Source organism: Schistosoma mansoni, chromosome 5 (genome assembly GCF_000237925.1).
Source record: "Schistosoma mansoni strain Puerto Rico chromosome 5, complete genome".
Lineage (NCBI taxonomy): Eukaryota > Metazoa > Platyhelminthes > Trematoda > Strigeidida > Schistosomatidae > Schistosoma > Schistosoma mansoni.
This window is the reverse complement of record NC_031499.1, coordinates 853,949-917,896: the sequence shown is the minus strand read 5'-3', so window position 1 is coordinate 917,896 and position 63,948 is coordinate 853,949. Positions and strand designations below refer to the sequence as shown.

The window sequence follows — 63,948 nt, the reverse complement described above, 5'->3', positions numbered from 1 at the left end:
AACCAGACAAATAATGAGTGTGCAGTTGTTGTGAATACCAGCGGTATATTCGACACTATAATAAGGCCTAAGCACCTGAGATCAAGTCAGAGATGCTACTGATCGATTTCTGACAGTTTCTTCTTAGAGATATAGCAATAATAGATCACTTGTACTCAGTATTTGGTGCGTGAAAGCAAGTTGAACGATGAAAGCCCAGAAATCTGCTCTCAGTACGTTGTGTACATCTGTTGTTTTTGCTATAAAGTGAAGCCAGAGGGTTATGGTCAGATAGGCAAAAGATAAATAACTGTTATTATGCATACTTTTTTATGAATCAAAGTTTACTGGTTACCAAGCCATGTTTCATTTGCATTATGATCTCAACAGTCACATAACAGCTTATTTTACAATGATCCACAACCATTCTTGCGATAAAAAGCACCTGACTAACAATGCGTGGTTCAGGAGATTAAGTGATGATTGGATGTAGGTTTTTATGCCAATGTTAGTAACCGGGGATGATCCCGAGAGGATTGTTAGGTGTGTCGAAAAAAACTTCCAGAAGACCATTACTTTTCTTCATGTCAATAATTTGAAACAAGAGGTTATCAAACACCCATTTTTTTACCCACCTATATTTTGTTATGTCGTAAAAGTTTCGGCGATGCTCTGTAAACCTTACGTAGTAAAGGGAAATTGTGTGAATGCTATGGTGAGGATGCTAATCAAGTGACGAGAATAGCATCCAACACATATGGGCACATTGAAATGTATGGATGCCTCCCTGAAGTAATTTGTACCGATTCGACATAAAACACCGACAGAGGAAACTAGTGTAAAGTGTTCTGCAAACTTAAAGCCAATAATTACAAAATGTTTCGTTCGGTTGCTTCAGACAACTGTGCTCACGTAACCCTGGTTATGTTTGCCTGAACGCATGAAGAAAAGGAGGAAGATTCGGTATTGATCATGGATCAATTCAAACTAATCATGTCGGGCAATAGTCATAACGATATGGAGTGTATACCGGCTCCATGCTGAAAGAGTGGATCAACTGCGAAAGTTCCAGTTCTCTGTTTTCATCTGTGGAATGTTATCTGCTTTAAAAATTGTTAATATTCAGAGAGTCTGTCGATGGTGAAGTAAACAGTTCGTTTAAGGTTACTGTAATGCATAACAGTCTAGAGATTTCAGCTTTCCTCACCTGTGATTATATTCTTGGGTAGCATTCATTCAAATCCACTGGTATGTATTGGTATTATTCATAACCACCAAATCCTCAAAGCTGAACATGAAATAACACGGAAAATAGATATTTGACACTTAACACGAAGAAAAGGCCAACAGTGGTGAACGCAGGAATATTCATTCATTCAGTTGGTTGGCATGGTTCAGCCTCTCAGACGTGGTCATTCAGTATAACTTGTCTTTATTCATACTAAATATATTATTCTATCTCCAACCTGAATGTGTTCTTCAGAAGTACCAAGCATCATATTGTTAATTGTCACAATGCGACGAGTCAGTGTAGACAATGATGTGACTTCCACTTAAGGTCTTGTAGATTAGATGGTCACTTTATGACAAAATTGTGCTTTAAGGGTTAGGTCTACTATTATAGCAGTAGCAATAACAAACCAGGTCATAATTCAACAAGCACATCCTTGGACATTGTCGATTTTGATTACATTCACTGCAACACTAGAACTATTTCTTACACAGTAATCCAATACTTTCTTTTCAAACTTACATTTTAGTCTTAGTAAGTGCACCTGCTAAGCTAATATTCCCATTCTATATTTTCAGTGACCTGTGAACGCAAGTCATGGCGTGTATATGAGCTGTATATTACCACCGTCCTCTAACTTCTTAACTGTGATATGTCCAGGTTTTGAAAAACAAAAGCATTGTATCCTATTCGGTAAGTACGTACTTGTTTGTTATGAAGACGATCACAGAGGTAGTGAAACTTCTGACGGGATGGTCGGCGTATATGCACTAATAAGCTGAACCGGTAGGTTTTCGTCGTACTGTACCATATAGGGTGTTTACATATCGTAGGACACTCGAAGCAGCAACTGTGGGATTAGACGCAGAGATGGATAAAACATGTATTATACATGTCAATCCAGCCACAACCGTGACGCGCCATGATGTCTGACATAGGTCGTGAGAAGACTAGGGGCGCACTGATCTCTTTAGCTTAGTGAAGCACACATGGACTAGGGTCTGTAGGTTATCTACGCAAAGGAAAACATGTCCACGAAATAAGTAGTTCTCCATGTCTTCTACATTGATGCTGACCTTATTGGTTTTGCTGGACACAACCTAGTTGAAGGCACTCGGTCACGTATCCTCATCGCATCAGCTGTGGGTGCGCTGTGCTACACATCTCTTGTAACTGCTACCCAGCTTAGTCTAAACGCTTCCTGATACATCGACAGTCTTCCAAAAATATTTTCGAACCCCTTAGTTTCCGACTTTGATTTGACTGGGTTAGCATACTTCGATTATGAAGGTGTTACTAGTTAAGGCGTCGGCAAACTCCGAATATCTGTGGCATCTTTATAACTTATATTACTATTAAGTGTCCCTTACTACATGTTTCGTTCCATTACTTACCCCTCTTCCTGGAGATGGAAGAAAACGGACAAGTAGCGAATGGATCCTCATCTAGATCGTGGTTGGCACACAGTAAGGCACGAGGTGATCTTCTCAAACACAAAGTTTTTCAATATTCAATATAAGATAATGAAAATTATGATCAATATACAAAATAAAGAAAGTCAATGAATACTTGAGCTCTATTGTCTTTACGTATATTTAGATGTTTGAGGTCTACTATTAACTAATCAACCTAAGTTGTTACATTGGCTCCCTCCTGGAATCGCCTTCCGTAGGAACATAGGCACGACCAAATTATTTATGAAGAACATCTCAGTCCTGTTCCCGTAGGCCTAAGGAGAATTACTAACTCATTCAGTGTTTAACTTTCAATCGGTGACGAAAAACGCCGTCAGCACTTGGCGACACTCCATGGATGCCTTTTTCTTTACCAACATGTCATTTTATCTAGTAACCTTTAATTTCTTCCGCAGTTGTCGCTGATGATTTACTACGCATCTCGTGTATGATGGTCAGAGCTTGTATAGGAAAAGAGTGTAAGGGAATGAAATAAGAGTATCTGAGGAAGTGCCACAAGATGGCTACCCAATACCATACTTTTGATGCGAGCTTTTCTCATGCTCTGTCCGGCTATCAGGTGTTTACTGACCTGCTTCTTGAGTCACACTCAAGCGAAAACTATGGAAGAACCCACTTCAAAAACAATGATAAAAGAATCGCTCCTCCTCCTGTACAAAATAATAAGGTACAGAAGGGAAGTACACCAATATAATTGATAATTGTACGGTTTCACATAGGTGTTTGGTTTGCAGAACGTATTGGATGTCTGGAAGGAAGTAGACGCGGTGCAGACGTCTTGTGCACAGAAACGTATTAGGGGGAAAATTTCCTTTTTAAAAACATACATATGTAAATGCGCGACTTTGCCAGAGGTGGGATCCATCACCAAACTCGATCAAATACATGGCCTTGGGTGTAACGGAAAGAAAAAGTGAAAATGCCTACCTACTTTTTCTGTTGCATGTTGCCGGACTATTAACAATAAAGTTGTGTTTGGCCAGGCTCAAATGTACGGCGTGGTTCAGTGTTTGAATGTTAACTCCTAACTGATTGTCTGGAAAGATTTCTCAAATTTCTGCAGTGGATATCTGATCTCATCTTAATAAGAATATTTTTACTGATTCTAAGGTATTGAACTCTTGTGTGTTAGCCATCCCTTTTGTTGTTTAGCACGCTAATTTGTGTTAGAGAAAACCTTGACTGTGTAGCACAGGCTGTACTATTTGGGGTATTTTGTACCGTTGATATAATTTATTCTCTTTTTCAGATTAGAACTGTTGAAATTGAGCACAGAATTTGTGTTTCGATATAACTTATTGCGAGTAACTCAAAAACGCTCTGTTTGCTATGCAGCAGAATGTAGTCTGATCTAATCGAGTACATTTTGGTTCGTTAGTTCTGTGTTGAAGCCGAATATTGGCATTTGGGTCTTTACACTGAGTGTGTAATGACCACCTTTTATAACCCGGTTGGTAGCCGCGAGTATATAGAGTACTCCCTGACCTGTATAAGTAAAATAAACGCCTAAGGAAAAAAATTACTAAGTGTCTGAAAATCGAATGGGCTTTTTATAGTCAGCTACATGATTGGAGTCTTACAGATTAACAATTTAATGGGCTTGATGTAGATATGCATTTTATAATGAAACTATATCTCTTAAAATCACCCAAGGAACGGGTTTGTTTGCACCTTGCAAGTGTTCAATTTCTATTATTCATGAGTATCGTCGATAATTAACCAGTGTAAGAAATACTGCAGTCACATCCACTACGGGCCAGTGTGGTCTATTGGTTATGAACGTGATACAGGATTCGGTAGGATGGTAGTCCGAGCGAGTGTGGCGTCGGTGTTTTCGTTCACGAAACACATCCATATAATGTACGCTGACTGTAAGTTACTCGGACAGGAAAGAAACAATGAAAGAACAGACTACTAAACCAAAGTGTCCTAGCAAGGCACATTGGAACACCGTGTTCTTTTTGTGGTTAGCTCTGTAAGTATGGACAATACAAGCGTTTTCCGTTCATATTAATAATAATGGAATAAAAAAGCAACATGTATGGTAGGTTTCCGTTATACGACAACAAAAACAAAATATGTAAACTGTTATTTGTATAAACCAAAATTTGTCACGACGTGAGTATTGGGTTCAAACCTGCCACAAGCACTCGGAGTCTGACAACGCCTTAAACAGTAACACAATTTCAATCGAAATATGCCGACACAGTCAAATCGGTAGTGAAGAGTTTCGAAGATATATTTGATAGAATGTCGATATATCATGAAGTGATCAATATAAACTAACCAATGGTTGTAGGTAAGGTGAAGCACGCGGAACCTACTTATGAAGATGAGGGATCCGTGAACTCTTCTGGATGTTGGAGTGTCAATCCATAAACGAGTTGAGCTGCAGTGTATCCAATGTCATCTTTCGCTTCCTTGTGAATACCGAGTAACACTAGTGGAAAAACGTCGGTCCACCACGAAACGTTTGCTGCTGGGATTGAAGCTTTCAGCTGTCGATGAGTGCGTTCTAACAACCTGTTCAATGGTAGGTGGTCATTCGAAATCGTGTGATTCCTGATAGTGTAGACAGACAACAGTCAAGTTCAGGTTCTAACTGACATCCATGGTCAATAGTGATAGTTCAGGTGCACTCAAAGTTTGCTACCAATCGTAATGTAGCTGTAAACAATTCCCCAAAATCAATAAATCTGTAAGTGTTTGACATTGGGTGCTAACCACATTAGTTTTAGTGTACTCGTTTAGCTGAAGGCGCCCGGTCATTCATCCATACCAGATCACGTTACAGAACAACGTGGAAAGCATCTCTTACGATCATTAGCCAGATTAGATCAGTCACTTCTCGATATATTGATAACCCACCAAATATATCCTCCAACCTCCTCGCTTCTGATCTTAACTGGGTGGGCGCGATTCGATCATAGGTGTCACTGGTAAAGAGTTATCAAAGTACAATAATGGTGGTATTTTCAGTAAGATGAGAGCCCTGACCACTTTTCAACAGTAATGTCATTGATGATTATCACTTCTGACCATCGCATGAGGCGGTCTACACGATGTGACAATGTCCAGTATATTTCCAATCGTCAAGGCTGTAAAAATGGTTTAAGATTAGCGCTATTGAATTCTCTTGTGAAATCGTAAGACTGAAGCAAATAGTAATGAAACTTGTGATACGGACAATTATTGCAATAAATATTCACCTAAAGGTTTCAGTTGACATGATATGACGACGTGCAGATGGGAGATTACATATATCTGACGCCTATTCAAACGCCCATTCAAGCCAAATAAACGGAATGCAAATGGAGATTTAGCGCGATTTTCAACTGACTGTCGTATATGCAAAACATACCAATTGTTAAGGTGACGCACCAATCATGTTACGATGGTTTGACCTTCACGTGCTCAGCAACCTCCTTAATGAACAATACCACTGGATCGTTGCCGTAGTTTTACATCGCTCATAATTGAGAGGAGATATACCAGACGTAAGCATGCTAGAAAGAATACAGCGACCGTGAGTAGTAGTAGTAGTAGCAGCAGCAAAAAGCCGAGAAAACACAATTAACGTGAGAAAAATTTATGGTGACATCTAGTGTCACACAAGGTGCGGAATCTGGAAATCGGCACATTTAAGGATTCAGTACTTCAGCAAAAACGAGCCATCCACCACTGTTTACAAAGATTATAGAAATGATAGTTTCCGCTTAATTCTGAGTGATCGATAAGTAGTTTATCAAAATTACAAACCGGAGTTGTTTATTTCCATTCTGTATTTTTCGTTGTTGCTAATTTTCACCGATTGCGTTTATCATTGAATGCAAGTGAATAGCATATACCTGATGGGTTGTTTACTCGCTTTGCTTATGTTTACCTCTCCCGGACTCACACCTTGCTTCTTACTCTTCCCAAAATACAATTTATTTGTAGGTTAGATACAAACCTAGCAAAGGCTAAACGTTACTTTTGCGAATGGTTTATGATGAATATACTCTGTAAATAACTTTTCTGATATAGATTAGCTTTTAGATTCATAACGCCAGATCACTACTTTATAAATGCATTAGGGTCGAAAGCCTTCATTATAATTGACAGAGTGTCACAAGAACTTAAAGTTGAATGTTAGTTTCTCCATACTAAAACATATTTTCGTAGTTGAGGAGCCGGCCATCCCAATCATAGCCAAAAAGCACACAATCTATGGAATATGGGGGCTTGTACGTCTAGTGTCGGGTAAGTTTCAGGTGTTTCTTCATATCCGTCCAAAATAGGGTTTTATTTGATAGTGATTAAAGAGCGTAAGCGAGTCGGTGAGATATTCGGGAACACTATTTTCAAAATAACCAAGAGCGTCATATTACCATTTGCAAGATCTTTACTTCATTTGACAGATATTCAGGTAAGCGAACTTAAATTTAGATTTCTGGCTGGTAGAATCAAGATGAATCTGTGTATTGCCATATGCTTAGTAGTATTCTATCGTCAGAAGGCTTCTACTATTCGAGTACCTATGACCTGAGTCACACATTACAACGTTTATCGGATACCGACCCGAAATTCAAGGCATCCAGTATTTACGAACGTGTAAGCACTTTGTTTTTCAATAAGACTCCCAACCAAGTAGTAATTGTGTCGTTTAAGGAAATTTTTGAATTTTTTCTGCCAATAATTTATGCTAACACTATAATCGGTCTCTTGTAATTGTCATATTGATTTCTGCTTACCAGTGTTAGTTTGGGCAGTTTTTAAATTACAATTGGTCAGACAACCTCTGTATCTTCTACCTTGACTAGTTGGTGGGACTTGCGTATCTTAACAATTCAGCTGATCTCTGTTAACTGCATCACTTGTTCCTTCAGGCTCTACTATGCGAGGCAGGTCATTTGGAGAACGGTAAGAGTAAAAACAGCATCTGAAGGTCCGACCGTTGCTGCTACCCTGACGTGGTGGCCGGGCTTGCCTATCGTGATGAACCAATCGAGCTATACTGGCTGGAACAACCGTTCCTCAAGGTCCTACCATGCGAGGTAGGTCGGTTGAAGAGCGGTAAGACTACAAGCAGCAATCTCAAGGTCCGAAGGCGAAGTCGTACTGCTGACTGTACAGAGGTGTGACGGCAGTAATGTGTTCCTTTCAGACAACCAGCATAACAGTGATGCTGCCTTCCCACATGGAGGGGTGAGGTTAGAAAAGGTCGACCCTAAAAATGCGCACCCCGCCTTATCTCACGGATATCCGTCTCCGGTATTAAGGTCCCAACAAGTACGGAGCTAACACAAAAATTACTTTTGAAAAGGTAGTGTGTGACCAGCCTCAAACAGTTGTCCCTTGGGCACTGCAGTCACGCTCTCAGGTCACCAAGATCACTTCTAATCCAATTTCTTTTTCAGGTACCTCTCGGAGAACCCTACCACGGTGTGGGAAACCGGAAAGTGATAACCACCCTCATACCTTTATCATGACTCAAGATCACTATATTCATAATCAATCTTCAATTCTTATTATTCCTCCTACCTCGACTTTCAACAATAAACTTCCTCTTTCGGCTTCCTCAAGTGTCACCGTCGTCAACGATTCTGGTGAGCTAAACACCCCCAAGTCTACTGAAACCTCTCTCCAAAGTACACATTGAAGCCTTCAACGTATGTACCCTATGTCAAATCGGCCGACAGGCCACCCTGGCTAAAACCGTAGAGTCTCGTACCATTGATGTATACTGTGTCTCCGAAACACGCATACAGGATCCTAATGTGGTCATTCACTTGACCTCACCTCGCCAAAATGGAGAGCCGACGAGATACACCCTATGTTTGTCTGGCGACCCGGCGGCTAGTTCCCGTGGACTTGCAGGTGTGGGCATAGCACTTAGTACGAGAGCAGTACAAGCACTATTATAGCGGGTCCCCGTTAAAAGTCGTCTATTTGCTGTTCGGCTAAACGGCTCCGTAAGAACTCGGAAGGATGGGGACACATGTCGTCGCGTCTTCGTCGTTTCTGCCTACGCTCTCACTGGCTGCAGTCCGGATGAGGTGAAAGATGACTTTTACAGAAAGCTCTCTGAACTTCTTCAAAAAGCTAAACTCTCAGACATAGTACTCGTCTCAGGTGACTTTAATGCCCAAGTAGGTAGCTTAAACCAAACAGAAAGACATTTAGGTGGGTATTTTAGTATCCCGGCTCAGCGAACAGATAATGGTGATCGTATGCTGCACTTGTGCTCAGACAATCGTCTACTTTTAGCAAGCACTAATTTTAAGCATAAGGAGAGACATCGTCTGACATGGCGACCGCCTGTACCAAACCAACGATGGACTCAAATAGACCATATTGCCACCAGTCATCGTTGGAGAGGCTCGATATAAGACTGTCACTCGTTTTGGAATACATGTTTAGAATCTGATCATGCTTTAATACGAGCATGTATTTATTTGCGCCTCACTGGACGCAGAAAAGCCATACTAAGAAGACCCATTAAAATTGAACTGAGGGACGAGAAAGCCAAAAGTAAGTTCCAGGAACAAGTGAGTTCACATTTAGGCAGTTCTGTAAACGAGGCTGACCCAGATGTTGGTTGGAAAGATATACGAACAGCTTTGGAAACAGCAGTAACATCTATTATTTATTTATTTTTATTTAAACACATAAATATCGGTACAAGGAAGCACCAAATAGTTATGCGCCGCACAAATCTCATTTGATTTGTGTGAGGGCTGTGATACTGCCCAGGTGCCCAGACTGAAGCAGATGGTTTTCTTAGAGGGCCACACCCGGAGCCTTCAACCTAAAGGTCTGATCCACAAGGCAGTGGCGTATCGTGAGGAGATGTAGTCCCATGGTAGCCGGTGACCGACGATTGACTCATACGCCGTTTGTCCCCTCAAGATACTGGGGCTCATGTGCACCGTTGGTTTGGAATCAGGGTTTTCCAGCTCCCCTAGGTAGACTTGCCGTGTCCTCCAACCCGGTAAAAGCTCTGGACATTCGCTTTTCGTCCTCTCAATTTCGTAGACAACAGTAATGCCACGAGAAGGCAGTGAGTAGGACTTCCCTGGTAGAGGCTATATACGCGTGTCCATGTGAGAGCATTTCGAGGAGGAGAGCGGACTCTCCCTACTCTCTGCCGTACCAGGGCATTTGGGGGCAAAGTAATCTTAAGGAAACTGATGCTTCCTGACGGATTCGATCCCGTATCACTCAGCTTCACGGTCAGAGACGTTACCACTGAGCTATCCAGGCCATTTTTTAAATAGGAACAATAACAATAACGGGGCGGACTTGCATACATATAGCAAACAATTCTTTTTGAACCTAGCACACAACAATACTGTCATGCACTGTCCCATCGCCCTTGACAGATCAGGCAACCCGAAAGTCACGAGAACACCATCAGGGCATACGACAAGCTAGGTACCCCGTATGGATTTCTTCTAAGCCTATTACATTGATGGATTCTTGTAAACTCATCCCATCAGGCTCCGAACACGACGAAGGGCGTAAGCAAATCAGATCTAGGTTAATCAAAAGTCTCCTGAACTATCGTGAGCAGTGGTGGGCAACGAAAGAGATGGAAAAGGCAGATATCCACTCTACGTCAGGTCCTAGAACATAGATACACATCCAGACGCTTCACAATAGTAGTATTTCTCGACCTTAATGCGGCATTTGACTCTGTTGATCGTGAGGTTCTTTGGCAGTATTTGTCACTGAAAGGAGTACTAAAGAAGTACATAAACCTTATAAAGGCTCTCTGCTCGAACACAACTGGTCGAGTTAGAGCCTATGGCGAACTGTCATCAGAATTGGTTACCTCAAGTGGTGTTCGTCAGGGCTGTCCACTCTCTCCATTCTTGTTTAACTTTGTCGTTAACATGCTTTTAGAGATAACACTTTCATCATCGAAATCTTCAGGAGTTGAACTTTTACCGGGAGACCCACTTGTTGACCTAGAATACGCCGATGACATAGTTCTATTTGGTGAAGACACTGACAAAATGCAGTCTTCTGACCACTATAAGCAACAGTGCAGGCATGTTCGGGATGCGATTCTCTCCCTCGAAGTGCAAAATGTTACTTCAGGATTGGCACCTGAACTAATGATAAGGAGTGAAGTAGTTGAGCGTGTTGACTGCTTCACTTACCTTGGGAGTCTCATCAGCCCTTGTGGTCTGGTGTGTGACGAAATCTCAGCACGGATACAGAAGGCTCGACTAGCTTTCACCAACTCGCGTCATTTATGGTGTAAGCGAGATATTCGTCTAGCAACCAAAGGAAGGGTTTACTGTGCAGCAGTTCGTTCCGTTCTACTTTATGGCAGTGAAACATGGCCAATAAGAGTAGAGGACATTCGTAGGCTACTAGTATTCGATCATAGGTGTCTTCGAAGCATTACTCGTATATGGTGGGACCACCGAGTAAGTAATGCAGTTGTTAGGAAACGGGTACTAGGTAATGATGGCAAACCGATTGATGAAGTAGTGAAACTTCATCAGTTGAGATGGCTGGGACACGTGTTACGTATGCCCAACCACCGACTGCCCCGACGTGCAATGTTTTATGGTGTAGGCTTCGTTAGCTAGTGCTCAAAATCCCACACTATCGATACATGTTGCGTCCATAAAATATGCATATAGGGTATTATCATTATCATAAATCTGACCTCACGCAGCCAGTTTAGAGAGCCAACACGATATACCTTCTGTGTATTTGGATATGTGGCAGCAACTCGTGATATCGCTGACGTAGGTATAGCATTAAGTTTGAAAACTGAACAACCACTTGACTAGATTCCTTTCGGTAGACTCCTATGTTCTGTCCGTCCCATTGGCGCGGGATTTTGTTGCTTTTTCATCGTATCTGTCTACACCCACTGATGACAGTTCAAATGAAGTAAAAGGTGGGCTTTTTAGGATACTTTCCATCCCCAAAAAGTTAAGCGTCCAAATGTAGTATAAGTGATAGGTGATTTTAACATCCAAGTAAGTAATTCAAGACAAACTGGCGTCCTAGCCCAATGAATAGATAATGACAACTATCTACTGTAATTGTACTTAAATAACTAATCATTCTTGGCATACACCAACTTTGAGCATAAGGAAAAACATCTGACAAGGAAACCACGAAAATTGACTCAACGATAGATGCTAGGAAACCATATTGGTATCAGCTATCGTTAGAGAGGTTTCGGTAAAAGACTGAAGTACACATCTGAACTTTGATCGTACTCTAGTGCAAGCACGTGTTTGCACGCATCTTCTTGGATTCAGAGAAGCCAAACCATGGGAGAATGGTTAAAGATTGGAAGATATGTTTACTTTGAGTCGTGCTCATAGATGGTGGTATTCTCACAAATGCATGCACAAAGCTAAATGGGTTTCACATGGCCATACTACGGACAACTAGATCGATCACATAAGCACGATTCTTTGTTGGCGGCGTGTGCCCAAATAGGAGTAACAGGCTTAAAGAAGGTATGATGTATTACAAGATTTAGCTTACTTACTTACTTACGCCTGTTACCCCTCGTCGATGAGCATAGGCCGCTCACCAGCATTCTCCATCCAACTCTGTCCTAAGCCTTCCTTTCCAGTTCTTTCCAGTTGTTATTCATCCTTTTCATATCTGCTTCTATTTCCCGACGTAATGTGTTCTTTGACCTTCCTCTTTTCCGCTTCCCTTCCGGATTCCAAGTGGGCGATTGCATTGTAATGCACATTGGTGATTTCCTTAATGTATGTCCTATCCACTTCCAAAGTCTTTTCCTAATTTCCTCTCCAGCTGAAATCTGGTTTGTCCTCTCCCATAAAACGCTGTTGCTGATAGTATCCGGCCAATGGATGTTGAGTATTTTGCATAGACAACTGTTTATAAATACTTGTACCTTCCTGATGATTATCGTAGTAGTTCTCCACGTTTGAGCTCCTATCCACACTGTCAAACGCCTTCTCATAGTCAATGAAGTTGACGTGTAGTGACGAATTCCACTCAACTGATTGTTCAACGATGATCCGTAGTGTCGCAATCTGGTCTGTGCACGACCGATCCTTGCGGAATCCAGCTTGTTAGTCTCGAAGTTGGGCGTCCACTGCGTCTTTCATCCGGTTCAGCAGCACTCTGTTGAGAACTTTTCCTGGTACTGATAACAAACTGATGCCTCTGTAATTCTCACATTTGCTCAGATCTTCTTTTTTTGGTAACTTGATGAGGTATCCTTCTTTCCAGTCCGTTGGCACTTGCTCGTCTTCCCAAATCTTCTTGAACAGAAGGTGAAGCATGTTTACAGTTACTTCAATGTCTGACTTCAGTGCTTCTGCTGGTATATTGTCAGGCCCTGCCGCCTTCCCACTCTCGATTTGTCTGATGGCCATCTTGACTTCTTCGATCGTTGGTGGAGTGACATCTGTAGGAAGGTTAGTGTGTGCTGCTTCGATGTCCGGTGGATTCAATGGGGCTAGTCTACTCAGCAGTTCCTCGAAGTATTCTGCCCATCTTTTCCTCTGTCCTTGAATCTCCGTGTTTGTCTTTCCTTCTTTGTCCTAGACTGGTCTCTCCGGCTTGTTATATCTCCCTGCCAATTTCTTCGTTGTATCATATAGTTGTCTCATATTCCCTTCTCTTGCAGCTTTTTCCGCCGTCGTTGCTAGTTCTCCCATATATTTCTGCTTGTCGGCCTTAATGCTTTTCTTCACTTCCTTGTTTGCTTCTGCGTAGTCTGCTTGTGCTTTGACTTTCTCTGCTCGTATTCGACTGTTGTTAATTGCTAGTTTCTTGTTCTTCCTTTCTTGAATTTTGTCCAGGGTTCCCATAGAGATCCATTCCTTATGATGATGCTTCTTAGGACCAAGAACCTCCTGACACGTCGAAGTTAGTGTTTCTTTTATCCCTTTCCAGTTGTCCTCCAAAGTAGTTTCTTGTTCTTTCAGTAGATCCTGTAAGGCTTGGAACCTGTTGTTGAGAGTTATCTTGAATTCGTTGAGCTTGTCAATATCTCGAAGGAAGGCTGTATTGAACCTTTGTAGTACTGTTTGTCCAGTTGTCCAGTGTTTCTTTAGCTTCAGTTTCATCTTGGCCACAACCAGGTGGTGATCTGGAGCTATGTCAGCTCCTCACCTGGTTCTCACATCTTCCATTGACCTTCGGAATTTTTTGTTGATACAAATATGATCTATCTGGTTCTCTGTGGTGTGGTCCGGTGAGATCCATGTAGCTTTGTGTATGCGCTTGTGTGGAAATATTGTGCCTCCTATAACCAATTTGTTGAATGCACACAGGTTTCCAAGTCTCTCCCCATTTTCATTTCTCTCTCCTAGTCCATGTCGTCCAATTATATCTTCATATCCTGTGTTGTCCACTCCGACTTTAGCATTTAGATCTCCCATCGTCGTCGTCGTTGCTATCATTGGTGAGTGCATAACATTGGATAACATTCATTGTGATCCCTTCCTTCTTTGTTCTGAATGATACTTTGATTATCCTGGGTCCATGAGATTCCCATCCTACAAGTACATTTCGTGCTTCTCTGGACAGCATTAGAGCAACTCCCTGAGTGTGTGGAGCATTTTCTCCTTCGTGACCGGAGTACAGCAGCATCTCTCCTGTACCCAGCCTTTGTTGTCCAGCTTGTGTCCAATGGGTTTCGCTGATTCCGAGTACTGCCAAGTTGTATCTCCTCATTTCCATTGCTATTTGACTGGTCTTCCCTGTCTCCCACATTATCCGGACGCTCCATGTACCTATAAAGAGTGTTTCTCTGGTTGTTAGAAGGTGCATCGGCCTCGTGACTTCCGAAAAATTTCAGCTTTCATCATGAGGCGTCATAATTATTCCTTCAAGTGCCAGGGCAGAGTTTAAATGGTTTGAATTATTTTTTCTGGTTAGCGTTTTTTTAGCTAGTTAGTTTTCTACGGGATGGGGTCGCTAACCCCATACCCAACCCTCCTCCTTTACCCGGGCTTGGAACCGGCAGTAACTCTAGAAGAGCTACAGGCGGAGTCACAAGATTTAGCGCTAACATCATATCCTGAATCATACGTAATCACCATTGGTTTGAGATCAGAATTTTCCAAACCCTTCAGATGGATCCCCCGTATCCACCAACTCATTTTAAGCACCATACATTTACCTATTGCTCTCTTACTTTCGTAAACAACACCCTCACCATGAGATAGTGAGTAGGACTTTCCCGACAGCGGTTGTAAACATTGTTATATGAGGGCTTTTCAAGAAAAGAAAGTAGACACCCAATTATCGCTCCACCCACTAACTAGGGGAGTGTTCTAGTTTCTTATGTAATATGTTTTATTTATATTTCCGAAGTCACTTTGGCAATTTATCGGGGTGGTGGTAAATGCTTCGTGATCATTCTGTGCATAAAATGCTTGTAGGTACATCCTCAGGGTAGACGTTTTGGGTTTCACTGTTTTAAAGGTCATTATAATATAAAGTGTTTAGGAATCGTTTGGTGTAATTTGAACAACATATAAGCGGACATTATTGTTTTCACCTAGATCCTCATCAGACTTTACTCAAACAGACATCAATATATATGGGTATATGGAAATATTAAACCAATAAAGGCAGCTTATGAGTCAGCGATAACAGTGAAATAAATCATACAAGCAAACGAGTAAAAATGCAAGTTGATAGTATGATGACAGATGTACTAGTGAAGTGAACAAGAACACGAGTGGGGGACAATCGACTGTATTTTAGCACAACATTACAGAACATCTTATTAAAATATGAGAACCATATAGTGAACAGTTAATTGGAAAAGTAACAATCAATTGTCTCAATTAGACTGTTTCTTCTACAAATATTCATCCATAGTCTCTGATTATAATTGCTCATGCATTTTCGTACCAATTGCGTGCCGTTCCCGTTCTCTCCCTATCGATCTTCTACTGAAATACATTCAATGCCCGACCGTTACCATATACTACTTATGTGGATATCAGTAACCCACACCACACTAGTTGTGATAAGAAAAATAAAGTCTTGAATTAATGTAATAAAAGGTAGGTTAACAACTTGTTAACTTCATCTCGTTGTACAATGTGGTATGGCAATTTAGGCCAACTCACATTTATCTCCGGCTACATATTGATTATGAATGAGATGTAGAAAGTATTATTGGTCTAGTTTTTCATGTTTACGGACTGATATTCTTACAAGAGCTCTTATATTTTAATCTACTCATATAGGCAGATACACGGTTTACGTGGAATAAATCTCTGTTAAATGAATGGGAATCTATGCTTAATTCTACATCATCCTTCAAGCATAAGCAAACAGCTGGTTGGAATCGCTTCGATTACTGTGTACCTATCATTCAAGGATATGTTGGAATAATATCATATCCGGAAAGTTTGTCTGACATTCTTAAGGGAAATCTCGTGTATTCTCTCATCTCTCGTCGTAGTGTACATCGAACTGGAACAAGATTCAACACACGTGGAATCGACGGGGAAGGCAACTGTGCAAATACTGTGGAAACAGAACAATTAGTCGATATTTCAGGGCATAGATTTTCTTTTGTTCAGGTTTGTGGGATTTGGTAATAACCTATTTACTGTATGTTTTGGCCTTTTATGTTGTTAAAACATGAAAGAAAAACTGGGATTCATTCCTATTAATCAGTCGTTTTCACTAATAGTGCGTTATAACTTCATAACATTTTTTGAAATAGTATGAAGTAGCGATGATAAACCAGCCAGCCTTACTATGGCGGCACTAAAGATGTACCAGATTGGGATAAGTTACTTTGGTTTCCATTATACGCCACCGTCAGCACTCACACAACAATCCAAATACACGGACCTTTCGATTACTTCAAATGGCTCACCACAAAGAGTAGATTCAGACACAGACTCATCCAAGTTTTGTAAAAGTACATTGCATTTAGAAGATACAAGGTACGTGCCATAGCTTACAGACACTGATTGCTAACTGAATAAGTGTTAGTTTGTATGGCCTGAATATCATCACATAGTATGAAAATATGTGCATACCCAAGGCCGAAGAGTTTTTCTCCAAGTCATAGATCTTGGTCTGGCCAGTACAAACGTTTTCACAAAGTACTTATATCATGGAAAATACAGGACTTCAGAACAAGTGACAAGGTATGTGTAGAACATGCTCCAACCACCTCAGTTGCCGAAGTTCCACAGACCAATCAATCAACATACTATCTCTTCATAGTGACCTACACCTCACTTCATCATTATTTACTTAATAGGTCCGCCGAACGCAAACAACACTTAAGATTCCGGCAATCATATAAAAGATAACCCAAAAGAGATGATAGTAAAGAGTCTTCTTTCTCGTAATGCTCTTAAATGGTCATGTGTTTATAGCTACCGCTAGGGAAAGTAATATAATTTTGTATCAACGTTCATAAGCACAAAAGCTGTACTGTAACTTAATTTCTACATAAAACATTGTTTTCAGTTTGAGTGGCGTACTATTATCACTTTTAATAATCGAGATGGCTTAGTGCCAGTACTTTATGTTGACATTTTAATATTAATTAAACTGGGTTATAAATTAACCAGTCATCAAGTGCAGATTTTTTTAACAGTAAATTATAGCCTCTATGACTACTGTTTGATTATAATTTACCGACATTACTAATAAGCTTCTAATGGGTTAAATGAATTTGATTCTTTAATCGGATTTCGGTAGGTTTATTCGCAAAAACTGGTTAAAATCTTTCGGAAATTAACTAAAACTTTTCTCATTGTAGCTTAGTATATTGGTCTATAGAGTTCAGATTAAGTTACTGTCTTTTTAATTCCTATTACTAAGAATTTATTTATTTGAACACATAAGCATTGGTACAAGGAGGCACCAAAAAGATATGAGCCACAAATCATTCTATTTGTGTGAGGGCTGGGGTACTACCCGGATGCCCAGACTGAAGCAGATGGTTTTCTTAGAAGGCCACACCCGGAGCCTTCAACCTAAAGGTCTGATCCACAAGGCAGTGGCGCATCGTGAGGAGATGCAATCCCATGGTAGCCGGTGACCGACGATTGACTCATACGCCGTTTGTCCCCTCAAGATACTGGGGCTCATGTGCACCGTTGGTTTGGAATCAGGGTTTTCCAGCTCCCCTAGGTAGACTTGCCGTGTCCTCCAACCCGGTAAAAGCTCTGGACATTCGCTTTTCGTCCTCTCAATTTCGTAAACAACAGTAATGCCACGAGAAGGCAGTGAGTAGAATAGAATTCCAGCTTCTTACTATGTGTATAATATTATTATTATTACAATGAATCGACTCTGTCTTATTGAATTATTTATGTTTTATATTCTCACACACTTATATTTTTATCTTTTCCATCCGTCATAATTTAAAATAACCAAACTGAAGCTTCGTGGTTCTGTGCCAATATATTGGAGTCAACGACCGAACTTAAGGTATAAACCAGCTGTTTTACTAGGTGGCAGTCAATTATCTTCCAGTATAACACACTCGCCTAACCTAACCGATAATGAGATTGGGAAGAATTTGGAGGCAATCCAAGCTAATATTGCACGCCAACATTTTCATAGTTTAATATACGATTACGGTTACGGACGACAAACAATAATAAATTTATTAGATCAAAAAGGGATGGAACGTAATTTAGGACATGCTTATGCTATGGCCGTCTTACCTTTGGATGAAAAAGAAGTCAAGTAAGAATAACTTGCGTGCAATTATTCATGTTTACTTTTTCCAAAACAGTCTTCGTCACAAACTGAAGTCTGTTGATTAGAAACTCTGGCTGCGTTTCTTCTGAGTTTGATATCAGTCTGTTGTACACATTCCTAACATTGTCGACTGTTTTTATTGAGTAGGACGGTCAGTAACCCAGATTTTAGTGATAATTATGTTTTAAATCTGATCTAATCATATGTTATTTTGGCAGCGCCGGTGATTATCTAGTGCCAATCCAAACCTTGTTAGCCTCATAAACAACTACTCCTCTTTGGAACTATAAAGAATTGTCTGTGAATACATTCAGTAATAAATAGCAATAGTGTTTTGATGTATGTCGCTAAAATAAGTAAAAATGTAATAAATCCGATGTAGTTTGATAAACTAATTATGTTAGTCCGTTTTATTTTGAAGCAACTATTCTGCTTTAATAAACAGTGAGCGTGTCAGTTTACATCATAGTTCCTTGTTTACTCATTTCGCAACTCATAATATATATTTAAAACAATTAGTCCCTTTGATAAATTTGGATAATGTAATAATTTACTCATCGAGGATTTTAAACTAGTAAATCAATACGTGCCATTTCCTACTCAATTCGACCGCTTTCGAGCCCTGGTATTAAATAAATAAATCCAAGTTTTTTAATTTTCTAAATACCTTTTGAACTTAAACCAGTCAAATAAATATTATTTATCTGGAATTCCTCTCGGTAAGTGCAAACAATAACATACATACATACTTATTTACTTCACTTACTTGCTCTGGTTGTCTCTTCATATATATTGGTTCTTGTTAGAATGAAGCCGATTGTGTTGATTATCCTCTTGCTTAGTATGTAATAACCGTTTTTTACTCTTCACAGCTGGTACTTCTGTAGTGTAAAGCAACCAGCGCTGTCGAATTTGTGTTCGAATTTTCATGGTTGTGAAAAAATGACTTTCGAGGTTGGGAGATCGTTGGTAATAGGTTGATGGTATTTGTTCATAGGGATCGTCAAATCATACGTGCCACTTTCCGTATTTTATTGAATATGCATGATCAAAAATACAGTGCTGTTCACCAAGTCAACTAGTTTTGTGCTAAATTACTTTTAGTTTGACTAGACTACCAAATCTTTTTGTCCAAAATATCTATACATAATAGCTGTTAATCTACAAACGTTTTTGTAAATTGGTAATATTTCTAGTCTGTGTCGACTCTTTCATGCGAAAATAATCATATTTGAGACTTATAACCATCAACTAATGTATTGAAATTCATTTCCCTGCAATATTTTATAGTTTGTATTTTATTCTTTTTACTACGAAAGATATGAAAGTTTTGATTTTCACCGTGAATGTGGTTCAACTCGTTGGGATCGACTGGGTATCTTGTTAGAACACCTTATACCAGAATTATTGAGATCGAAGTGAGTCTTTATTTGCTCCTTTTACTTCCAAAATCATTTTGTCGTATTTAGTTCCTCACTGTTAATTTATCGACCAAAATTGTATTCGATTTCGATCATCGTTGTCTCCGAAGGATTGCTAACATTCAGTGGCAACACCATGTTAGTAATGCAGAGGTTCGGCATCGTGTGTCCGGGCGCAGAGATTAATTTGCCTTTCCTGTCCTGTAGATTTTTCTCTTATCCTTATCGACATCTAGTCGTTAAAATGAATGTAGGTTAAAAGATCTATCATGTGGCTGTGTCAAAGTATTATGGCTTTATTATCCCACTAAGAGAGGCTGCTCAGAAAAGAACAGGTGATAGATAAAGCGGTTCGCAATAATAACCGGGCAAGCAAAGGCCCAACCATTGAAAAGCACGTATTAATAAAGGTGAACATTGAAAAGGGGAATAACATCATCAGTGGTGTAAAATATGTTCAATTCACCTTCTATTGTGGAAGGCCTTCCTGAAACGAACGATGTGGTGGCGAGGTGCCATAGAGGCTTATGGATACCGGTTATCCAAGTAAGTGGAAATTTGTTGATGCTCTGAAAAATAAAAACGTAGTGTAAATGGATTAAGAATCGAATAGTCTGTTGCAGGAATCCATTAACAGCAATGGTCGTCGAAGACTAAGAAAACGGATCGATACTAGACTATCCATGTTTAACAGCACATAATTTGAATATAAATATCTAGACATGTTAAACTGTGTTACGAAAATTTGATAATGTATGTGACAGCTATATTATATTGATCTTACCCCTTTTGGTGTATTATATCCAGTCAGTTAGTTTATTGCCGAGACTATTCGATTATGGTATTAAGTCACCCTTGTAGGCTGAGTTTTTAACGTGTTGTGACGTCGTGGTCCGAATTTTAAATGTCTATGTCGCTTACTTACGTAAACCTATTACCACTCTTAGTCTGTCGAAAAATATAGAGAATAGTCAACAATTTCAGGGATCGAAATGAGATCATGTAACGACTAAGAAGTAGAAAAAAAGGGTAAAACCATGTGTATGAATGTTAATCATCATCCTCTTAAGGAGCATGAGAAAGATGAGGAATAAATTTAAAATGTGAAGATGGTTGTAACGATTAACTAAAAAATTAAAAATATTATGATAAGGTATTGACTGTCTGAAAAAATCAGGTATTAGAGTCATGATGTGATGACAACTTGACGCGACGCTTTTGCACACATAACTCAGGTTTAAAATAATGAACTACTACCGCCTCTACAGCGAAATCTTCTAGAAGATATTGTTGCCATGTAGCCAGATTTGTAAAATAAGCCAACTAATTTGAAAAGCTGTTTAAGCATTTTTACCTGTCAAACATAAACCTGAGCATGGTTTTAACTGGAATAAATGATAATCTGACTTATATTATACGCACTTAACACTAGTAATTGCTTGAAATCCATCTAATATATCTAACCTGTGTATCTAATTAATCCTTAGTAAAGCCCAGCCATTTGACTCGTATTATAACGGAAGTCAGCAATTGACAGAATAAAAGTTCATTGACTTTCTCTGGAGAGCTTCGGCTTCGGCGCCCAGGCAGTATCCTAGCCCACACACAAACTAAATTATGACTACAATAGAAACAACATTTCATTCCTATTCTCGCAAATTATGCTCATAACTACTTGTTAATACTCGTTTTTATTTTACATCGCGTCACTTGTCTATTCCTTTATTTCCATTTTGCATATTCCTTCATTCTTCAACTTATACCTAAACAGTAGAAAGTCTGCGAGGAACTCCAACTCTTCAAACGTCACACTTCACCAGAACCAGATGACTTACCTCCGATCGCTTTTAATTATGATAGCGACCTACCAGTTACGTTTTTACTTTATGTCGCGTCACTTATCTATTCCTTTATTCCCATTTTGCATATTCCTTCATGCTTCAACTTATACAACAGCTCACCTATGGTGGAAATTCTGTCCTATCTAAACGATATCAAGTCACTGACTGGTCGAAAGTTGAATGCTACCACCGAATACGAATACTGAAACAGTTTTTCTGAAACCACGTATACCATTCAAACTGACTTCCTTCAACGTTCGCACACTAATGCAGATCGGACAACAGATGGGGTTGGCTATGTCTTTAAAGTCTTAATATCAATGCCTGTTGTCTATCCGAGACCCGCTTTCAAGGCTAGTGCAATACTACAAATTCACACTCTATCTATCGTTTCGAGAAGCTTGTTTCACGTGCGTCTATCCAGGGGCCCTGTGGAATCTTCGTTCGGTTTTGCAGGCGTTGATGTTGCACTACGTGCTAGAGCTGTTACAGCTCTAATCGTTCGGATGGTGACAACACTCTGGTTAAAGAATTGATAGAATTATTTACAAATATCTGGCAATTACAGAATGTTCCAACATTATAAAATGAGTCGATGGTTGTCCCTAACTTTAAAAAGGGTTCACTTCACCTATCCAACAACCGTAGCAGGACACGATTACTTCTGATAGCATCTAAATTATTGGACGCCCGTCATATTTCATAGATTGTTGCGAAACCCACGAAAGATTGAATTGGGAGGAGCAGACTGGTTTTCGTTCTGGTCGAGGATAAATTGATTATATCTACACCCTCTCCCAAATGTTAGAACACCGTCATACTTACTACAAGCCGACAATCGTAGTGGCTAGTTCCCGTGAACTTGCAGGTGTGAGCATAGCACTTAGTACGAGAGCAGTACAAGCACTATTATAGCGGGTCCCCGTTAAAAGTCGTCTATTTGCTGTTCGGCTAAACGGCTCCGTAAGAACTCGGAAGGATAGGGACACATGTCGTCGCCTCTTCGTCGTTTCTGCCTACGCTCTCACTGGCTGCAGTCCGGATGAGGTGAAAGATGACTTTTACAGAAAGCTCTCTGAACTTCTTCAAAAAGCTAAACTCTCAGACATAGTACTCGTCTCAGGTGACTTTAATGCCCAAGTAGGTAGCTTAAACCAAACAGAAAGACATTTAGGTGGGTATTTTAGTATCCCGGCTCAGCGAACAGATAATGGTGATCGTATGCTGCACTTGTGCTCAGACAATCGTCTACTTTTAGCAAGCACTAATTTTAAGCATAAGGAGAGACATCGTCTGACATGGCGACCGCCTGTACCAAACCAACGATGGACTCAAATAGACCATATTGCCACCAGTCATCGTTGGAGAGGCTCGATATAAGACTGTCACTCGTTTTGGAATACATGTTTAGAATCTGATCATGCTTTAATACGAGCATGTATTTATTTGCGCCTCACTGGACGCAGAAAAGCCATACTAAGAAGACCCATTAAAATTGAACTGAGGGACGAGAAAGCCAAAAGTAAGTTCCAGGAACAAGTGAGTTCACATTTAGGCAGTTCTGTAAACGAGGCTGACCCAGATGTTGGTTGGAAAGATATACGAACAGCTTTGGAAACAGCAGTAACATCTATTATTTATTTATTTTTATTTAAACACATAAATATCGGTACAAGGAAGCACCAAATAGTTATGCGCCGCACAAATCTCATTTGATTTGTGTGAGGGCTGTGATACTGCCCAGGTGCCCAGACTGAAGCAGATGGTTTTCTTAGAAGGCCACACCCGGAGCCTTCAACCTAAAGGTCTGATCCACAAGGCAGTGGCGTATCGTGAGGAGATGTAGTCCCATGGTAGCCGGTGACCGACGATTGACTCATACGCCGTTTGTCCCCTCAAGATACTGGGGCTCATGTGCACCGTTGGTTTGGAATCAGGGTTTTCCAGCTCCCCTAGGTAGACTTGCCGTGTCCTCCAACCCGGTAAAAGCTCTGGACATTCGCTTTTCGTCCTCTCAATTTCGTAGACAACAGTAATGCCACGAGAAGGCAGTGAGTAGGACTTCCCTGGTAGAGGCTATATACGCGTGTCCATGTGAGAGCATTTCGAGGAGGAGAGCGGACTCTCCCTACTCTCTGCCGTACCAGGGCATTTGGGGGCAAAGTAATCTTAAGGAAACTGATGCTTCCTGACGGATTCGATCCCGTATCACTCAGCTTCACGGTCAGAGACGTTACCACTGAGCTATCCAGGCCATTTTTTAAATAGGAACAATAACAATAACGGGGCGGACTTGCATACATATAGCAAACAATTCTTTTTGAACCTAGCACACAACAATACTGTCATGCACTGTCCCATCGCCCTTGACAGATCAGGCAACCCGAAAGTCACGAGAACACCATCAGGGCATACGACAAGCTAGGTACCCCGTATGGATTTCTTCTAAGCCTATTACATTGATGGATTCTTGTAAACTCATCCCATCAGGCTCCGAACACGACGAAGGGCGTAAGCAAATCAGATCTAGGTTAATCAAAAGTCTCCTGAACTATCGTGAGCAGTGGTGGGCAACGAAAGAGATGGAAAAGGCAGATATCCACTCTACGTCAGGTCCTAGAACATAGATACACATCCAGACGCTTCACAATAGTAGTATTTCTCGACCTTAATGCGGCATTTGACTCTGTTGATCGTGAGGTTCTTTGGCAGTATTTGTCACTGAAAGGAGTACTAAAGAAGTACATAAACCTTATAAAGGCTCTCTGCTCGAACACAACTGGTCGAGTTAGAGCCTATGGCGAACTGTCATCAGAATTGGTTACCTCAAGTGGTGTTCGTCAGGGCTGTCCACTCTCTCCATTCTTGTTTAACTTTGTCGTTAACATGCTTTTAGAGATAACACTTTCATCATCGAAATCTTCAGGAGTTGAACTTTTACCGGGAGACCCACTTGTTGACCTAGAATACGCCGATGACATAGTTCTATTTGGTGAAGACACTGACAAAATGCAGTCTTCTGACCACTATAAGCAACAGTGCAGGCATGTTCGGGATGCGATTCTCTCCCTCGAAGTGCAAAATGTTACTTCAGGATTGGCACCTGAACTAATGATAAGGAGTGAAGTAGTTGAGCGTGTTGACTGCTTCACTTACCTTGGGAGTCTCATCAGCCCTTGTGGTCTGGTGTGTGACGAAATCTCAGCACGGATACAGAAGGCTCGACTAGCTTTCACCAACTCGCGTCATTTATGGTGTAAGCGAGATATTCGTCTAGCAACCAAAGGAAGGGTTTACTGTGCAGCAGTTCGTTCCGTTCTACTTTATGGCAGTGAAACATGGCCAATAAGAGTAGAGGACATTCGTAGGCTACTAGTATTCGATCATAGGTGTCTTCGAAGCATTACTCGTATATGGTGGGACCACCGAGTAAGTAATGCAGTTGTTAGGAAACGGGTACTAGGTAATGATGGCAAACCGATTGATGAAGTAGTGAAACTTCATCAGTTGAGATGGCTGGGACACGTGTTACGTATGCCCAACCACCGACTGCCCCGACGTGCAATGTTTTATGGTGTAGGAGTAGGTTGCAAGAAAGCTAGGGGTGGCCAGACCAAAATGTGGCACAAATCCATGAAGTCACTGACAAGTGGACTGAGCCATGTTGGTAGGTGTAGACTACCTGGTTGGGATTCGCGAGATGATAGCAACCGATGGTTAGAGACCTTGAATGACATGGCTCAAAATCGTTTGCAATGGCGAAGGTGCATCCAGTCTTTGTGTTCTGCCAAATTCTAATATTCTGAATTCTTCATGTCCTTATCTTTTTTCTCTCTCCAAATTTATTTCACTGGAATATACTCCTTGAATAACATCTTCAAACCCTAATCTTTCATATATTGCCTGTACTCTTACTACTTCTACCACTATGGGATTTGAATCGAAAACTGCATCTCTGTGTTGATGTGGTATGGCAACTCGAACTGATGTACGTACGAAGTTCTACGTTGTGACTGACTTATCAGTTATAGACTCAGGTTATATAACCATATGGCCTGAAAGACTGTTGACTAAGAGTCCTCTAAAAACTGTATAGATCAGCGCTATCGGTTTTTTGTGATTATAGTGAAGAAAGGATACTGTTTACTATTTAGCTTTATATCTTCCATATTTTAGGCAACTACATATAGATATGAATAACTCCGCAACAATTATCACTCGTCAAACTGGAACATTTCGTTCAAACTGTATTGATTGCTTGGATAGAACAAATGTGGTTCAATCTATGCTTAGTTGGTGTGCATTAGAACAAGCAATGATTGAGATTGGTATATTGCAAGGTACAGTTTCTCGAACAGCCGATGCTAGTACTACATCACCTCTGTCTCATTTGTGGCCCGGTTTCGGACTTCGTTTTAAATCGATTTGGGCTAACAATGCAGATTACTGCTCTCTTCAATATGCAGGTACACCAGCTTTGAAAACAGATTTCACAAGAACAGGTAAATTTTGTTTTAGAGAAAATAAGACTTTTACATGGTTTGAATTCATATTGACTTAGAAGTAAGTATTCATTCAAGTAATGTACGGGTACTTATGTAATTTAAAGGTAGTTTTTATTGTTAGCTGATGTGTTGAAGAACCATTAGTAGTTATAGTTTGCGAAACTGTTATTTTTAGTGCTACTATGTACCCAGTGGTTTCTTAGTAGAAGCGGTCGTCTAGTGGTTAGAACACAGGACTTTCAACTATTAAGTAAAAAAAGAGTGAGATGTTGAATATCATCGTCCGAATGAAGCTGACTTTCACAGCCATACCACAGTACTTTAACTAAACTTACGTAACGTTCGTACCAAGTGTAACCCGAATACGAATACACTGCTCTGACTTTAGGTAATGAATACATTTCTTAGAGAGCTCTTTTTAAAACGTCTTCGATGGAAAATAGAGAGGGGAATGGTGACATTGAGCAACGTTATTTAACAATTACTAGTTTGAAACGAAGGTTATAAGTGGTTTCGTGCCCATATTCGACCTTAGGCGTTTCATGTTCTCCTTCCAAGATGCTAGTAAGCTTCTGGGAATACTTTTCTCTAATACAGAGTTGCAGAACATACTCCTATGCGGTAGATCGAATACAGTCCTAATGTAAAAGACTATTGTCACTGTTGGTCAGTGTTCAGGCAGCTGGCTCAATGTAAGGATGCCACTAGGACATGTACAACATACACATTAACCTATCTGATGCTTACTAGTCAGTTCCATGCAATAATTGCTTCACTACAGATTGATGAATCCTGCAGTTTGCCATTGTTTCTAAACAACTTACTAGAATGTAATCCTCATCCTTAAAATTGTGAGTTTGAGTTTACTTAACTGAATGTTTTGTAACTGTGGTAAATAAAATTCCTTTCGTACTTCTGCTTCGTTAATTATATCATTAAGCATTCATACAGTCGCTAAACAAATGATGTAACTGCAGAATAAATGAAGATTGAACTTCACATCAATCAGTCAGTGAGTAGTCACCGATTTGATGGCTAGTCTATAGTGCTGGTCAAATCCTATTAGTCAAATTCGGATGAGGCGATCATCTGAATAGTTCAGTAATAAGGTTTTCGACTGTGATACTGAATTACATGAGTCCACCCCTATAAAGAATTATCAGTTCTCTCAATATTTTGTAGTTATATTCTGCACAAAACCTAGGTCAATGACTAGCTACTGTTTGTCTCCAGTCATTTAATATCAAATCTTCCATAAAATTTATTCGCTATTTAAGACGTTTTGTGTATTAAAAAAATAGGTAAAAGAACATTCTATGGTATACTGATGGATGGTTATTATTCAATAATTCGTTATTATTTAAATAATTTCAATGATGGCTTCCGTCAGGATTCAATGCATTTACTTCTTGGCCAATATAAAGTGATGGATGTTAATGGGAATCTTAAATCATTACATGGACCAGGTGGACCTCCTAGACGTCGCCTAAAAAATGCTGATTCTGAATGGTTTACACAGTTTCTACCACTAGTATTTAGTTTTACATTGGCTATGTCTGTATTGTGTTGTATCTTTCCTACAGGTAGACATTTAACATAATCTATATTTGATAAGAATTATAATAGTTTTGAGTTAGACTATAATTTATGGACGACCCATGAGCGATGGTTAAGTAACCTTGAGAGTGTTCACCTACCAAATGAGTGTTGTAAATTGGTGTGAGGAATTAGGATTCACAGTTGAACGTTAGGATTAAGGTCTTGACGAACTGGCATCATCTATAATGCCAAGATGCTATTTAGCCATATGGACGAGTGAATTTCGCGCCAAAATCCATGACCTCCCGTCTTAAATCTGGTTGGTCCGTCCATAAATTACAGTCTCGCCTAATTTTGTTGTGTAACTGGTTGGAATTTTACACTTCATTACATGATATTCATACAGTGACATATCTATAACAGAACTGTATAGTTTAGTGATTGCAAGATCAGCTTTTAATGTTTTTGCACTCGTTATTTTTAACAGTCAAGTTCAATTTCTCATGCACCGACCATGGTAAGTTAACATAATGTTGAGACAAGACTTCATAAGATATCACTGCCGAATGCCAGATGAATGACTTACAATATGTAGGTAGATAGGTTGACCACGAGATGGACGTACGTACCGTGGCTAGGTGAATAAATACCCTTACTCATTATGGTTCATTGTATTTCACTTATCATTCAGCCTGACCTGGTTTCCTTGCCAAATCAATGCTGTGTTCAAATCTCTGTGGGAACAATAACCCTTTAATAAAAAGTAACTTCTGGCTGATAAATTCCATACTTGTAAAGAAACTTTATTACTCCATACATCCTGTGTTATCCAAAGGGTACTTCAGTGCAGTTATAGTGATGACTGGATACCTTCTCATCTCTTGAACTACGGGTTGATATTTCATAGCACTTCTAGCTGTTCACACTCTGTAGCTATTTTTTAGGTTTACAACTTCATATGGTTATGGAAATAATTTTAGAAGTCAACGGTGTATTTCAAAGCAGAGGTGTTAAATTGAGTCTGAGTTATTGGGATTTTTAGGCGGGATAGTTAAGAATCAATTTATTCAAATAGTTTACCGTTTTTCCTAACTTTTGTCCATTATTAGAAGACGTATCTAAATAACAGTTATCTAATCACTACTAACTGGCCTTAAGATAACTTTTCCGATGTTCTTTTACGAAGACGTGACTTATGAAGTTGACTCAATTAGAAATGAAACAGTTGCTTGTTGTTGGTGTTACACGTATGGGTTATGTTGTTAATTGGCTGAAATTTAAAACTACTTCAGTTGGTAAGCGCAGATTACCTGACCAGTGGTGGTTGAAGACTTTAATTGACATGACCAAGGATCTATCACAGTGACACAGATGCATTCACTCATTGTCCCTCCCTAAGTCTTGGGTTTCAATATTATCTCGTATTTCTTATTCTTGGAATTCATTTCGAACCGTATTTTCTGCCGTCCACCTTTCCTCCCTACCATTGGTAATACCGTTATTTCGATTCTGATCCTACTGATCTTGTTCATTTTATTTCACCGTCCTGATATTATATTCGTTTTAGACTGTGTGTTGAACGACTGAAGAGTGCCTGATATCAGAAAAAGTTCCTAAATTGTCTGATGCTGTTTTGTTTTCATTGATTCATAATGATAATCTTTAGATCAAATAAATCTTCAAAAATCATAGTAACTTTGTCTGGAAATCCATTATTTCTAAGTTTTATGACGAAAATATTTTACACTGCAAATTATATAACCACTAAGCGTCATCCTCTTTTTTTTTACCATCCCCTGACAAACCATAAAAATACACGAATGAGCTATATCACTATACCTAAAAATGCCCTAACACGATAAACGTTTGACTTCTTTTGACGTTGAGTCCAATAACTTCTTGGTTCTCAACTAGTACTGAATATTTTCTGAAGATTAAGGTTTCAGTGGTCACATAGCAAGCACCGAGCATTCTAGATTCAAAGTTTAAAAGAAAGAATATTAATGAGTAGTTGTAAGCAGATGCTTAGTATAAGCCCACCTAAACAGTAAATATATCGTTCTTATTGGTTCAATGATCTGACAGTAATATTCTTGGTATAGGACTCAAATATTGGTGATTATATTTGGACAGCATGTAAGGGTCCAAAGGAAATAACTATTTTTAGTTAACTGTTTTAGCACGCATGCGTGGGCACTACCTTTCCCGATTTTTAATGCTGGGTACCACAGTGGCAGTAAGTTGGGAGAAAACATACCAAGACAGTCAAAGGAATAATTAACATCAGTCAGTAAGACCATTGGTCGACTGGATAAAGCATGCAGATTGATGTGTAATTTGTGGTTGGGATTTGCTGAATAATCGTAATCTCTGGTCTAAACTTTTAGATGACATGGATCAGAATCGGTCCCTGTTCTATTCGTTTTCTATTTTTCTTTTAGTTCTTGAGCTTGGTGTCACTCCATACATTTCATATTCAATCCCATGTGTTCCTTGTTTCTCACAATAAATATATTTTTCGTTCTATTCCAGTGAGTAGAAAACTGTATTTCTGACATTTCATGACTTAGTGTAAGCCATGTTTAGCTCCTAATTGCAGTTAACAATAGCCCTAATGAGTTAGTTAATTTTATCTTTCTTTGTGTACGTATGGCGACGTTAACCTATGCATAGTTACCTCAGGTCTGATATTGCCTGGGATGGTGGATTATTTAAACAAACAATTGTTAACTGTTGTATTTTGTATAAAATTTTCGACAAAAGTCATCCCGTTGTTCATTATTTGGTTTATATCTGTTCTCAGCTCATTGGACAGAGAAAGCAACTTATGTACTATTCTGGGGCGGAGCTTCAGTTCTTTCTGCTCTAGCAATATTTGCCTACGGTGATGATTTTGTTAACCATCCTCGATTTTGTCCAGACTAAAGCGGATTTTCTAAATCAATTCTTACGATGAAACCCATAAATTCGTTATAATTTTTTAGTTGAAATATTTCTTTGGAGAATGTAATGCTTAGTTTAATTTTGCTTGATAAAACTACATATTGACAAACGTCTTTGTATACTATTTATTGTGTTTCTCTCAAGTTATGATATAAGACGTTACTTTTTGCTCATTCCTTGACCAATCATTTTGGTGTTTTTTCTCTCTTTCTTTTTTTGTGCTAAAAAGGAATCTTTTTAAAACTGCGACTATGCTCATTATATTAGTAGAGATTACAATGTCTTTCTTCTGGGTGTTTTCTCTTCTCGTCAAATATTCCGGATTTTTATAATAATCAAATCATTGCTATCTAATCTTGAATAAATCAATCCATTCTTGAAATGTCACCGCCTAGAAAATTCCACAAAATTTTTCAGCGGATGCTTCAGTACGTGAGTGTGAAAACGTAACTCTATCAACAATCCTCATGAAAATAATATCAGACTTTTACTGTTTAAATGATTAAGTCCCATGTACTATTGCAACTTCTTTGTGCAGTTAAATAAAAAAGTAAGATTGTCTTTCATCTGAGATCGGTAGAAAAGGTCTCGATTGTCCGTAGCTCTTTAGTGTAGCGATATAAAGTGTCTGCAATCCTTGGGAAGAATAACTACCCGAAGAACTAAATTCACTTGGTATTGTTTGTTTGAATCTTCCCATTGATGTTTAGGACTGCAACTGATCAGTCTCTTATTGGCATATGTGCATACTGTACGTATTGCCTCGATATAGCCTTAATTCACAAGCATTATAAGCAAAGATGGATAGTGGCTGGCAGTGAAATCCAGAACATCCAACTGACGAGTCCCAAGTAGGACGGAACGCGCGTCCTGAAGAACTGTTTGTGATGCTTAGAATAACACTTAAATCGTGGCTCTCAATAGTGTTCAAACAAGTAGTGTGACTTGTGTTAAATATTGCTTACTTTAAAATGAATATCCGGAAGCTCTTTGGAAGCCAATGTTAAAGAATTCGATAAGAAGCAACTACCCAAATATAACGCCAGTAGGTTGCGCTGTATAATAAATTGAATTAAATAAGATATTATGAGCGGATAGTGTCGTACCAGCTGCCGGTCTCAGGTAAAATGCCAGTGCATACTTCTAAGGAGTACCAAGGTAGTTCAAAACACCTAATACATTTGCTTCAAAAGTTCTTGACTAGCCTATGACAAACTAATTTGATAAATGGACAAACTATACAATCGTGAGCTCATTGTTGAATAAAGTGGCGGCACTATATATTATAAATAGGCTGTATATTTGAAAAGTTGCACAATAACTGTATATGATGGCAGTGCTTATTTAATTGTTTATATGTACCGAAATAAGTTACATGAATCACAAATACTCATATATTCACAATTATATATTGATTACATGTAAGAAATAACTTTTCCGATTCGTAAAAATAATCAAATTAGATAAAGATTTCACATTCTAAAAAAGGAAAGTATGCAACATCAACACCTTTTTAATTATGGTAGACACAAGGTGTAGTTGAATAAAGGAATGAAACTGATAATTTTAATATTTTTCAAAGACGAATCACTTGCACTTCGCAATTGAATTACAGAGAGGATAAATTGTTTTGAAATTCCTAGTCCCATTTGCACCAACAACAGTTACTACTACTTGGCTGAACTACCTGTGTGGTTTTTCGGTAGAGGGTAATTGATGATAAGGGAAAATATTTTTCATCTTGAAAATAATAATTAACGGTTTTTTATTCAGAAAAAATAGAGGAAACACATTACAAGAAAAACAAGTATCACTCTGATGTCATCCAAAAAACACAGAGATAATAACAGTATTGTTCTTGACACAAATCTCAATCAGAAAAATAAATCAAGATATTAACAATTTGAAACGAACAAATCAAGTGTTTATAATAAAATATTACAAGAAGAAATAGGGGAGGGAGAAACCGAACACAAATCATTGTATTCATTCTATTTATGTTTATACGAGCCTGTTTGTTTGGATATATGATTGTATATTTGTTGGTGCTAAAGGCATGCTGTAAAACAATGGTAAGAAAAGGATATATATACTGATTCTGACAAATGATGGTCGATGTTTATGGACGAAGTCGAACTCGTATCTACAAAATAAGTCTTCTTTAGTAGACCAGTAACTAACGTGTAGTTTATTTAGCTTTATGGACAATTTGACCTTTTAAGAGCTGTTATTATGATTTATTTGATATTTTGAAAATCACTAAGTAATACGTTTGCTATTCTACAGGCTAATAATCCATTGGAATTCACCTACTAGATGTAGTTGAGCAATCGATTGAAAATTTCAACATGGAAGAACCAGACAACCTGCATTCAGTTGCTCAATTAAAGATAACCGTATAAGCTCTTATAAATGTGTGTAGACATCGTTCTCTCTTTTCACAGTTGACGAACCCTCTGAGTAATAAATTATAATGTCAATACTAAAGGATTTCCTTAGGAACCAACCAAACGAGAACAATCGTCATTGACAGTATAATCGCCTTTCTATGGTGGTAATAATAGTAATGATGACCAGTGTTCATTACTTTTTAGTACTACTGTATTCACAATTCGATTGTTGTATTAGTGCATATGCATGCATATTGCTACTAATCGGTATTATCCATCATTAAAAAAATATGTGTTTCAAATACTAACTAACCTTTGTTATTCATAATCCCATTGTTATCATAGGTATGTTGATTATTCTGAATAGAAAATTTACGATTTATATTCATCAATGGACGATTGCACATAACGCCATCATCTTCAGGTGGCGGTGCTGAAAGTGATGATACCAATTCAACACATAATGAGTGTTTCCGATTATTTTTGTTGGTAGTAGTACTAGCATCTTCACATATCACGTGCATTGTATCATCTACAAACAGATTTTTATTCGGCAAATGATGTATAACATCATGGGTTGGCTCAAGAGACAATTCATAGCTGTGGTTATATAATGCTGATGAATTTGGATGTACCTCATCATCTGAATTAGGATGCCCAACTTCCCCATTTTGTTGGAATTTACTCACTACTTTTGAATGAATAAATTAAAGCATCAAAAAGCAGAAAACAAATCATAACACTGAAAAAACTAGACGTAAAAATGAGGTTCATGTAATAAATGACAAATTTCTAAGTGTGATAAACTATAATCTAGCAACATATGTGCAGATTATATCAAATCAATAAAAGAACAAAAAGAGTAACTTGTAATTGAGATATCCTTAATGTGGCGTTATTAAGAACCCAAGTGCATATTCCTGTACATGACTTAAAGCTGAACACATCTAATGAGAAGTGTGGTTATGCAAACTAAACTTTGTGGATTTTAGTTATTATTTTTCAACGTAGTTAAAAAGTAGGTGTCATGAATCAGATACACAAAAATGAAGTTGTATTTTGTCAGTCTCTTAAATTACAATAATGTATGACTCATTATTGAATACATAGCTGATAAAATGCGGGTAATGAGGGCCGAATAAGTAAGAACGAAATCACTTTTTTATGAATGATCCACTATATTTTGACTCAATACAATCGATACACAGAAGGTAGGAGACAATCAATACAGTAAAACACAGTTTATTATATAACTCCCACATGAGTCAAACCTACAATAGACCAAATTCATTAAAAATACACAGCTTTTTTGACCAATGTGTCTATTGGCCCACAATACATTAATAAGATGCAGAAAATGAAGATTCAATATATTTGACCAGTCGGAAAAATTAAGAAACGACAACTTGGATTATATGTCTCAATTACGTATCATCGAAACTACTTTCAAAAGACACGAAGTAGCGCTAGTCCCCATTTTAAAAAATCTCTGCTTAAAGCCCAGTAAATGAATTTGCACTTAGTTAATGAGTTACACTACACCGAAGTGAAAATTCGCCTTTTACTGGATTACAGGTTCGAATCTCACTCCGTCTACTTGGTAATCAATAAACGAATTGCATCACAAACTTCAATACACAAAGGTGTGGCTCACGGCAGAGTAAACTTATTTTTATTCGGCTAGTGAATACCATTAAATGAGAATAAATGACACCCAACTTATAGACTGATGTAAATATGGTTGGGAGGTTTCAGTTAGGAATCATCAATAGAGATTTCAGACTTATTGACATTGATCGAAAAGATTCGGACCTGAAAATTATATAACCACTTATTATTTATCCGTTTGATTGTTGTCTGGATACCTGAAGGCACAATTTTCGGCTAATTTGGCAGTAGCTAAAACTTAAAGAGATATATGCATAAATTTACAGATGCAAACATTACTGACACATATAAAATTAAAATAGAACAGTCTAAATGTCAAAAATGTTACACGCCATAGATCATCATACAGTAGGAAGAAATCAACAAGAGTAAAGGAGTAGCAAAATCAGCACCAATAGAAAAGAGAAGAACAACACTTAAAAAGACTAAAATCAGTGTATCAAAATGTATGAAAGGTGAAGAGTAGATTATTCTGCAGATTCTCTACTCGAACATCATTGGTTGAGTCAAAGGTAAGTTGTAATCAAAATTAGTAACATTAAGAGGTGTTTACCAGGGTTGCTCAACACTCTCTTTTTCATTTAAATTAGTAATGAATGACCTCATAGAAATAGCACTCCAACAAATTTCCACAAGGTTGATCGCTTATTAGGTCCACACATGGACCATAGATAGTATGATTTGGTGAAGGCGCAGACGAAATGAAGATTTCTGGTCGCTTTGAACAACAATGAATGTATGCTCGTGTCAGGATGAGTTTCTTTCCCTCGTAATGTAAGAGTTTGTATCAACACAACCTAATGATAGTGAGCAAATTAGCTAAGTGTCTTGATTAACTCACCTTGGATATTTCATTTACCCTGATGGATTGACGTCTGGCGAAATCTCTGTACAGATTTGGAAGGCTCAGTTGGTCTGTACCGACGTGCGTTAGAGATATCCATACGCTAACCTAAGGCCAGTTGGCTTTTCATTACTCTATGGCTGTGAAACAGTTTATAAAGATATGCGTATACTGAAGGTTTTGATCATAGGGTTACCAGAGCAAACTGAAGCTCGTGGAATAACTCACTTGTATATGAGGTAAGTACCAATGAAAGCTCGTCAATCAAATCATCTACATTAGAGAATTGAACGCCATCAAAAGCATTTATCTGGGTTAAAAACTTTCTCCGTCATTTAAAAGTCAAGTATTTTAACGAGCAAAATTATTAAAATAAAATACTGAGATAGAACTTACTGGGTGATTTGGATTCAAATGGTAAAGGAGTAGTAATATTAGATAACATCATGGGATTTTCCGGACTTCCCATTTCAATACTACTAATGCTACATTGACAATTAGTGGCATTACCATTGATTAGATGTAAATTTTTTAAAGATATAGTAAGTTGTGCATTATTTTCTAGGGTTTTATTTGAATTCTCTTCCTCAATTTTGGCATCATTTTCTTGTTTACTAAGTGAACTGAACAATGGTAAACTATGGTAACTAATAATTGTTAAACAACAAGGATTTTGTTCGTAAGTGAACTGAGAATTCATTGAACGTGTAATCCAAACGTTTTCAATCGTACATAGTATATCATCAGCAGAATGATTATCTTGACGTAAAGAAAGTAACAGTTTATCATCTAGACCCAGAATACGATCACCAATCTGAATATTGGTTCTAGAAGCACATGAATTCGGCTCAATACGAACAACAACTGGTCCACTAACACCCGGACCACTAACTAAACGTAAACCTAAATGAATATTCGATGTACGACTAGAATTGGTGTTATTGATAGTATTAACTGGTGCAACTGGTAAATAAATCTGTCGTACAAAAAATCCTCCGCTGCCTCTTTCAGCTAATTCCAAAGCCTTTTTAATTTCTTCTTCATTTAAAGGTGTCATATTTAACATTGAATCAATTTGGTCTTGTTGATTGCTTGAATTAATTGTACAGCAAGTAGATTCACGTAACCGATAATGATTATCATTCACACAATGTTCACCATCTTCATCTTGTTGTTCAGGCAAAGTGCACATATCTCTTAAAAAGCTTGGTGTTTCAATGCATGGCATAACGCCACCAAATAATGTCGGTAGTTCTAGTGACGGAGGTGGATTAGGTGGGAACATATCATGTTCATCTTGTTGAGTTCGATGAGATGGACATAATGAAGTGACTGGTAGTGGAGAATGCTTAAAACATTTATCTGATATAGTATTATTGTTAGCAGATAATGGTGCGTTGAAATACGGTAAACGACCAAATTCTATCGTACAATACAGTAGATTAGCTAATAGCTGGCCAACTTGAGTTGGGTTCAACCAATCCACCGGTTCACGATCTATACTTAATAAGCGATCACCTGGCTAGACAAACAAAAGAAAAGATTAGTAAACATTTGGAAACTCCACTATGTGGAATAATATATTTTTGTGTCACGAAGTATCTATAAAATTGAGATTTTTTTCATCATCTCTTTGCTTCATTATTAACCTTAACATACTCAAAATGTCACTATTTCTATCAATATGAGTAGAACTAGAATTCCCAGTATTAAAATGATTAGCCCTTAAGATTTATAAAAACAAAACAGAAATCTAATTGATAATAACATTATTTGCTTGATTCATCCAACGGAAAATTCCACTAACGGAAACTTAATATTGTCTCAGACGATACCGAGACATATTGCTGAGATGGTGGAGAAGATTTGTAGCTCAGGTGGATAATTTTGATGGAGTTTTGTTCTCTGAACTGGATGGTATGGCTGTGGAGCTCTCATCGTCCTTCTGAACGACATCATCAGCACAAACTTCGGGTAGAAGTGAAGTGTTTGAATTTCTTCACATGTGGTTCACAGCTTGTCCTGTACACCTCGATGTTGATTGGTTCTTGTCGACCTTAAATCTGTCATTGTTTATTTCTTTGTTTTGGTTGTATCTCCCATTGGTTTGATTTTTGTTCCTATGTTTCTGCATGATTTTCCTAATTGGTTGATAAATTGGATTGATTTCGATGTGCTTGTTTATTGATGATTGACCTGAGTGCCAAGCTTCTAAAAATTCTCTGGTGTTTTTGGAATTGCCTCTATCCGAAATCTCCACATGTGTGTCCGCAGTTGTCCACGTGTATTGATATGAGTGAAGACATGTCATGGCTAATTGATGCTCATGCAGGCGAAGATGTAGAGGGCGTCCGCTTTGTCCGATGTAGAAGCTTGGCATTCAGGTCAATCAGCAATAAACAAGCACATCGAAATCAATCCAATTTATCAACCAATTAGGAAAATTATGCAGAAACATAGGAACAAAAATCAAACCAATGGGAGATACAACCAAAACAAAGAAATAAACAATGACAGATTTAAGGTCGACAAGAACCAATCAATATCGAGGTGTACAGGACAAGCTGTGAACCACATGTGAAGAAATTCAAACACTTCACTTCTACCCGAAGTTTGTGCTGATGATGTCGTTCAGAAGGACGATGAGAGCTCCACAGCCATACCATCCAGTTCAGAGAACAAAACTCCATCAAAAACATATTGCTGAGTTTCCTTGTGATGCTAACTCAGTCGTAATAAGTTGACTAGAATATTCACTTCTTGAAGTCCCACTTTTGCCAGTGAGTTCGGTTACGTATTTATTAAACTAAAAGTAATTACTGTTACTATGTAAACAATTCGCAGTCCAGTGACAGTTCAGAAGTGAATTTGTACTGTTAGTTGAACAGGAATGTAACGCCTATAAAGTATTACTATTATTAGGGCCAGGCTGTTAAACAACAACAGTTTGATACTTGGAATTATCCAACGGTTTCTTAATGAGACAATATCTGTTTGTTCAACAATGTATATCTCAAAAAATAACTATGAATAAAACTGTACAGTCTTATTAAACGACATTGTCAACCTGCTCAAACGTCTGTGGAAGATTTACTATAGTCAAATATATGATATTGAAGAAAGTGATTCATATCATTAAAATTATTTAAAACAGAGTATTTTTTTGAACCTTCTTAGTCCTAATGTACATTCTTAAAACAAAAGAGAAGCAAAAACTACTACTCACCATTATCATTCCTAATCGATCTGCTGGACTATCATGTTGTATACTATCCACGATTAGTCGAATGTGTGAGTCCCGTAATTCTTGTGAATTCGCTTGACGAATACGCAAACCAAATGCAGCTGAAGCTATTTCATCATTATTACTATCATCATCACCACTAATCTTCTGGTCGTTCTTTACGGTAATATAGTAGTCAGTTGATGATTTTAAATCGCGTAATTTATTTTCCTCAGTTTTTTGACAGACAGAGTCAACAAGAGCATCAGTATCATTGGAATAAGGTTTTTCCACCTGAGAACGATCATTACAAAAGCCGAATTGACGACGTTCAAGTACAACAACATAGACATTTAATCGATTTCGAGGATAGGCTATGAGATAAAATGCAGATATATGGAAAAACTCATATTTTCTGTTATGGGATCATCGTATACAGGATGCAAATACAAGGGTATTATGATGAGATTTTAAAAACGAGTGATAAACGCATTCACACATGCTGGCTCATATCTACCGTAACACAAACGTTTAAACATCAATGCAGAAATTCCAAACAAATACACACTAGCAAAACTATTTAATAATACATGTATACGCCTACGTGAATCAGTATATAGTTTAGAAATTACATTAAAGTACAAGTGATTAAAATAACAAAAGAAAAAGGGTTCCAGTGCAACCATATAGTAACACTTGTACATTATTGCATCACATATCAGTTGAAACTCTTATATAAGTTGTAACTATACTTGTGCTTACATAAGAGATCAGAAAAGTTAAAAACTTGAGAAGAAAAATTAAAATAAATCGTCCACAGTAAATTTATAAAATAACAAAGTTAACACGTGAAATGAGGGAGAACACTTTATGGAGAACAAAGGAGTGTTATTATTATTATTTAAACACACTAATATTGGTACAAGGGGGCACCAGATATGCGCCGCACAAATCTCATTTGATTTGTGTGAGGGCTGTGATACTGCCCAGGTGCCCAAACTGAAACAGGGAAATAGAATGTGTGTGTGTGTTGGTTGTTAAAAGCCGACGATACCCGGTATTCCCAGCCGGTCACCCATGCAAGTATTGACCGGACCCGACGTTGCTTAACTGCGGTGATCGGACAAGAACCGGTGCTTTCAACGTGGTATGGTCGCCGGCGCAGAAAAACAGTCAATTTCATTATTTGAACATTTTGTTACATAACTATTGTTTATGATTTAGATCATATGATTCAGTTGTAAAAAAATTTACACAGTTTTTATTATTTTCATCCCTCCTATTATGTTAACCATTCATTTATTCATTCACTTGCTTCTGTGAGGCATATGTCTATTTGTTTTTTGTAAAGATTATTTCACATCAAATAATTTACAAATATTTATATATGTCTAATTATATACAATGAAATGAGTGGCGACTGAATAAATAGGCAGGCAAACAAATAGACCAAAACTAACGGCCTACATATAGCGATAATGAATGACAATGAGGAACACATACAGAGAAATGAAATATTGAATTGGATGATATTAACGAGAACAACAACAATGCATTTCATAGAATAAAATATGCAAACAGATGCATTAGATAATATGGTGCAGAAAGAGTAAACAGAAAGGTCCAATCAAAGGAATAACGAAATGAAGCAAGATAAATATGAAGATTATATACAATACGTAATCGTTATCATCACAAACAACAACAATACCGAAGACAATAAAAATAATTTCGACATTGACGACCAACACAACAGCAGTACAAGAAAAAAAATAAATAAAAGAAGAGGCGGATAAAACAATTTTTGTTTGTCAGTAGTAAACAATTATAATAAAAAGCAAAAATTATTCAGACGTAGTGCACTTTGGTGTTTACTGGTAAATTCACAAGTTAGAAAAAGGCTAGAGAGTGTTGTCAGGTAATTGAGTTATTCACTGTTCAACTAACAGTGTCTTGAAGTGAGAAACTCATAATTAATGCGTGTGTGGTAATCCTCAGGCAATACGTTTTATAATCAATTGTAGAAGAAAAGAAGTATCCTTAAGTTATAATGTAAAGATACATTTTCGATGTAGGGCTTCTAGTGAGCCCGTCTAACTAATGTATTATTTATTGGCTTACTGTAATTTAGACATTTAATCTACTATGTGAATTTATGTGTGAGTTTGATTGAGCGCGTGTCTGCACATCAATCCTTAATCTATTCTCCCATTAGTTGTAACACGCAGAAAATCAATTTATCCACAATCAATTGACACTCAAAAATATACATGGATTTTTAACACTCACGCATACTCGTTTCCTTGTTTGCTTGCTTCCTGCACGCTTGTGGATTTTACCAATCTTTAACAATAAACTATCTCTATAACTGGTCTTCAGGCATTTGAATAATCTCGAGTAAACCCATTATTCTACTAGGAAATTTAGCCTGCATTAAAAAACTCAGTTAAACGGGATACTATTTACTTGAGTCAGATATAGAGGAATTAACCCTCTACAAGCTTTCTACAACCATAAGTCGTATTAATTTCACTCCTTTACTTTTGAACTTCATAGATTCATGTTTCTGTATCATCACTAACAAAATTACAAAAATATTTAAAACCATAAAGCAAAACGATATTGATCATTCATTCATGAAAGTGTTATAAAAAACTAGCCAACAATCCAGATAAATCGAGATTAAACAAAAACATACAATTGGTTGAAGATGTAAAGATTACACCTCTTAGCCTTTATATAATAATCCCTTCAATCACCAACTTTAAAAATAAAATGAATTTTAGAGAATGAATGATTACATAGTTTTCATTTCCATTCATAATTACTTATTAATCATCTACAAAGTTATATTAACATCATTTGAATATTTTGTATATGAGTGATCATTTAAATTCATTATTATTACATATTCAACCAGTTGATGAGTGAATTCGTCTTTCTTTTTATTATTTCAAAGTAAAAAATAAGTTTCATGAATAAATTTTCATCACAAAAACTTTATTATTGAGTCTTAACTATTATGATAAAATCAACATACTTAATCAACTTCATAATTTATTGGTCACCGATCATGTCCACCAACACAAGTACAAAAGGTGGAGGTTTGTTTAGTAAATAAGATCAAATTTATGAACAAAATAAAACACAAATGTTTTATAACAACATACCATGCATTGATGGCCCAGTTTTGTAACGTCCAATCAATAATTTCACATCGTTATGTGCATTCTGTATGCAAAAAAAAAGATTAAACACATAATCATGAATAAATATAATCATTGATTTATGTAATGACAAATAAATAAAGGCATAAATACAATATGTTTATCAAGATTTAAAATTTTAATTGGAGATCAAATCCGTGAATAAACTATCATTCACATATTATCTCATTAAAATTAATGTTATATATATATTCTATAGTGGATTAACTGTCACTAACTAAAAATATGCTATGGTAATATATCTGTTATTTGTAATTCTAATGGTCTTGGAAAGATTAATTGTCGAATATTCACTACAAATAAAGTGTACAAAAATGACAAATGCGGTGTATGTTAGATAGCCTATATATATAGTAGTTACCTAAATCATAGATCATTAGACCTATCCATTTAGACCAAAAGGACTTCTATTATAAAGTAAAACAATATGATATGTTATTAACATATCGAATGTCTTTTCCACTCAATTTAAAATAATAGAGTCAATAAGTTAAAGTAGTTTCCTCCACTGACTGATATCAAGTCAAGGACAACTAAAACCAGGAAGTAATGGATGATTATTTTGACCTGGTATGGGAATAGTAGCAGTGGGAACACATAGCTCCGATTGGGATTTAATCTAGAACGTTTTCGTGGTGAGGAGTTGCTTTTCGATCACACTGAATCGGAATGTAAAAGTCTATAGTTCCAACTTCGGTCAACGCATAATGACCATGTGATGTCACCGACAGAGGCTTTCCTGTTCCTAACAGGGTAAAACTCCACCTGCCATGACTTTAAATAAATTTCAAAGGGTTTTTTTTAGCAGTCAGTCAGCTAATTTGACCAAGTGAATGCAATCGACAAGTATGAATGAAAGTTGGATATTTACGAAATAAAAGCAAGAAAGCTGTCTCTGATTCGAAATCTCTCATATTTTGAAAAAAAGGTAAAAAGAGAGTCTTCAATAAATGAATTCATCTATTATTGAGCTGTTGAGAAACCCGAACTTTCAAGCTAAACTGCATGAACTGTCTTTCTTAATATGACTGCTAAAACAGTCAAACGACTACTAATACTGACCTCTTTCACAGAGGTTTCGATGACATCAAGGTCATTTGTGACCAAACAACCATTGGAAACAAAACAGAAACTCTAAGTCACTCCTTATTTGTTTCGGTTCCAAAAGTTGTGGGGCTATAGGAATCAAGAAAGTGGATAAGTATTTACTTTACTAACCATACTAATTGGATTGATTGTGTAAGTGTTTGATGATGCCGAATTTTGATATTACTAAAAACTGGTGAAAGAACAGTTCAATGCATTAACTTTGTAATGTTTTTTTACCCCATTTAAAGGCAATTATTCTTTTAAAAATTAACTATATGAAGTCCAAAATCAACTTCAATATTAATGCCCTAGTACGGCCGAGAATAGGGAGGGGCCACCCTTCTCTCGAAACGCTCTCACATGGCCACGCGTATACAGCCTCTGCCAGGGAAGTCCTACTCACTGCCTTCTCGTGGCGGGGGTGTTGTTTAAGAAACTGAGAGAACGAAAAGCGAATGTCCGACGCTTTTGCCGGGTCGGTTTACACGGATATTCCATCTAGGGGAGTTGGGTAACCTTGATTCCAAACCAATGGTGTACATGGCCTCCAGCATCGTGAAGGAACAAATGGCGTATGAACCAACCGTTGGTCACCGGCTACCATGGGACTGCATCTCCTCACGATGCTCCACTGCCTTGTGGGTTAGACTTTAAGGTCGAAGGCTCGGGGTGTGGCCCCCTGAGAAGACCACCTGCTTCGGTTTGGGCACCCGGGCCCTCGCGCATACATATGAAATAACATTTTTTTGCTCACGATGATTTTCTTGTTAACACTAAAAGTCAGACAATTTACATTATTATTGTTATTATTATTATTTACCACGCTTACTCACTCTCTTTAATTCTTAATCTTGTGTATCCTTACTTTCCAACGTATGCAGCAGCTCGCTCACGGTCGAAACTCTGTTTCATCTAAACGATCTCCAGTTACTGTCTGGTCGAACGTGAATGCTTCTATTGAATACGAATACTGAACCAGTTTTTCTGAAACCACGTACGCCGTTCAAACTGGCCTCCTTCAACATTCGCACACTAATGTAGATCGGATAACAGATAGGGCTGGCTATTTCTTTGGAAAGTCTTAATATTGACGTTTGTTGTCTATCCGAGACTTGTATTCAAGACTCTAGTGAAGTACTACAAATCCGCTCTCTATCGATTCGAAAAGCTTTTTTCACGTACGTTTATCTAGGAACCCTGTCACATCTTCGTCTCGTCTTGCTGGCGTTGGTGTAGCACTAAGCGCTAGAGCTGAGGCAGCACTAATCCATTGGATCCTCATTAACAGTCGGTTATGTGTTGTTAGATAAGAAAGCTCCATCAAAGTGAGAAGAAATCGGCGTGAGAAACGGTGTCTTTTCGTCATCTCCGCCTATGCCCCGACAGATTGCAGCCCGGATGCAACCAAGGATGAATTCTAACACCAGTTAAATGTTCTTCTCCAGAAAGCGCGTTCGACAGATATTGTAGTACTAGCCGGAGACTTGAATGCACAGGTCGGGCGTCTAGGCACATAAGGGAGTCTTTTGGATGGCTGATGAGGACTTGTTGGTTGCAGGACAGATAACGGGGACTGTTTGCTGCAACTGTGCACAGACCACAACCTGTTTCTGGCTAGCACTAACTTCCGGCACAATCATCGCCGATGTGCCACCTGGTGCCCTCCCTCTGCATCTCAAGCCTGAACTCAGATTGATCACATCGCGATCAGCTACCGCTGGCGTGGTTGTGTACAAGACTGCCGCTCCTTTTGGATTACCTATCTGGAGTCTGATCATGCCCTGGTCTGCGCCAATCTTACCTTACTTTTCAGTGGCCAACGAATTGACCGTCATCAAAATATTGATGTTCGTAAACTGGTTGCAACTGTCGACGGCTTGGACGATGGGCGGAATTCTTTGAAGGGCAGTTCAACTAGCCTGTTGCTCCGGCAGCATCGACCAGATGGTCCTGCCCTCCATCGCCGGTGACGACTGATCCACCAAATGAGGCAGAAGTCCCCAAGGAACTCTAACTATTGAAACGCTACAAATCACCGGGCCCAGATGACTTATCTCCGGCTCTTTTTAAAGATGGTAGTGAATTTCTGACTAAGGAATTGACTGTGTTGTTTGCAAAGGTCTGGGAGCTAGAGAGCGTTCCGAAGTCATGGAATGAGACGATAGTTGTCCCTATCCTTAAAAAGGGTTCACGTCGTTCCTGTAACAACTATCGGAGGATAAGTCTACTTCCGATTGCGTCCAAACTATTGGCTTCTGCCATTCTTCGTAGGTTGTTTAAAACCCGAGAACGATTGACTCGCGAGGAGCAGACTGGTTTTCGTTCTGGTCGAGGATGCATTGATCACATCTTCACCCTCCGCCAAATGTTAGAACACCGTCATACTTATCACAGGCCAACAATCGTAGTGTTTCTTGATATCAGATCCGCCTTCGATTCGGACAGGACTGTTCTCTGGGATTGTCTATTGAAGAAAGGTGTGCCTGAGAAGTTCATTAACATCTTAAAGGCCCTGTATACAAACATCTCAGGCAGAGTGAGGGCATACAACCACCTCTCTCTCTTGTTCCATTCGAGCAGTGGGGTTAGGCAGGGTTGCCCAATCTCACCATTACTCTTCAACTTTGCCATCGACGACATCCTGGAAACAGCTCTGATGGATGTAAGTAATGGCGTGAATCTGCTGCCTGGAGAACGACTTCTCGACCTTGAGTATGCGAACGATATTGTCTTACTGTGCGATAATGCCCAAGACATGCAATCTGCACTTAATCAGTTGGCAATCAGTATCCGCAGGTGCGGTATGCGCTTTGCACCCTCCAAGTGCAAAGTACTCCTACAAGACTGGCAGGAATCTAATTCTGTACTCACCCTAGATGGTGAGCAGATTGAAGTAGTTGAGAAGTTCGTGTATCTAGGTAGCTACATAAGTGCTGGTGGGGGCGTGAGTGATGAGATTGATGCACGTATAATGAAAGCCAGAGCGGCTTATGCCAATCTGGGCCATCTTTGGCGCCTTCGTGATGTTAGTCTGGCTGTAAAAGGTCGGATCTACAACGCGTCGGTGAGAGCAGTTTTGCTCTATGCTTGTGAAACCTGGCCTCTCCGAGTTGAGGATGTTAGACGTCTCTCTGTGTTCGATCATCGTTGTCTCCGAAAGGATTGCTGACATTCAGTGGCAACACCATGTTAGTAATGCAGAGGTTCGGCATCGTGTGTTCGGGCGCAGAGACGATAATTCAATTGGTGTCACCATTTTGAAACACCGACTTCGGTGACTTGGACATGTTCTACGAATGTCGTCCCAGAGAATTCCACGTCGTGCATTATTTGCCAACGCTGGGACTGGTTGGGAAAAGCGGAAATATGGCTCAGAATAGAAGCCAATGGCGATCCTGCTGTAACCTTCTTTTACTTTCTGCATAAAGAGTGGTTATAACCTCCTTAATTGAGAGAGTTCTTTTGGTTGTACATTTCAGTTTCCCTCACCATTACTTTTTTTATTACGCATCTTACCGCTTTCTCTTCCCATTTTCATTGTTTCGTGTGGCGCATATATATCTGGTGCCCCCTTGCACCAATATTTATGTGTTTAAATAAATAAAATTAGTGCCCCCATATTATCACACACCCGCGTACAAACAAGCACTTATGAGTAAATGAAGTTCAGCCTTTTGAAGTAATCGACACATTGTCAAAACACCCACAGACATTAAATCTATGACAAGAAATTTAAACATTTTCTATAATAAGTAGTATGCTTGTAACTAAATTTATATTGTTGTACAACTATATAACCTACAATCTCGAACCCACATTCACTGAAAAAGCAACACTAACTAACCTTTAATAAATTGACTACTTCATCTGATTTAGCCAAACGCATATCCCAACCATTAATTTCTAAAATTATATCACCAACTTCTAAAAGATTTGAACGAGCAGCTGGACTATTCTCTATCTGCTTACAGAAAAGGAGCAAACAAACCATAGAACAGAGAAAAGTGTGAAATATCATGGTCATATTTCGATGAAAAATGGCATGAAATGCATGAAATTCAAAAAGAATCACAAAATGACCCAAATCACTCTGTTGACCAGTAAAATTAAACGTTGTAAAATAAAGAATTGAAGCAATCGAAATATTCTATGGATCATTATGAACATAAGGTAGGTGAAAAATCGAATGGTGAGGAATTATTTCAGTAAAGGTAATAAAAAAAGTCCTACACTCCATGCATATTCAAAGGGAGGATGTGTTCTTAACTTCAAATGATTGTTATTTTATATTGAATAAAGTTTGAACTAATGATGATTATTGGAACACTATTTCGCAAGAAACTATCAATCATAAATAAATGAGGTCGACCATAAAACCATGGTCAGCTTTGATCTACAGTAAGCCAACTAACTCCTACAAGACGCAACTATTTGAGCACTATGAGATTTTAAGAACGTTTTGTTTTAGAAAATATCGGAAAAATAGCAGAAGAAATCCATTATTCTACTGAATACAGAAGGAAATCCAGGGAAAACGTTCTCTTCAATGATTTGTACAATCGTATTTATGGTGGTTCAATCAATATGTAAGTCTAAAGTAGAATAGAAAGAGATCACAATATAAAGACCTCACAGATTTTAAGTATCAAAAGGTTGCGTGATAATCTTGAGGTTAAAGAAAAGTAGGAAAATGGAAGTAATTTAAGGATCAGACATTTAGGTAATAATCGTCCACATGACAGATATGCGGAAAAGACAAAAAATATATAGGTAATAATAACAATTGAATAATAAGTGTGGTATATATATATATATATATATATATATATATATATACTTACAATGCCGCCAATAGCCGTGCCGGTTGAATAATGAGGTCGACCAATCAATGACAGACCAAAACTTTGTCCGGGCATATCACGTTTCAAGTGAACACTATGACACTCGAATACACCTTGATTTATATATTGTGGTTCAGGATCTCTGTACACAACCAATTGGATACAGTCATCAGCTGTTCGTATAATCTGGTAATTGAAGTAAATATAGATGAAAAGTTGAACAGAACAAGAATTGAAGACTAAATTTTACGAAGACAATGTGTGGAATTCCTAGCGGGAATAACGGGTAAAAAGAAGTCATAAGAACAAAAAAAAACATAAAAAACACACGTGATATCTACCTTTGTAGCATCTTTCTGAGTAGCTTCACGAAGATCGATTCCATTGACAGCTAATAAACGGTCACCAACTTGAAGCCGACCATCACGTGCAGCAGCTCCACCAGAGTGTACTTCATGGACCAAAATATTACTCTTTAAAGAAACAGATAAAAAGGAGTTACAGAAAAAAGCGCAGTGATTCACTGGTAGTCAATCTAATATGTTTAGATGAATTATGTATGTAAAAAACTATCTTTCGATAGGAAGCTTATTAGGATTGTTCAGTATGCAGTCCATATTACGGAGATATCATCACGGCGAGGCCTAGTAATCCCGCATTCGATCTTAATCTGAGTTGTGCGCAAAAACTCATAACGAGCTATATGCTTCAATGTTCATCTAAGTAAAATCAGTCAGTGATGTAAACTACAAATTTAGCTTAAATCTCACATGATGTGAAATTGTAGCACAGTCAATATGTAGTAGTAAGGAGTAGAAAAAGTGTAATTTTCTTCATATAATCAAACATGATGTCATATTACTAATCTATTTTCAGTTGCTTCATTACACAATCATCTAATATTTGTTAACTTCATGGGCTCTAATCACTATCTCAATGTTCTGGAACTTTCCCTCCTAAACTTTAATTATCCGAAACAAAATTTTCATGACCCTATTAACTCTATTGAAATCTTCGCTACATCATTATACACATATATTCATCTGTAATCACCCTCGTATTTATAAGTATGCCAATATCTATAATAACTTCGATTTTAAAATATTCCAGGTTGTAAAGAGCTGATGAGAACCTAACGAAATAAAATGAATTCATATTATTCTGCACTAATCTTCATTCTTGCTCTCTTTAAGAAAATAAAGGGAACTATGTGCATGAAACAGGAGTGGAGTGGATTTGACATCTATAAACATTGGTGGATAAACTTATTAGAAAAATTCTAGTCTGTTAAAAACGTATTAATAATAGGCCCTTTTTTTCGTAAAATAGCACAATATAAAGAAAAATAAACACCTGACATTTTTTGCACTGCCACTTAAGTTTTGTATGATAACACGTTGAATAGTTTAGTATAAGTAGTAATGATGAAACTAACTAGTCTCAAGAGATACTTATTATACTTCCACCGGAATAAACTCTTACCATATATTTTATTAGCCAGAATGAAAATCTCAATTTATTGTCTTTGCATACATACTATATTTAGCAATGAAATTCTAACTTATAAATTTAAATTTACCTTGATAGAATTAGGAGCAACCACAAAAATTGGGAAAAAGGTGACCAACTTATATTTCAGACAGATTATTGAGTACATTGGTTACTAAAATGAAAGAAATCTATGGAGTGATCAATAATTTGAAAAATTTGGGCAAAGAGGAATGTGATAAAATGAAGAAAATAGAACCTGTAATTGTTGTATAACATAAAAAAATAAACAAGAAGTTATTTAAGACAATGAAGTTAAGAATGAATAAAATGTAATAAAATAATTAGCGTTTGTTTGTAAAATAAGAAACATCTGGGATAAACACAGCTTCTGAGTCAAAGAGGAAAGCTTTTTTAATAGAGATGAAAGATGGAGAGATAATGGAACCCTGACGCCTTTTATGAAACTTATTATCGGCTAAATTTTATGATGAGAAGTTTGACTACTCTAAATACAATGTATTTTGAAACTCGGTTAGCATCGGGAATATAGGATGGTTATTAACAGTATGGTTAAATTTATGTACTGGTAAAACAGATTATAACTATGGTAAGTTGAATGTACCATCATTTATATTTAACCAAATAGTGCATACCAAAACTGTGTCACTTCCACCGACAATGGAGAATCCAAGACCTCCGTCAGTCTTGTACAGAGTAACTGTAGCAGGAATCCCAGGTATAATGGGTAATTTATGTTTTATATCATTGTCTGGATTATCCACTGTTGTAGTTACATGTCCAATTTGTTGAATTTGTTGTGAGTCACTGTGATAAGGTATTTGTCTACCGATGGTTAGACGTACAGATTTTCTTGATTTTTGCAACAATTCCAGTGTACTTTCATAATCACATTGAAGTTGGCCATCAATAGCTAGTATACGATCATGAGGTCTAAGAACTCCTTGCTGTAAAAGAAATAATCAATGAAGAAGGTATTTAACGACATACAGGAAACGTTTATAAGCATTACATTGAAAAAGTAAAACATACCCATAAGCAATTAGATAAAAACATGAAAACAGCACGTAAGGTGCTGGACTAAGCCGTGTCTCTAGAAAGTAAAGGTTCTGTAGGGGGTGCTAGATCCACAGAAATCACTTGGCAAACGTCTTATTTTTGCAATTTCATTTTGGAAATTTGAATTTCTCGTTTTCGCGACAGAAGCGCCCACTTTTATCTTCAGATTGTATTCCCAACTGGAAAGGACCCCAAATGTCATCGGTTTGTTCCCTTTTTCAGTACACTTTTTGAGACGTTTCCCGTGAACATTTTTATGCTGTATATATACACTTGAGTTGTGTGCTTGTGGAATACATCTTTCCTTCATCTGAACTGGGTCTTCTCCCTCTAGTTAGCAGGACGAACACATCGGGATAGTTTAGTTACCACATATATTATTGCTCATATATTGAAAAACTGCTCTCCCTCTATGTTAGTGAAAAAGGTAACAAGCTGAACCAATGAACGTTTATTGCAGATTCCAACGCTTTTTATGATCATCTAATTGCACAAAATTTAAAAAATTAGATTAACTTTATCATAGTTGAAAGCGTGAGTCAATTGAAGCTAGACCACCTAGGAAAACCTGGAAGCACTGGACGGCTGTTTCGTCCTATTGTGAGATTAACACACTACAGAACATCATTCGCACTTTCATTTCCTAGAGATTTTAAAAAACGTAGCTAAATAACGGAAGAATTTTATGTTTGTGTATAACTCCAATAGCTAGTTAAACCTAGAATAATTACAGTCTTAAAATTCCAATTCATCAAAGCATACCAATGAATGAATAATTACCATTTTCCATAAAACATCATGTTATAAATAAACAACTGAAAACAGTCAACTGTCAGTATTGACAGTAGTGGCAAGATAATGTGTAAAAAAATTGTACTTGCATATATAAAAGACTCAAAATCCGCGGTCTAATAGATAGCTATTGTACAGAATTTGACCTCATATTAGGTAAAAAGAACGTCTATAAAGGATCTAGACAAGTTCACCAACTGCATTGTTTCTGTATACAGAATATCGTTCCATTTATTTGAGACGTAGTTAGAAGTACAAATACCAGTGTCCTCGTAAGTTTTTGACTCTACCAAAAACAGTAGACTTTTACAGTCATCATATTTTGTTATTCCTGATAGAGATGTCAATAAGGTTATCCAGCCCCCCCCCTGTCACTACTACTTAGAAGTAATTAGTACAAAGGTAATGAAAATCTAATTCAGAAGCACCAAAATACATAATCTGAGATCCACTTACTTGTGATGCTGGGCTGTTTGGACGGATTTCGCTAACGAATACACCAGGTTCATTGTTTGGACTCAAATTAACGATGAAAATACCAAAACCGTCTGAACCCTATGAACAAAAAGAAAGTCGAAATTAATTAACAGTTGAGTATTGAAAAGGACTTGACTTAAAAGAAGGAATACTCATTTAACGCATCTGGTTACTCAGAATTCGGTGAGTACACTCCCAGAGATAATCTACAACTATTCAATATTTAAATACACAGATATATTGTGCTAAGATTAATCAATTTGGATTATTCTCAATGATCACGTGGAGAAAAATACAATTCGCTTCGATTTCAATAGTACAGTGTGCGTAAACAGACCAATGGAATGCGAGCGGTGTGTAATAAGATATTTATTACTTATAAGTAACATATCGGACAGAAAAAATGATAAACTTATTCGCGTGATACGGATAATACATTAAGAAGAAGCCTTTTCATTCAGTAGACATTATAAAATTTACGCGGTCAATACTTCACATAGTTTTCTTGAAAAAAAAAATTAATTCGCTTCAAATGATGTGAGTGGTAGCTTTACCACTCCATTACTACAACAATAACATTTTCTAAAAGTCATGCTTAGCGAGTCTATTTTCGATAACACGGGGTAAGAAAGGCCAGATCACGTTTTTTTCCATGGTATTATTTTTTTTGGCATGGTATCAGTTTCGTTATTTCAAGTAACATTTATTTAGATGTGTACTTTGAGTATTTTTGTAGTAACATCTGTGTATTTTCCATACGCAATATTTCTTAACTAATCATTAAGATGCATAAAATTCCATACATAAATGAGTGAATTTTAAGTTAACAGCGACTTGTTAGGAGAGCCAATAAGACTTTTATTGTCACTAGTTAGCGTAGGAGAAATTGCAGTGGTTCCCAGATTCAATTATTAACAGCAGGACCTCGGTCATTACAGTTATACTGGTTAATATAGTACCATTCGTATTTTATGTAACACTATTTGATCTAAAGAAAATGAACAAACGCATTTTATAGTTGGATAAATCCATTAGTCAAATTAACAAGGAAACCGAATGAGAACAAAAATAAAATGGCAAAGTTTATTGTTTATGATATGTGTAGAACAGCGATAGATAAACAACCGATGTTTTTTAGTAGTTAAGTGCAAGTTCATGAACAGGACGCAAGAACATACTGAATAGTTATTTGAAAACAAAAAAAAATGAACTGGGACCCAGACGGGTTTTGAAAGTATCAAGGTTTGTTTCAATACTGATTTTGAGAGAAAGCATCGACGCAGTTAAAGGGTATAGAGGACTTTTAATTCTACAGTAATTAAGCATGTTACTCGAAAAGTGTTACTTTTCACAACGAGAATTCTACATTTGTTTAGGAGATCCAAAATATTCCTCGGAATTGCTCAGAGGGGCCCTAAAAACGTTGGGAAACATTTTATCCGTTCAGCATTGAATAGAAGTTTCTCAGAAACATCTAGAAAGTGAAGTTACGTGTCACACTTTTAATTGGATGACTAGATATACTGCTAATATGTTTAGTAAGGTTCCAGAAGCCCGAAACCACCCGAAATGTTATAAATACCCCCAGTTTTCTGTGCATGAACGAACCTTGGGGTAAAGCGTTCTTTCCATATTCCGCGCATTTCTTTTGTGTACAAGTTGTCGTGTAGATGTAGCCTGAGGTTATAAGAAGAGCTTAGGAAACCGGTTCAAGCATTCAGTCAGATTTATCAATATTGTACTAAACATATAACATAGAATGAATCCATTATCAATAACAATATTTACTATCATATAAAGCAATATTCGCGAGAATCCAGAATAAATATGATGAAAACAGATTGCAAATCACAACCAACCATGTGCTGGAAATGCTCCACTATAGGTTGTACGCTTGGACCATCACATCTATTTGCTTCAATCACACGGAGCTAGTTGATTTATCAAAATAATATCAAGAGTGAAAATGAGATCAACGCTTAAACCATATGTTCTTAGTCCTATTTGTACATCCATGCATTACACTTAATGGGACTACGATGAACAGGATTATTCTGAACAAAATAGGTTTAATAAAGAGATAAATACCTACTACTATATCTATTTTCTTAACAGTGCATATGTGGTTGTTACTACATTAATTCAAATGAAAAGCGATGTGGTTCTGTGGTAAGGATAATCAACCTTCAACTATTAAGTCAGTATCAATGCCAAGGTTGGACTTGATAGTTTCAAATAAATTGAGCATTGGGTAGACAGTTAATAATACATATATTTTTCGTTGTATCCCAATGAGTAGAAAAATCATATTTCTGACGTTTCGTGACTTAATGTAAGCCATTCATTCAGAGTAAATAAATAGCCGAATTAAATTAACACAAGTTTAAATAGTCACTAAACGTCAGAAATATACTTTTTCTACTCATTGGGATATAACAAAAAATATTTCTGTTATTTTCAACTTTAAGGCACTCAACCCATTTCAGTTTGGGTAAATGGGTAGTTCTAGTAGCTTCATTTAACACGTACAAAAGGTATCAAGTGGTGCACAACAATGACGGAATACGATAAGAATAAAACAGCTATTTGGTACTGTGTGATTTTTAATGCTTTACCAGTTGATATCAGTTTATGATCAAAGCCATCAACCACAAACCTTTGGAAATATTAAAACTTCATGAGTTGTATCAGATACAAAAATTATAGTACATAATCTTTTACGGGAATATTATAAATTATGTCTTGCTAAGGAATATCTCTAATGTGCTAGCATCTCTACACTACAATAAACCAAATAAAAACGAAACAGTGTGTGTGAAACAATCTTGGTCAAAAAATTATTGGGACAACATGAGATAATTATCAAAACAACTATATTTCTTTCGTTTTCGATGAACACAACAACAAGATCTGTAGATGCTTTTCATCACAAAAAAAATCTATTCTTCCTACTTACTCTCTCCAAGATAATGTCGAATAATTGAAATTTCCAAAAATCTTCATTTAATTCAACCATGATCTCTTTTAGAAATGTATGTGGGATCGACTTTGAGCCAGTTGGTAATTGATTAAGTGCTGATGACGAAAACGCTTTTGAACAGGTACTCTGGACAAAACATACGTTTAACATAAACAAACAGTACTAAAATAGACTAGAAACAATAAGTATGGAAATGCTTAAAATATGAGACATTTCTTATGAAAATTAGCGAGAATTTCATGCTTCATCCAATCAATTATATTAGTTGAAAAATGTATGTATTCACAATAGTCACGTGAATTCCAGTTCAGGTAAGAATGATGTACAACGTGTACTTGTATACATAACACTTTCACTACACACAATTCTTCATTTTTAGAAAACCTATTCTTTCTGGTCTGGGTTTATTCAGTAGTATCTAATCAAAACCTTATGTAAATTATTACATTTGTATGTCAATTCATAAAGTAAAAATGTTTTTGATCTATTTGACAAATTCTACTTTTGTTTCTAAGTCAAGACCTCAATACGACACTTTTAATGAAATAAGAGGATCTAATGATGACTCCACTAGCTACTGGAATAAACGTTTTATATTGAGAATCATGATTAATTAGTTATACGGGTATTAGTACGTACAAACACGAAAAAATCCTAATTAATTATCAATGTCAATTGCCTGAATAATAATAAACGTCTCAATTCATTCGATAAAAAGTGTATCGCAATCTGATATCACATTATAATACGTTGATCAATTAATATGGCATGCAAATTGAAAAAAAGGTCGATAATTGGTGCAGATATTTTGACTTGGTATTCGGGTAGTAAGAGGATCACTTCATGTTGAAAAACATACCGAATCAACCATGTTGGGAGTGAATCGGTTACCTATCACTGGCAATGGATAAAAACACTATGCTAGACTGATGTTGGGAACAGCCGAATGAGACCCAGTATCTTAGGTTAAATGTGTCAGATGCATCACAAGATGTGAAAATTATTACGTAAATTAAATGTGGTTGAGAGTGCCTATTGACAGTTTCAAATTAGGACAAAACAGTTGATTAATGCTTTAAAATTTCTGAGTTGATGGTAGTCTATAACGGAAAATATCGTCGAATATACTACTAAACTTTATTCCCCCCCAATATTTGGAATAACTCTGAATGACGGGAATGTGTTTTAACAGTGTAATTTATCAACCAATTAAAAAATAAACACATTCATCAGTTCAATTAAGTAACTGAAACACCCAAGGAATATGAGAAAATAAAATTGAGAGGCTTAAATGAAAAATTATATTCAACCAATGAAGAGAACTAATGCACAAACTCAAATTTTTGTTGATCTTAAAAATCGAAGTCATGATGTTCCAATCTGAACAAAAGACTAAAGTAAAATCGACAGTCTAATTGGGCGTGCAAACCATGGTACAGATACTGTCCTATTCGAAACTCACTAAATTTTTGTACTTACATATTGATATTAGTGTTTTTACTGAAACCTGAACCTAGTACACATTGCATCTAACACCAGAGTTATTCACTGAACTCCAGATTACAATAGCAACCAGTATATCCAACTCATAGAATATCTATTAAACATAAAGACTTTTATATTTGCATTTTTTTAATAGTTTGGGAGACAATGAGAATGTAGTTCAAAAAAGAACACATCAGTATTTTAGAATATCAAGCAAATAAACTTATACAAGTGAGAATGTTTCTTCGAAATCTATCAGTCAAAATGCAGTAGCTGATGCAAATTGGGAAAAAATATTGCAGTGAAATTAACTTACACTAGTCAAATTATTTACACTTAACGGTGAATCATTGCACTCCGGTGAAAATGACATTAATGACAAATTTTTTGGATTTCGTCTTATGATTAGTGTAATGAAAGATTTGATAACTGATTGACCTGAATCGCCTACTTTTCCATCGTCATCATTATCAATAAAAGAATTATTACTTGGGTTATTGATTGCATACTTTTTTGACATTAATTCTTTAATTTTTGAATGGATAATCTGTTGAACGGAAAAATGATCTAATCCACAGACGTTGATGTCTTCAACCTAGACATCGGATATAGATGCATATAAACGAAGAGTATAAAGCCAATGAAAACGAAAGAACAAAGTGATATTTAAAATCTGTATGATACAAAAGAGATACTAAACCAATTATAAGAACGCATATGAGAGTGTAGATAGGATAATCTTCTGGAGCCTATTTCGACACTATGGTGTACCTTAGAAAATAATCACCATCGCACGGAAGTAACTGCGAACGTCTTCTACATTCTATTCAAGAAATTTAGGAGGATGAACGAGTGCTGACAAACTGAAAAGTAGGATACCTCATCAAGGTACAAAAGAAAGGAGACTCAGTAAGCGTGAGAACTATAGAGGCACCAATCCTCAATCCAAACATATTCGCATTGCTCTTAGGTTGGTCAGGAAACTGCCAGGTCGGATGCCAGGAAGTAGTACAAGAACACGAGTGGATACAATCGAATGTATTTGAGCACAAAATTAGAGACTACCTCACTACAAACTGACAACCATACAGTGAACAGTTAATTTGCAAACTATCAATCAATTGTCTCAATCTTAACTGTTCCTTCTGCAAATATCAGTTCATAGTCTCCGATTATTATTGCACATGCATTTTCATACCAAGAACGTTTCGTTTCCGTTCTTTCGTTATCGATCTACTGAAATACATTCAATGTCCGACCATCATTATATACTACTTATGTGGATATAAGTAACCTACACCATACTGGTACTAGATAGTCTCACTAATAGCTAGATTTTTTACACCCGTTTCCCTGATAAACCTGAAGGGTTGTTCACTGCTATCTCTGCTTTCACTACCCATCACTGCCCAGGAACATCATCATGTCCGCAGCCAAACGAGAAGAGAAGCAGATGAAAGTTGTAATAACATAAATTGCAGAGAAAAGTTAAATGTAACAAACACAATTAAAAAACGAATTGTAAGGAATTGTCTGAAATAACACAAGCGATAGGGAATGTATGTAATTGTACCACAGAGAAAAGTGTACTTAATATGCCTTTTGCATACGAAAAAGCTTCTATTACTTATAACATAGACTAGTGGCTATATTGCAATATAATCTATAGAAATTGATTAGCACTATAAACTTCACATTCACGATAAGTCACCATTCACTGATAAATTAGTTGTGAATACATTCCAATTATAGGTCGGAAGTCGAATAGCTAGGTCTCTGATTGTGAGGTTGGACGACATGAGATTGAATCTGCCAGGAGGCGCCAGTCCATTCAAGATTACAGGCATGATTAACGGCAACACATTTCGCAGAGTCAACATTTAACTGTTTATATATATATATATATATATATATATATATATATATATATATATATATATAATTAGGGTTTCGTTTTGTATATGGCAAAAAAAATAACTAAAAATATCCACTAAATTAGCTTGAGCTTTGTCATATGGCAATGAAGACAAAATGGGAATGTCTATAATTTGTTATCCATTATAACTAACCTGCACTATTTCATCTCCATACTCAAGACCACCACTAGAATGCCATGATATGGAATCAGTTTGACAGCTTGCAACAAATGTAGCCATACTCTCGAGATTAGAACAACTTACAAGACGCAAACCCAAATTTCCTGTTTCTTCGTTAACATTATGGGTGTAATTTGATGAGGAATTAATTAGTAATGGTAGACGAATGACAAGTACTTCATCTTGACTATCACGTGTGTACAATTTCACGGGATTAGAGAAGTTTACTAAAATATATTGTGTAATGAACAAGATAGAACGAATTCAAAAACAAAAAACTAAGATAGAGGTTACAACTAAACAAAAATATTACAGAAAACGGTTAATTGTAGAATCGGCTTCGAATATTCAACGGATATAATTAACACAAATTCAATGCAAACCAGGAGGTAGAAAAAATTACAACAGATAAATATCGGAAGAAGTTGAACAATTTGTAAAAACTAAAGAGTCGTTTACGCATTTAAAAATATCCCTCGATGATATTTATTTTTTTGCTTAACAATATTTTGGATAAGAAATTGTGTTAACTTAATATTTTTTTAAAAAAATGACCAAGTTTTGCTATTCTTTTTTTAGGTTTCATAATACCTGTGTGATTTGAATCTTTTATTTGTTTGTCCGAGCAATCTTAGCTCTTTAAATTAGTACAGATTGGTCAATGCGGAATCTGTAAAAAAAATGCCAGCCCATCAGCTTTAAAATCTGACAATAAAACAAATGAGTAAAATCAAAATACTTTTGACGAATGCTGCAGCTATCTGTTGCACGATAGTTTCCTTAGAAGTATGGTTCAGTGATATTGGGTTATACAATAGGGAGTTGATAAGTTTCCACAACTGGTCACTTCACTAACTTGGAAACACACATTTCCTCGAAATTGTTAGCAGCCGAAAAATCCTAAACCGGATGTTAAAAAATGGCCACCGAGAACCCAGCTCCCGTCAGATATGTATATGTCGATGAAATATAAGGTGTGTGCGCACGGAGGATCCTGACTCTACATAACTGCATGAATAAGAAGATAATTATCTAATGAATTGGTGAGAAATATTTGATATATATATATATATATATATATACATTTCTGTTTTACTAGATGGTAAAAAATTAAATTCGAAAACCAACGATTAAAATGAATTTCTATACCTACATTCATTTACATTCGAATCATTAACTACCGTCGGTTTTAAATAGCCAATCGCCTCTTGTTGTTTAGATGTCGTGGACAATCGTCTAGGAGGTAATAGGTGTTGACAAAATGATGAAGAACTAGAACTACAAACACCCCCACTAGACCAGCCATTTCGTAGTTTTGAATTTTTATCGGAATTGTCATACGATGAAAACATAACATCAGTACCGACAACGTTATCCTCATCTTTTAAAATAGGCGATGAAAGTTGAGATAATGGACATAGATTAATTTTCCTATAGGTATTACGCTGCGAATCGGAAGAATTATTCGGATCTGGTGACGGCACTGATAGAGATAAAATATCCACCACATCACGAGACTCCATATCAGTCTATGATGAGAAAGACAGAAATTGGAAGAAACGATAACAATAGTAAAATTCATGATTACTAACAGCACTAACAATTAGAGCTAATCTAGCTACTCTTCTTAGACATAATTGATGTGAAAAAATATGATATGGTGTGTTGCGTTTCAAAGCTGTTACATTTTGTATATAATAAAATTTCGGCGTCAGGCGGTGGTTCAGTGATTAAGGCATATGACTTTGAACCATTAAGTAGTAGGTTCGGTTTGAGCACCTGGATAGCATCATTGTCCTTACACTTTTAGTGTGACTCCAACCCAAGTAGATAAATCTGTACCTGTAAAATCAGTTAAAGATTCGATTGTCAATATGCAATGGTTGCTCCAGAACTAGAATAAATCAATCATACTTGGATTGATAAGTTTTATTTATATATTTGAATGAATAGGCATCGATACAAGTTAAAAATACAAGGCAGTGTTTTGGTATGATGTATAAAACAAAAACGAAATAAATACCTATCCAGATTTTGTAATCTCAACATAAATCAGGCTTAAAAGAATGCAGATGAACTGTAAGTACAAGTATTACTTGTTAAAAGTAATCCGTATTTTGCCAAACAATTTTCTAAGAGCTGACAAAAAATGTTAGGAATACAATGACTAATCAGCGTAGCAGAGATATTTAGCAAACAAATAGTTGTTTCCGGTTTTGTTGCAGGAATAATATCAATAATCTTGTTAGTTGTATGATAAATAATCTTTATAACAGAGCTTTTTCCAAACTTTCCGCCGGTTTCTTTTATTAATCTGAACAGCTGTCTGATGTTGCCTTCAGCCGCTGCCTTTTCCATCTCTTTCGTTGCCCATCACTGCTCACGATAGTTCAGGAGACTTTTGGTTAACCTAGATTTGCTTACGCCCTTCATCGTGTTCGGAGCCTGATGGGATGAGTTTACAATAATCCATCAATGCAATAGGCTTAGGAGAAATCCATTGGTTTTATTAACCCTCCGGTTTATAAATTACTAATAGATGTTACTGCTGTTTCCAAAGCTGTTCGTATATTTTTCAAAGCAACATCAGGGTCAGCCTCATTTACAGAACTACCTAAATGTGAACTCAGTTGTTCCTTGAACTTACTTCTGGCGTTTGAATGTGTGTCTATGTTCTATGACCTGACGTAGAGTGAATATCTGGTGTATACAACCACGTCCAGGTCGGAAACCAGCCTGTTTTTCTCTAGTCTGCTCTTCACGAGCTTTGATTAGGCGTCGAAGTATTATTGAAGCTAATATCTTAGACACTATATTAGTCAAACTGATTTCTCTGTGACTGTCACAAGTGGACTTTTGTCCTTTCTTATAGAACGGCACAATCAGTGATTGGGACCAGTCAGATGGAATTACGTCTAGTTCCCAGATTCTACCTAAGACCTCAGTCAATTTCGCTGCTAGTACTGGCCATCCATCCTTCAAAATCTCAGGGGTAAACCTGTCAGGGCATGCTTCTCCCTCTCGCTTCAGATTTCCTATAGTTTTTTCAACCTCGTAGAAAGTTGGAGGACTTACATCAATTTGCCATTCAGGACGACTGGGGATAGTGGGAAACCGAAGTGTGGCTGAAGGCCAGCTGAACTGATCCCTGAAGTGTTCTGCCCATCGATCCAATCTCCCGGAGTGAGAATGAATGATATGTCCATCTTTATCTGAGATAGTTGGGTTCCTAATACCGGTTTCTTTAACAAGTCTGAATAGCTGTCTGCTGTTACCTATCGCCGCTGCCTTTTCCATCTCTCTGGCTTTTGCTACTCACCGCGATCATTGCATAGGCTTCTTATTAGCCTGCGCTTAAGCTGACTCCGCTCTTCGTTATGTTCACAGCCAGATGGGATGAGTTTTCGAGCATTTATCAGTGCGTTAGATGCTGTTGAGATCCATTGTTTCTCCTTAACCTTATGGTTTATCTTACTATCGGATATCACTGCTTTTTCCACAGCTTATCGGATGTCATTCCACACTGCCTCGGGATGGACACAACTTACATGGCTGCCTAACTGTCTTTCTAGTTGTTCCTGAAATATATTCTTAGCTTGCCTATCATTAAGTAGAACCCAAAGAGGTTTCCTTGCAGTCTTTCCTATATCCAGTAAGACGCAGACAGATATGTGCTCGCACTAGAGCATGATCTGAGTCTAAACATGTGCTCCAGAATGAGCGAGTCTTCTATCGAGCCCCTCCATCGGTGGCTGATAGCGATGTGATCTAATTGGGTCCAGTGTTGAGACGAATTTGGGGGTCGCCATATCAAAAGATGCTTTTTCTTGTGCTTAAAGTTAGTATTTGCAAGAAACAGGCAGTTATCTGAGCATAGCTGCAACAGACGGTCGCCATTATCTGTTCTTTCAGTCACGACACCATAAGACCCAACCAGGTATCTTTCCTTTTCACTTAGTTTACCTACTTGAGTATTAAAGTCACCTGCCACTATTACTACATCAGAACGCCTAGCTTTTCGGAGAAGGTCGGAAAGCTTTCTGTAAAACTCATCTTTTACATCATCTGAGCTGCAGTCACTGGGAGAGTAGGCAGAGACGACGAAGAGGAAACGACGAGTTTCCCTATCTTTCTGAGTCCTTACTGATCCGTTTAGTCGGACAGCGCATAGACGACTATCTACTGGGATCCAGTCTAAAAGAGCTAGTCCTGTGCTAGGACTTATTGCTATATCTACGCCAGCGAGGCCACGGGAAGCAGCATCAGGGCCTCCAGATACACGAAACATGAATCGAGTTAGTTCTTAATTTTGGCCAAAAGAATGACGCTACTGGGATCCTGTATGCGCGTTTCGGAGACGCAGCACACATCGATGGTGCGAGATTCTAAAGTCCTAGCTAAGGAAGCCTGTTGTCCTATTTGGCACAATGTTCGGACGTTAAAAGTTCCTACATGTAGTTTAGAGCGTGGTTTCAGGAGATCGGGAATAACGTTACCAGTACTCGAATCATTTGTCCTAGCGGTGCGAGGTGATAAATGGAAGTGAGAAGGGTTAGTCGTGGAGATGAGAGAGTTATTAGGAGGTGTAGGAAGGATTTGAATGTGACCAACTTGGTCTCGTGTGCTGTTATGGGTATGAGGGCTCAGAATCGATCACAGTGGCGTCGGTGTATACTCTCCCTGACTTCCCTTAAATCGTGAGATTAAAATTACTTTATGTCTTTATTTCTTCGAACTAATTCTTTCTTCCTGTAACATATCCTTATATGCAACTATTTTCTATATATTACCTCCATTGAAGGAATTGCTTCTATGAATTTGGTGTTCATTTTGTTGTGCTTGTAAGGTGTGGCAATCTGGACCGATGCATCTATGTGACTGGTCCTACGTTGTAGTTGACTGACTGTTTCACCTACGTTAGTTTAAGATCTCCTAAACTTATGGCGTAGCCTAAAGTGGAGTAAATAAATGTTTTCTAAATACCAAGTTTTCTTAATTTAATCGTATGAGAAAAATGTACTCATCACGTGTGAAATAAAGCCTTTTCTTATCGTCTTTGTAAATCGAACCTTGGTAAATTAATAAGAAGGACAATGATAATGGGAACACTTGATCATTGGTAAGTATCATCGAACCCAATGTAACGAATTCGAATGTTATTTTGTGTGTGTCACTATTTTGAAGTTTTGATCTTCAGTTATAGACTCAGGTTATATAACCATATGGGAAGATTCAAACAAACAATACAGAGTTGAATTTATATAACCATATTGCCTGAAAGACTGGTGACTAAGAGTACTCTAAAAACTGTATAGATCAGCGCTATCGGTTTTTGTAATTATAGTGATGAAAGGATACTGTTTACTATTTAGCTTTATATCTTCCATATTTTAGGCAACTACATATAGATATGAATAACTCCGCAACAATTATCACTCGTCAAACTGGAACATTTCGTTCAAACTGTATTGATTGCTTGGATAGAACAAATGTGGTTCAATCTATGCTTAGTTGGTGTGCATTAGAACAAGCAATGATTGAGATTGGTATATTGCAAGGTACAGTTTCTCGAACAGCCAATGGCATAAAAGAAAGACGAGTAGACAAATATAGACTTTAAGGTGTTATTTATCAG

General features: G+C 37.4%; 1 protein-coding gene, 1 non-coding gene and 1 pseudogene across 5 annotated transcripts, besides 1 other annotated feature; all 3 read left to right on the top strand.

Annotated features, from left to right (window-relative positions):
- The first annotated feature begins 297 nt into the window (after window positions 1–297).
- Window positions 298–1,123, top strand: Smp_154570 (annotated as a pseudogene).
- Window positions 298–1,123: a sequence feature.
- Window positions 1,124–6,013: 4,890 nt separating this feature from the next.
- Window positions 6,014–31,140, top strand: Smp_060420.1 (putative suppressor of actin (sac); the record flags this gene model as incomplete). Of its 4 annotated transcripts, XM_018797566.1 has the most annotated exons (12): window positions 6,126–6,182; window positions 6,625–6,689; window positions 6,724–6,815; window positions 6,850–6,927; window positions 6,966–7,093; window positions 7,129–7,278; window positions 15,894–16,232; window positions 18,062–18,369; window positions 19,704–19,802; window positions 25,823–26,148; window positions 27,453–27,734; window positions 30,494–31,012. In XM_018797566.1, the coding sequence occupies 11 exons, from the start codon at window positions 6,667–6,669 to the stop codon at window positions 30,613–30,615; spliced, it is 1,947 nt and encodes a 648-aa protein (XP_018652594.1). The 4 variants fall into 4 exon arrangements, with proteins under 4 accessions (XP_018652595.1, XP_018652594.1, XP_018652592.1 ...); XM_018797563.1 differs by lacking the exon at window positions 6,126–6,182 and having other exon boundaries at window positions 6,667–6,689; window positions 30,863–31,140; XM_018797565.1 differs by lacking the exon at window positions 27,453–27,734 and having other exon boundaries at window positions 6,014–6,689; window positions 30,494–30,615.
- An 8,661-nt stretch (window positions 31,141–39,801) lies between these two features.
- Smp_sma.5s-14.1 lies at window positions 39,802–39,918 on the top strand. Its single transcript, XR_001974626.1, has one exon. It is a non-coding gene; the product is annotated as a ribosomal RNA (ribosomal RNA).
- Window positions 39,919–63,948: the final 24,030 nt, after the last annotated feature.